At 32.2% G+C, this 72,089-nt stretch overlaps 2 protein-coding genes across 2 annotated transcripts in view; one reads left to right on the plus strand and one right to left on the minus strand.

Moving 5' to 3' along the window:
- The first annotated feature begins 614 nt into the window (after positions 1 to 614).
- On the plus strand, positions 615 to 27,315 carry LOC143066876 (integrin alpha-4-like). Its single transcript, XM_076239686.1, has 21 exons — positions 615 to 924; positions 2,995 to 3,128; positions 4,390 to 4,478; positions 6,582 to 6,782; positions 9,202 to 9,262; positions 10,667 to 10,783; positions 12,901 to 13,007; positions 13,963 to 14,031; positions 15,202 to 15,342; positions 15,946 to 16,057; positions 16,664 to 16,843; positions 17,511 to 17,717; positions 18,722 to 18,897; positions 19,573 to 19,707; positions 20,435 to 20,940; positions 21,747 to 21,918; positions 23,753 to 23,956; positions 24,458 to 24,586; positions 25,137 to 25,229; positions 26,366 to 26,512; positions 27,295 to 27,315. Exons 1-21 carry the CDS (start codon positions 764 to 766, stop codon positions 27,313 to 27,315), a joined length of 3,162 nt encoding a protein of 1,053 aa, XP_076095801.1. The 5' UTR covers positions 615 to 763.
- Positions 27,316 to 36,472: 9,157 nt separating this feature from the next.
- The window catches only part of LOC143066877 (integrin alpha-4-like), a 54,882-nt gene continuing 19,265 nt past the window's right edge, over positions 36,473 to 72,089 (minus strand). Inside the window, exons 3-22 of the mRNA XM_076239687.1 lie at positions 69,407 to 69,495; positions 68,009 to 68,209; positions 65,297 to 65,357; positions 63,642 to 63,758; positions 63,050 to 63,156; positions 62,071 to 62,139; positions 60,299 to 60,439; positions 59,654 to 59,765; positions 52,533 to 52,712; positions 51,398 to 51,604; positions 50,742 to 50,917; positions 49,770 to 49,904; positions 48,633 to 49,132; positions 46,894 to 47,065; positions 45,815 to 45,934; positions 45,056 to 45,184; positions 43,503 to 43,595; positions 38,243 to 38,389; positions 37,118 to 37,288; positions 36,473 to 36,490 (exon numbers count right to left, since the gene is read on the minus strand). Of these exons, the coding sequence (XP_076095802.1) occupies positions 36,473 to 36,490; positions 37,118 to 37,288; positions 38,243 to 38,389; positions 43,503 to 43,595; positions 45,056 to 45,184; positions 45,815 to 45,934; positions 46,894 to 47,065; positions 48,633 to 49,132; positions 49,770 to 49,904; positions 50,742 to 50,917; positions 51,398 to 51,604; positions 52,533 to 52,712; positions 59,654 to 59,765; positions 60,299 to 60,439; positions 62,071 to 62,139; positions 63,050 to 63,156; positions 63,642 to 63,758; positions 65,297 to 65,357; positions 68,009 to 68,209; positions 69,407 to 69,495 (2,945 nt within the window). The remainder of the gene's footprint in view (positions 36,491 to 37,117; positions 37,289 to 38,242; positions 38,390 to 43,502; positions 43,596 to 45,055; positions 45,185 to 45,814; positions 45,935 to 46,893; positions 47,066 to 48,632; positions 49,133 to 49,769; positions 49,905 to 50,741; positions 50,918 to 51,397; positions 51,605 to 52,532; positions 52,713 to 59,653; positions 59,766 to 60,298; positions 60,440 to 62,070; positions 62,140 to 63,049; positions 63,157 to 63,641; positions 63,759 to 65,296; positions 65,358 to 68,008; positions 68,210 to 69,406; positions 69,496 to 72,089) is intronic.

Consider the following 72,089-nt stretch of genomic DNA (forward strand, 5'->3'; position numbering starts at 1 on the left):
ATTTTTTAGACCCAAAGTACTATTTTGTGTCCTTTAAATGATATCTAAAATTGTTTGTTTCGACTTTTATTAAAATAATTGCTATGCGTATAAGTATAAATACTATATACATGCGCGACGCCTTTTAATTTTTTACTGAAAACTGCGTAGACTATGAAATGTTTTTACAATTGGAAAATATTCTATGATAAATATCATTTTGTCAGACACTTTTCTTTTTTTGATTTGGTTCTTATAATATGCCAAAAATCTGTATATTTGATAGAGTTTAACATTAAATTGTGCGTTTTACTCTTAACAGACGTATAACCAACCCGATTAACAGACCAATCTCCCATATAGCCGCATACTCAATATAGATTAACCGACCAATCTCTCGGTTAGCCGAGTGTCGGCCGTGATATTGCAAATTACTCGTAACGGCCCAGCGCCATCCTAAACAAGATCGTCGACTAATATCAAGACGTTTAATATATATTAAGTATTCCCTTTCAGTTACAAATTACATACATTGAATAAACAAAGGTATACCCTTTCAAAACCCTGAAATATATTTATACTGCTGACGAATTTACGTAACATCAACGCAAGTATAACATAACGTTTCAAATTCAAACCAGTTTAAGCTAGAGATATAAATATATCGAAAGACAGTTTTTAAAACGATTAAAGGTACAAAGTAAATCACAATGTTCTCTGCGTAAATACGTTCCTAGAACAAAATTAAATCTGTGTTAAGTATTTGCGCAGTAGGATTATAAAAATGTGCAGGATAACAATGTACGTTCTGACATTTATAATGCTGTTAGTTGTAACAGATTGCTTCAATATTGATACAAACAATGTAGTCAATATTCTGGGACCAGAAAGAACACATTTTGGATATTCTGCTGTAATGTTTAGCAATGAGAACGGTCAGAAATGGTCAGTATGTTTAAAACTATAATATGAAGTTATAGGTAGCACGGTAGTATTTGCGCTGCTGTTTTGTCTACCCTTCTTAAGTCAATGTATTTGAACAGCGTGATTGGACAAACATACATTGTACAGTATCAACTGAACATACTTTCCCAAACTGAGGGAAGAATCAGGTGTAGAAAAATATGAAATAATTTTACATACAGGTGAAAATGAAATTTTGGGTGTTTTTTTTTTTATTTTGTATTCACTGCATGATAAAAGACATAAAAGCACTAGTGGCTTTAGGTTTTCAAATACATAAAAAAAGAAACCGGTCATGATACATATTCAAATGCATTTCTGAATAGTATAATGAAAGTACTTCTGTTAACTGTTTATGTAAAGTTTTTGGTAGTGGTAGAAAGTGGTGAAAGAATGACTGTTCATGATGATGTTCGTTTATTCCACTAAATCTGGAAATAAAATTTGGAGCCATAAAAATTAGTTATATTGTGCAATTTTACAAATCGTAATTTTTGGAAAACAATATATTTCAAAAAATCTACATTTTTGTTTATTGTGAAAGAATATTGCAAACTTTAAAAGATCATTTTAAAACTCTCATACATACTATTTTAATAGCCAAACATAGTCGAAAAATTGTGTCCATATTGTTACAATAAAAGTGATAAAAACAGGAAAAAATGTGTACTTTTCATCGATGATTTATATAAACAGTAAGTGATGTAATTTTTATTGTCGAGCCTGCAACTTTTGTGATCCGGCGGCGGCAGCGGCGTTAGCTAACTTCTTAAAAGCTTTATATTTTAGAAGGTAGAAGACCTGGAGGCTTCATACTACATACTTCATAGATGCCTCATGTTATGAACTTTCCGTCAGTCACATGTCCAATGTCCTTGACCTCATTTTCATGGTTCAGTGACTACTTGAAGTTAAGATTTTTTTTAATGTTGAATTCTCTCTTATTATAAGTAATTGGATAACTATATTTGGTACGTGTGTACCTTGCAAGGTCCTCATGCCCATCAAACAGTTTTCTCTTGACCTCGACCTCATTTCATGGATCAGTGAACAAGGTTAAGTTTTGGTGGTCAAGTCCATATCTCAGATACTATAAGCAATAGGTCTAGTATATTCGGTGTATGGAAGGACTGTAAGTTGTACATGTCTAACTGACCTTGACCTCATTTTCATGGTTCAGTGGTTATAGTTAAGTTTTTGTGTGTTGGTCTGTTTTTCTTATACTATATGCAATAAGTCTACTATATTTGGTGTATGGAATGATTGTAAGGTGTACATGTCTAGCTGACAGGTGTCATCTGACCTTGACCTCATTTTCATGGTTCAGTGGTCAAAGTCAAGTTTTTGAGTTTTGGTCTATTTTTCTAATACTTTATGCATTAGGTCAATTATATTTGGTGTTTGGAAATATTTTATGATCTATATGTCTGTTACGTGTTACGCAGGTTTAATTTGACCTTGACCTCATTTTCACGGTCCATTGCTAAGTGTTAAGTGTTTGTGTTTTGGTCTGTTTTTCTTAATTTATAAGGAATAAGTCAGCTATATTTATTATATTGAAGAATTGTTAGCTGTACATGTCTGCCTGGCATGGTTCATCTGACCTTGACATCATTTTCATGGTTCATTGATCAGTGTTTCGTTTTCTTGGTTAATGTTGAGTTTATGTGACAGTTGTAGTAAAGCTTTATATTTAGGTCTATCAACATAATATCAATGATTAGTAAAAAAGGCGAGACATTTCAGCGTGTGCACTCTTGTTTAAATTGTTTTCAGAGATTTGAAAAATACAATTAGGAAAGGGACCAACATATCAAAATAATATCTCCCACTTTTCAATAAATACTATTTGGACACTGCCACAAAGTATACAGTGTTTTATATGATTTATGATAGGATAAAAGGACGAATTATTATATTTCTAATAAGAAATGTATTGATTTTATTAAAAGATTTTCGGAATTGCATACCTTTCACCATCGTACATGACCTTGTATGAAAATAAATATAGTTTGCTTGATATTTTTTTCTTTCCTGGTTTATTCATTACAGGGTTGTAATAGGAGCTATAAAGGCAAACTTTACAAACGACAAAAATATAACGACACCAGGAAATATATTTAAGTGTAAACTGAACTTAACTCAATCCATACAAGATTGTGAACCAATGAACATTAGAACTAATGGTAAGTAAGCAATGACACAGTACGTGAGTGTGAATAGACCAAAGAACATCAAAACTAATGGTAAGGTAGACATGACACTGAACGTGAGTGTGAGTGGAACAAAGAACATCAGAACTAAAGGTAAGGTAGAAATGACACAGAACGTGAGTGTGAGTGGAAAAAGAACATCAGAACTAATGGTAGGTAAGCAATGACACAGAACGTGAGTGTGAGTGGAAAAAGAACATCAGAACTAATGGTAGGTAAGCAATGACACAGAACCTGAGTGTGAGTGTAAAAAGAACATCAGAACTAATGGTAAGTAAACAATGGCATAGAATTTGAGTGTGAGTGGAAAAAGAACATCAGAACTAATGGTAAGTAAGCAATGGCATAGAATTTGAGTGTGAGTGGAAAAAGAACATCAGAACTAATGGTAAGTAAGCAATGGCATAGAATTTGAGTGTGAGTAGACCAAAGAACATCAGAACTAATTGTAAGTAAGACATGACACAAAACTTGAGTGTGGATGAACTTATGAACATCGGCACTTATGGCACGTAAGCAATGACATAGAATGTGAGAGTGAGTGAACCAAGAACATTGGCACTAATGGCACGTAAGCAATGATATAGAATGTGAGTGTGAGTGAACCAAGAACATCGGCACTAATGGCACGTAAGCAATGATATAGAACGTGAGTGTGAGTGAACCAAAGAACATCAGAAATATTATCTTGATTTAGAGTAATTTCTCGCAAATTGATTGGCTGATATTGTCCTAATCAATTTCAGAACAACTTTTTATTACGTCAAATGAAATTATCTCCCTTATTTATTACGTCAATTTGAATCATCACCCTTGTTTATTACGTCAATTAGAATTATCTCCCTTATCCCATAGACCTAATTAAAAAACCAAATTTGAGTTGCTTCCTAATAGTTTTAATTTTTCAGTTTTAAATTAAAAATCTTAGATACAATTGGTTGATATTGTCCTAATATTGAAGTTTGAATATAATAATATGTAATATAACAAAATCAGGATAAATTCGACTCAACAGATATGAATTTTATTGACCTGATAAATTCTCGTATTAGGACAAATTGCACACTGTGTAACTAATAAAGTTGAGTAAGCAATGACGCACAACGTGAGTGTGAGTGAACCACAGAACATCATTACTAATGAGGTAAATTTAAAAGGGCTAGTCCATAAAAACAGACGAATTCAAACTTTCTCAACTAATTGATTTCATTTCAACAACATATATACTTTACAGACAATATTAGATGGTCAGACCTTCCTGGGTACGAAGAAGATAACGAATTACTTGGAGCAGCAATGTCTATTTTTGATGACATTATAATTGTAAGTAAGTAATTGGAGTTTGTTGTTGTAAATATGCTACAGTTAGACAACATTTATTGTAAATAACATATAAACATTACATCTTAACACATGTTATACATTAGGCTATACCATTATATAAACTAAATCCACAATTTCAACATTGGTCAAAAGGCACAACACACTCCCTTTATTGATTTAGATTTGAATGTATTAGATTGAGACACATATATATCGTACCGGTCAATCAATTCGGGATGAAGTCAATGGTCCATTTAAGTTGTTCTTCCTCATAACTATGTTGAAGGGTTTGGTGTAAGGAACATATACCCGTATTGATGCCAAACAGTGTAATAATAAACGTTTCAATGGGAATATTAAAATGCAATATGATGTGGCATATAACTGCAAAAAACGGAAATATCACTTTCTAAATTTCGAAACACATCAACAACAAGCGGAAAACAAAGGAATAACTGGAACACGGAAGTGCAACAAAAACAAACACTAACATACATAGAAACGAACTATTTGATAACAACTAACATATTTCTGATTTGGTACAGGACTTTTAAGAAAACGTTGTGGGTTGAAACTTGTTTTATGGCTAGCTAACCCTTCCGCTTTATGACAATGTTGAAAAATATCACTAAAATGACAACAACCAGGGACAGAAACAGAGCACAAAAACACATGTAAGAAAATTCATTACAGAGAAACGCATATAAAATAATATAAATGTTAACACAACATGCAAACCGCTGAACATCAACGAACCTGTAATTTAATTGAGAGTTGTAAGATATTCATAAATTGATCCAAACATTATATTATTCCATGTTTGATTCTTTCAAATTATTATACATAAAATCATTTTTGTCACCCCTTGTAGTTGTGTATTCTTTCAATTATAATTCAGTTTCAATATTTATGCGAAATTCATTAAAGCTAAATCAGTCCTTGCGTCTATTTAAATGTATTATAATGTTTCGTCTAAGTAACTCCCAGGAATCATAACAATGAAGGGCCGTTCGGGTCATAATTCATTTTGTGCTGTAGTTACAACATGTAATATTTTGTTAACGAACCCTAGAGGTACACGTAACACTTTGTTCACGTACCTAAGAATTACAGGTAAACCTTTGTTCACGTACCCTAGAGGACTGCGTAAATCTTTGTTCATTTTTACCTTAGTGTAACGTGTATTTGTTTACGTACCATGGAGATACACGTAACTGTTTGTTCACGCAAGTGAAATAACCGTTATACCTTATGCACTATGAAATCGTCTGCTTGAGATTGCTTATTCACCAGGGAGCAGGGGAGATAACTCTGGCTAAAAGTCATTTCAAATTTCAACAATGTACTTCCTCTGCTTGTTAGATAAGACGGAAACTTTAAAAGATTTGACTCGGCCACATATTATTCTGTCTATGATACTAAATATTCAAAATTAGAATTCTTACGTTTTAAAAAAACTGTCTAAAAATCATTCGGTAATTTAATAGTTTAAATAAGTGTCAGTGTTTACTTTATTTTTATCGTTATCAAAAACGTTTACTTTATTCAAAGACACATAAAGTGGAAGTAATTCATGTATTTCGTGTATATCCAGGGTACGTTATCGAACAGTACCGCGTATCTCGATGGTACGTGAACAAACTGTTACGCGTATCTCCACGGTACGTGAACAAACTGTTAAGCGTATCTTCAGGCTATGTAAACAAACTGTGATGCGTATCTCCAGGGAGCGTGAACAAACAGTTACACGTATCTCCAGGGTACGCAAACAAACTGTTACGTGTACCTTTATAGTACGTGAATAAAGTGTTACGTGTCCCGTCAGTGTACGCGAAGAAAGGGTTACATGTACATCTAGGGTACGTGAACAAACTTTTACACGTAGCTCCTGGGTACATGAACGACTTGTTACCATTAGCGTACGTGTAACAAAATGAGTTATGACCAACACAACCCTTCATAAATAACATACCTTGCAGAAGAAAAAAGAGATAAACAACTAAATACACAATACATACACACCCTATAGTATTGTTTTTTTTTCTCAATGAAATATCATTGCACTTATTAAACAGGTGTACTTTATGTCTTTGCTTCTTGTAGACTTGTGCTCCTCTCTGGAAGAATATGATTCCTCTAAGAATGTCGGGATTGGTCAATCCTCTTGGAAGATGTTTTAACATAGACAGAAATTTGCAGTCGTATACAACGAAACAGATAAAGAACAGTGTCTTAAAAAACATATATACAAATTCATTTGATTACGAATTTGCTCAGATAGGACTCTCAATATCAAACAAAAAGGTAATAACATAGATGGCAATGAAGTTGTTTTAAACTATTAACTATTGTAACCTTGGAATTTTGCCTTGAAATAAGTGAACTATAATTATCAAGTTGTACGTGTTACCACTACAGTTAATATTATATATATATATATTAGTTTAGTATATCAGAATTGCTACGGTTTTTTAACTAGTCGTTTATCCGTGTGCCATTATTGTCGTTTGTCGGCTTTGGAAATCTATTGCAAACGCATTAAAAATAAAGGCAACAGTAGTATACCGCTGTTCAAAACTCATAAATCCATGGACAAAAAACAAAATCGGGGTAACAAACTAAAACTGAGGGAAACGCATTAAATATAAGAGGAGAACAACGACACAACATTAAAATGTAACACACACAGAAACGGACTAAGCATTAGACAAAATCCTATGAGAATAACAAATATAACATCAAAACCAAATACATGAATTTGGGATAGATAAGTACCGTGACACGTCTTTTGTAATGTGAATTCACACTTAAAATTAAGAGAAAACAAACAACACAACGGAAACACAACGTTAAAATGTAACACACTCAGAAACGAACTATAATTTAACAATGGCCATATTCCTGACTTGGTACAGGACATTTTTAAAGGACAAAAATGGTGGGTTGAACCTGGTTTTGTGGCATGCCAAACCTCTCTCTTTTATGGCCATGTGAAATATAACATTAAAATGACAACACAACATTACAGGACTACAATATAAATAAATAGGAGAACACAATTGACAAAGAAACACACGAATAATAGCTAACAAAAGGTTAAAATTTTAATACGCCAGAAGTGCATTTTGTCCACACAAGACTTACCAGTGACGCCCAGATACAAAAGTTTGAAAGCCGAAACAAGTACAAAGTTAAAGAGCATCGAGGACCAAAATTTCAAATTTTTGTTTGCCAAAAACGGCCAGTGTTTTCTGTTAGGTACCAGAACATCCCTATTATTTAGAATAATTTATACTTTTGCAAACAGTAAATTTTATAAAATGACTATACAAAAGATATATGATAAAACTGAAGTATTAATTAATTACAGGAAACAACCGAAATACACCACATAACCCGAAAAAATGAAACACCAAAATAATAGACACATCCGAATAAGTTAAAACCTCAACGCCAGGTGACGTAATATTTGAAATTGTGAAAAATGACAAAAAAATGACGTCACATTTGAATTTGTAAAAAAGATCATCAAAAAATGAAAAATGACATCACATTTGAATGAATAAGATAGAATTATGATTGATTTAAGATTATATTTGAACTAAATACTGATATTACATTTAATAACAATGCACATTTCAATACTTATTAATAGCAAACTTATTAAAACAAATCATGCAACATCAACAACAAAATCATTTTCTGTTGTTTCAACTTCTATTCACGATCTAGAGAGAAGTACAGATTCCACCAATTAAGTCAATAAGAGGAACTCTCCGTAGTGAAATATCGATTTTAAGAAATTATGAAATATTTTAAGGTTAAATTTTCCTCCGATTTTTGCTTTTATTTCTTTTGTTCCTGATAATTCTTTAGCAGAATAAATCCAGAAAAGCGCATCGCATGCAGGAAATTACTGAAGTACTATTTTTTTTATAATTTAGAACACTTCTATGAGTAAAAATCAAGTATAACAACTAAAAGGGATGCTTTTTTCAAGGTTATTTTCAAATTTGGTTTCTTCAAATTAGCATCAGTCAAGCAATATAACTATTTAAGCAATAACATAACGATGCAAGCGATTTAATGACGAACTAATGGTATGATATTTCGCATATACAACCATTAACAATACCATTTTGAAAATAGTTATATTCCTATTGTAGCGGAGAAGAAGGCTTAAGTAGTACCCTTGTCCGCCTGTACGTCTATCCGGCCGTACGTACGTCTTAAAGTTGGTTTCTGTTCTCTATCTTTAGTTTGCCTCAACCAACATGTAATGAAATGTATACATAACAACACAACACAAGCTCTTTTTTCGAAATCTACAAGGGTGTCTTTAACGTGCAAGAGATATGGCTCCCTCTTAACACGGGTCAGCCGTTTATCGTCCCCTTCCGACGGACTATCATCGTTTACTGAAGACCATACTCGCAAATGGTGTCAAGGGAGAGCCGAAAATTCAGTCGCTAAAATTTTCATGCCAGAACGGGAATCGAACCAGAAACCTTTGTGTTAGTAGTCCGATGCACTAACCACTACACCACGGCTCTCTTATTCCTGTATTACATTTATATATTTTATGTCCTGTTTTTATATTTGTAGAAAAGTTACCTTCCTTCTTCCACAGTGTTTATCTTCTCATTATGTACTTTATATTTGATTTCTTTTCCCCCTCTGGTTCGCTATACTCTAAGATTTATGTATATTTTATATTGAATAGTATGAAGATATTTCATTGTTAAACATTCTAATAGGAGCTACAGGATTATTTGACAATGAAGGTTTGTTTCTTAAGATTTTCAACTTTAAAACACACATACATTACTATTTCTACCACACGTCAGATTTTAACAATATTAAATGTTATTTATAAGTCTTTCATCTTTGAAAGTCACCATGGACCTAACGAATAGGTAATGCAAATGTCGTAATATCGGCTATTGGTGCTGGATAAGTCAATAAATTTAACACAGATTTTTATATAAAAAAATATATCATCTCTTCATGCAAGAAATGTATAACAGGCCGCAACCATAAGATAAGTTACAGTATCCCTGTCACAAGTAAGTAATGAATGTTTTATGAAGCTCCATGTTATGTTAGATAAACAGTTATTTCTGAATCAAATATAACATATTGCCAACAATTTACCACTGCTGGTATACAGTTAGTTCTTCGATGTATCATCAGTAATATGACTTTAATTGAGCATTTTTTTTTAATTCTCCGTTATAGATAGATAGATAGATAGATAGATACTTTATTCTCTAAAAACTAAATACAAGTTTACAGAGAAACATATAATTTAATTACAGATACGATAGATTGCATTAGATAATCAATTAGGTTTACATGTTTGTATGATAAGCATTATATATTTCAAAACCAACGTCTGTAATCTCCTTAAAAACTGAAGTAAAGTGCGATTCGACAGATACTTACATTATCATGTCATAATCAAGGTTGCTGATAATTGTACCATTACACCAGCGTTTTGAAATAACCTTTACATTTTGTGTTATTGTCTTTCATTTTTGCTAATGTGCTTTGTCTATATCCCTTTTTATGTTTCTTTGATACATATATGACATAGCTCTGTACTCATCCCATCAATGTGTTATTGTAATATGATAAATTTTTTTTTACTTTGATTTTTGCTTATATACTTGGTCTATATGCCATTTTGTGCTTCTTTGTCACTCATTTTTTTTTAGTGATTCAGATTATGACACAATGTTTACTGCTGTTCCCCTATTTTTGACATTTTTACCTATTATGTCTGTTTGTTTTGTTCACACATCGTTGTAAATATAATTTGAGGCGACGGTCATACAAGTGAGAGGTTCAGCTAGCTTAAAAATCATGATTAATCCAACATTTTCTACAATCGCAAATGCCTGTACCAAGTTGGGAAAAATTACAGTTGGTATCCACTCGTTTGATGTGTTTCAGCTTATAATCTTGCCATTTGCAATGATTTGGTCAGGGACTTTCCTTTTTGATTTTTTCTTGGCGTTCAGTATTTTTGTGATTTTTCTTTACAATAATAGAAACATCATTGTATAGTTCTTTTATTTAAGAATCATACAAGTTTTGCATAAATTCATTGCGAAATGATGTTATTTCACCAATAAAATGGTTTTATATATGGTTTAACTAATACAGAAAACGTTTGATACCAACAGGTGGCTTTTTACAGTATACCAGTAATTCAACGATTGAGAATTTTTTTTCTCCCTTTACCCAACATGAATTCGCTGAGATGGCTGCGAAGCACGGTCTACAACATGGAAGCTTAATGGGTAAGACAGCATTACATTCGTCCTTTATCATAAGTTCATATCAACAATCGCAAATCGTTTTACGCTTAACCTCACGGTTGCCTAATTCAGCTAATATTTGGCTAGTTACGCATCATGATTCATCTATGCAATGCTGTATACATCATTTATTATATTTTTTAAAGAAATCTAAAAGGTTCATTAATGATAATCAAACAATTGCATGGTATAATGAGAACCAATACAAACTTTACAATAACCACGATGAACATTAATGTGAATTTCAGAATCAGAACAAACGTATTATAAAGACAAATAATCCAGATAGAGACCTTATGAATATTAATAAGACTATATAAATTCCGTGCGGCTGATCCGTTTTTATAGATATACTTTCCATATATACAATACAACCATTTGCAAGGCAGAGATAATAAAAATTTAAATAAAACCCTTGTTCTGCTTGAAAATAAGATGAAATAACAAGCAGAATTATGTCAAGAAAAAATATGTCACAATGGTAAAAATATTAGAGCCTACAACTCAAACGCTGGAAATACAAAAACGGATTTAACACAGCACGATAGACTACATGTAACTGCGGCATCATACAATCTTTACTCGTACACATGAGCAATACTTCTTTTCAAATGTAATCATGCTTCAGACAAAGACACATCATTACTAGTTTGACAAAGACCGCTTAAAGACTGTCGTCTTTTAGACGCAGATTTACAGATCTAACAATGTTGGGCTGATGTTAAGACGAGTTGTATAAACAGAATGTTCACATCCATGTATCACCATCACTGCTGGTGATCCGATGGATACATCTGTTGTAGAGTTGTCACTGGTTCAGACGTACTTATAAATATATTATTGCTGTGACTGTATTTTGCATTAATTTGTAGGATCCTTTACAATAGATATTTCAGCTGATCCGTAACAATTTCATATTCAGGCCTTATATATCATGTACTGTATTACGACACTAGATTAAAACTAACGAGGAAAGGTAACACCCGGCCTCTAAAAGCTTTATTATTGTGACGCCAAGGTGGTCGAGTGGTCTAGCACAGTACATGGCGATTAATGTCACGATATCTCAGTAGCATGAGTTCGAATCCCAGCGAGGGAAGAACAAAAAATTTGTGAAAGCAAATTTACAGTTCTAACGAATAAACAATTTTAATCATCAGCCCAACCATGGCTGATGATTAAAATTGTTTTATTATTATTTTATACATAATGTAGTTTTATTTGTCCGCAATTTAACTCAACATTTTTGTTTATACCGTATGGGATGTCCAGCGCTCTAGACCACTCGCCACATCCGCTATCTTAAACACAGTGTATGCAAATGTCGATACATGGAACTAGGTAAATGGATATTTGCGAAAGTGAAATCAAGTTTTACGAAGTCCACGCTAAAAATACAATACAGTTATTTCCATTCTAATGCAGCATATCAAAATTAATACTACTTAAAAAATATTTTGGCGTAAAATGACATAAATGAAAAAGTCCCGAAAACTGTAGCATTGTCTTTAACAACTAAACAATGTGACATCATGAGTATACTCACGATGTCAAACATAAACACTAGACGTATTTATACCTTTTGTACACTTCAGAATGGTTGCAACGTCAACAAAAAGAATATTTTTAGGCTCAAAATGCGATTTTGATGAATATTTTGTGAGAAATAACATACTGAAAAAAATCGGAATTAAAAAATGTGGCTTTCTTAATTAAGGACTGGTAGAACGTGGAATTTACCCCTTCAAAATATTTGTCAACTTCTAATGAAAATTATCGTTACAAAAGAATCGCATTAGAATAAGCATTCCATCTTAAACACAGTGTATACAAATGTCAATACATGTTACTCAGAAAAAAAAGAGGAGGGATGGGATATTTAGAATATTTAACTAGTGTAGAAAAATACTTGTTTTTTTTTCTTAATCCATACACAAAAAGTTAGAATCAATAAGCTGTGGCAATTGTTTATAACATTGCTTAATTGACCAAATCTATCGTAAATAAACAAATTTATTTTGTTATACAATCTATTCAGTATCTTGAAATGTAAATAAGCTTCTGTTAAAACATTTAAAAAAATTATCTTTTTATACAAGGTTACTGTGTCAGCACTGGCAAGCTTTCAGATTCTGATGAAGAATGTCCAGGAGTTGTTGTATTAGGAGCCCCACACTCTTTGTTGAAAAACAGAACAGTAGGGGGAGTAAGTTGTTTTCATTTTTATCTTTACAACCTGATAATCAAGAAATGTCCCTACTTTTTCATTAAATGTTAGTTCAGAGTGATTATTCTTATTAGGAAATTTTGTTCATTTTCATTTAAAAAAAAAGTTGTACGGTTTACAACTAAACATTGTAACTAATAGCTGAGGCTTTCTCCAGTCAGGTCAGATTAGTTGTCAAACACATACTAAAGTCAACACACAAACATCAGCATAGCAAAAACATCCCAATGGCGACAAAAAAACATCCTAATGTCGATGCAAATATTCAATTGACGGAAAAAAGAAACTAAATTTTTCGTAAGGATGTGGTAAGGTGAAATCAGTAAAATTTGAATTTTATAGTTTACACTATAAATCAGAAAGGCATTTTTTTTCTCAATTTGTAAGTAAAACAAACTGCTTAATTTTTTGTTAATGGCCTTTTATTGGTTTTTGAAGTCTTATTTGAAAAGAAAAATGGATGATATGGGTCAAAATATTTTACCCTGTATGATATGAAAAAAACGAAGGAAAACTAAATTGACAAAAATTCCAAAACCTGAACTGACTTCATCTTAAAGTCTACACAATCGTTTTTATTAAAATAGACATAGCTTGATAGACCGAAATTTTAATGCACATTCCATTTAAATACTGCTTTAGATATCACGCTTGCATCGCAATACACTACATTTATGAAAATATATCCTAATTAGAATACAACAAAATTAAATAGTCCACAGGTACCCGTAAATCAATTGTTAATTGAACGTGATGAAATGTTGAAATTACACACAGTAAAAAAGAAATTAAGATCTTTTACGGGTTGTTTTAAAAAATGGATACTTATTACTTAAATAAATATGTTATACAGTTGAATTATTTAATACGTTGTATCATTAATTAATATTTGTTATCATTTAATCATGACAGCAGAGGAATGTTTCTTTTATAGGTTTTTGTTTTTTGTTTAAAACAAACTGACAAGAAGTTATATTTGAAGAAACAGTTTGTAGGTGAAAAGGTACTCTTTGGTTTATACAATACTTCAGAAGATTTACAAAATGAATCCAAAGGGCTTCAACAAATTTTCTTGAATAACCACCAGTCTTGGACAGTATTTCAACAATACATCATTAAAAAATACTGCACACACTAATCACAGTCCTAAAAAATACCCAGAAAATCTCATTAAGTCTAAAAGGACCGAAATAGAATTCGTCAAAAGGGTAATCATCTCCTGCAATCCATGTATCACCCTGAATTCAAATCTGCTCTCACATGTAAGGAATATGTCAGTTGTTTTTCTTTCGTTTGATGTGTTTTAATACGGGACTATTCGTTTTGAATTTTCCTGTTAGTTAGATATTTTGGTTATTATTTTATTCTTTTTTTTTTAAGTTTCCACCGGCAAAAGTACGAAAAACTCGGTAAAATTATAAATAAGACAACTATTTCTGGTTTCGAAAGATGTGATACGGATTGGTCTGTACATGAGACCATTTTCAACTACAAAAACAAAGATGTGCAATATCACAGTTTCGCCATAAGGCCGACGATGAATAACATACTTTACAATGGGTGTCAAATTTTGACCAGGAATCTGTTTACTTTTGATTACCTCCGACTTTGGAAGGGGTTAGTGATGTTCGGTGTTAAGTGTCTATGTTACGTTGTGTACTGTACTTTGACTTTTTTGCTTTTATTTTTTATCATGTCATTGTCAGATTATTTTACAATTTTTAGTTTGATAATGCCTGTTTTATCTTTAACTTTTTTTTTTTTAAAACTCTTTATCAACATTTAGTTCATATGCAACCGCCATAATGAAAGAAGTTGGCCTCAATATGATCTTTTTACTTACCACCTGTCTGAGAAAGTGGTTCATCAATACAGCATTAGAACAACTGTACAAGTAAAAAGAACAGATAAGTGAAAAACAAATACACTTCCAAACATAGGGCGTTTGTGTCACTGTAATTTCATTATTGGTCATGTTATACCAATTTTCTTTGATTTCCTTGATACTACAAATTCATGTGTTCATCGAAGTACATTATTTACTTGACAGACTTGTTTAAAACCATGAAATCATACGAAAGCACCTCTTCTCTTTAACCCACTTAAATAAAATTAAGAAATCACAGTAACTTGCCTACATATCCGAAGAAATGATGTATTTTTTTTGTTCCAGTCAGGAAGTGGATTTGGTAGTTCTATTATCTTTGAAGATATAAATGGTGATGGATTAGATGATTTACTTGTAGGAGCACCTCTTCAATATAATGACGTACTAGATTCAGGCGTTGTCTACATATACTATGGAGACACAGATGTAAGTAGATCGAAAGTTTAGAAACATCTTATTCTTATTTGACTGTCCCTCTGGTATCTTTCGTCCCTCTTTTATCGTTTTTTAAAACTGAATTGACAAACTCACTGCATCAATTATATTTCATATCGGTACAGTACATTTGTTGTAGTGATGTCTTTTGGGTTCTCAACACATGGTAATGAAATAGCCATCGGTGGTGACATCTTTCAAGTTGTTGTTAAGAATAATAATCAATAAAATAATTTGGATACCAGATAAGTTTCAATGTTTTGATAGATTATGAATATCAAATATTCGAAACGTGTTCAACACCAACTTATGCATTGGTATATATTTTTTTGTTTAATTGACTGAAGTTATATATTAACTGTCTTGAATTATATGAAAGCTATCCATCAAAGAACACATAAATAGTGGTATCTTGTGTGTTTTTAAATTCAAAATGAAATCCCCAATAGATGTATTCCAAGATCATACTACTTTTATTTTCTAATATTATGTAATTAATCGTTTTAGCAGGAAATTATAACCCCTACGTGACCTTGTTTTGAGAACCGTCGATTTCTGTATTAAACAAATAAATATTTCTTTACCTGTGAACAGCCGAATATACTACTAAGAGTGAGTGGAAAAAATTTACAAGGAATATTGGAATGGGGACGATTTGGTACAGCTATGCAGTGTATTGGAGATATAAACAAAGATGGATACAAGGGTATGTACCAGAATGGGGACGGGTTGGAAAACACTGCAATGTATCTCAAATACAAATATTGAGGGATGTAAGGGTACGTATATTAGATTGTGAACGTGTTGGTTTAGCACTGCAGTATAGTGCAGATACAGATATGAACGGATATAGAGGTCCGTATATCGAAATGTGAGCTGTTTAGTACTGCAGAGTATCAGAGATACAAAAAAGACAAATTTAGGGGAACGCTATTCAAAATTAATTGGGCGGTTTTGAACAGCACAGCAGTGTATCTGAGATATGAACAAGTAAAATCATAATGCTACGCAGGTCAAAATTGGGGCGGTTAAATAGTGCTCCGCTGTGCATCTGACATATAAGCAACGATACATATAAGGGTACTTAAAAGTCAGTGTTAAGACTGTTTAATAATCACTTTCGTATATCAGATAATAAGCAAAGACTACATTTGGTACTTAAATTCTCGTTTAATATACATATCAAGAAAACGAAATAAAACTTTCAAGAGCGTTATTGTATTGATAATAAGACTTATTAAATCAGATGCATTTTAAATATGGTATTAAAGATATTCATTTCTAAACAATGTAAAATAGTATCTTTACACAGATATAGCCATTGGTGCACCTTATGAAGAGAACAAACAAGGAGCTATATATATCTACCATGGTGGTTCTATTGAACTAACATTCACACAGAAAATTAAGGCTCAAGATATTAGTAGTAACCTACATTCGTTTGGTTGGTACATTTCAACTGCATATGACATCGACAATGACAATTATCAAGGTAATGTGGTTAGATGTATATTTCATTAATTTTATCAGTATTACCTATTCATTATAACTTATATGTATGTTTCTTAATTTTGCCGAGGATTTATTCTATAGATGTATATAGCTATGTACCAATTACTTCATACATGTAAGAAGGGATTTAGTTTACTAGACCCGGTTGGTTTTTGCTTAATCGATTGATGACTATTGAACAGTGGTTTACTAATTTAGCCTTTTTCACTAGAGAATTCTGAGGGAAAGTATTACTGTAATAATTTTGAAACAAATTTAATTTGATGAATAACCGGAAATTCATGTGGGTTAATATGTAGGTTAATATACAGCATTAACATATGCATTTTTATTTTGTCTAAGAGGAATATTATTTCAATTTTGAGGCGCATGAGGTCGACATGACCATTTAATTCTTTGAATGTTCATCTTTTTTTCTGGGTGGTTGATCTAAAACCCAGCGAAGATCAGGTGGAAGAACCCTTTACCATGTTTTATTTGGCTATATAGGAGATTTTCAAGAAAAAAACAAACAAATGAACATAAATCTACTTATTTGTCAGCAATCTAATTTTTGCGCATATCTGTTGTTACCATTTCGAAGGCCTAATGGTAGGTTATGCTTTTGAGGAAGATAGTAGATTAAAATTGTATCGTATTTTCTTTAGATTTTCTAGTTGGATCCTACATGTCTAATACTGTAACTGTATTACGAGGCAGACCTATTATTAAGCTCAATAACACTATTGAATTATTTCCATCTGATATCCCTTTGAACTCGTCTGAACTGAAATGTCGAGATGAATTATACAGACCATGTGTGACAGTTAGACTGTGCTTTTTCTACACTGGAGTTTCAGTACCAGATTCAATTTGTGAGTATAAAGATTTAATATGTGAGTATAAAGATTTAACTTGTGAGTGTAAAGACTCAATTTGTGAGTATAAAGATTTAATTTGCGAGTGTAAAGATTCAATTTGCGAGTATAAAGATTCAATTTGTGAGTGTAAAGATTCAATTTGTGAGTATAACCATTCAATTTGTGAGTATAAAGATTTAATTTGTGAGTATAAACATTCAATTTGTGAGTATAAAGATTCAATTTGTGAATACAAAGATTCAATTTGCGAGTATAAAGATTCAATTTGCGAGTATAAAGATTCAATTTGAGGATATAAAGATTCAATTTGTGAGTATTTAGATTCAATTTGTGAGTATAAAAATTCAATTTGTGAATATCAAGATTCAATTTGCGAGTATATAGATTCAATTTGTGAGTATAAAGATTCAATTTGTGAGTATAACATTCAATTTATGAATATAAAAATTCAATTTGCGAGTATAAAGATTAAATTTGTAAATATAAAGATTCAATTTGCGAGTATAAAGATTTAATTTGTTAATATAAAGATTCAATTTGTGAGTATATAGATTCAATTTGTGAGTATATAGATTCAATTTGTGAGTATAAAGATTCAATTTGTGAATATAAAGATTCATTTGCGAGTATAAAGATTCAATTTGTGAGTATAAGATTCAATTTGTGAATATAAAGATACTATTTAGAAAAAGTATGACACGAATTGCAAAAAGTAATCATAGTATGCGACTTTACCTCTGGCTCTGGTTATGACTCGTGATGTTCAATCTTTATTGTTTCGGTGAAGGATTTTATTGTTTTTCTTTTTTTTCTGATCCACTAGAACATGGCATTGTCAGCTTTGTAAATAAATATATCTACTTGCACAAGCTTTTCACTAACAAAATCTTATAAGAATGAATGCAATACTGCACATATGATAATAGTTTAACATGTTTGCTCATTGATGCAATATGAACCAATATTTTGAATATGTTATTTGGATTTCTAATTCCTAGTCCTAGATTATAATCTAAGCTCGGATATTCGGAGAACTTTGTCAACACCAAGTAAGCCAACTAGAGTTCATCTTTCAACAGAAACAGAAGAGTTTGAAAGTGGTAACTTAGAAAGGAAAAGATTTCAAGTTAGAAAATTGTCAGAATCATGTATGGAGTTCTTCGCTATTGTGAAGGTTTGTGAAACTCTTTATTTTTACAAAAAATTGTAAAATGAAAAAATACGGAACTCCAAGTAAAATTCAAAACGGAAAGTTTCTATGAATGTTGGCGTTGTTTTGGTTTAAGCTTAGTGTTTCCGCTGTTCCGATGTTTTCATCTTGTAGTTGATGAGTTTCCCTCAGTGCGATTTGCTTTCACTTAATATATTTTTGACGATTGATCAGCGATATACTACTGTCATCTGTTTTAAGACACTATACGATCTTTACAAAAAGAATGAAAAAAGTATTAGAACTTTTCAGAATTGTTAAAGCTATTTCACTTGAATTTATTAGAGTAAAGATAAGAATTAGAACACAGCGACCAGGTTGAATATGATTTTTTTAAGGAAATTATATCTTTATTATTAGATGTAATCATAAAAAAATTGCCTCCATATCATCATTCCTTGATGTGCTTCTGTAATTGGCGCAATGCAAGTATTGTTTTTTTTATTTCTGTTTTTGTATTGAAATATACACTTTACAAACCTTAAAAACCGTCACATTTCTAAGACTACTCTGTAACGGTATTCTGCTTCTTTTATTTGAGAATGCCAGGCCATCCTTCATTGTCAAGGTTTAGTTTCATATCATATACATTAACAATTATATAAAATTAATAAGAACACAGAATATTGTCTCTTTTAGGCGTTAGACAGACAGTTTTTTGCATCACTTGATGAAGAATTGGAAATGGAAACAACGTACAAACTTAGTGATACACCGATACTTGGAGAAGTTCAACCTGTACTCGATAATAATCTTACAACCAACAGAGACATGGTATGTAATAAGTGTTAATAGGTGTAGCTGTAGGGGGTTGACTTGATGAAAATACAAGTGGTACAGATGATTATATTTCAAACACAAGACTAACTGGTTTAGGCTGCCATAACTAAATATGCACATTACGTGTTTGTAATAATATGAGCAACACGACGGGTTTTCGTTAGAAATAAAATCACGCCAGAACAAATCGTTTAGACGTCAGTATCTCGAAGTGGCGACGTCAAAGTGATGAAGTTGTAAAGTTCTCGCGCTCCAAATTCTTTTCTTGATTTAAATTCATAAGAAACGCCAAAATTTTAGATTCTTCATATTCATAAATTTATAAATGTATAGTTTAAGATTGTGTTTTATCGTGTCAGTACTAAAGAACCGATTATTGATCTGATGACACACTCGATGACTGATAAATCATCAGAAGCGATGTAAACCCAGCGCTGTAAAATGGAAACAAAAAATTTATAAATTTCATATGTCCAAAGCTCATTTCTTAGTTGATTTTCGTTTGGAATATTTTTGTCAGTTATAACTGAATGCGTAATGAGTCAGCACATTGTGGAAGACCGTAAAGTGACATAAAGCTGTTAACTTCTATGTCATTTGTTGTCGTTTTGACAATCATACCATATCCCATATTTTTTTTATAAACCAATTAATAAAAGTTAATTAAAAAAACAGTTATAAAAGAAACAAGAAACTTTAATGAAAAAAACCTTCGTTTCAGGCTTCCTTTTCAACAGGTTGTAATGGAACATATCATCCTGACCTGCGGATAGAATCCACATTAAATCCACAAGAAATTATATTAGGGGTAACTTCTGAAGTAGAAGTAGAAGTTACCGTAAAAGTAACGAACAAAGGTGATCTGTCACATGGGACGCGGATAAATATTGACATATCTAACAATACCAGATATATTGGATTCAGCCAGCCGACAGATGAAGTTACCGAGCCTGTTGACTGCAGAAACATTGTTGACGAAAACAAAGAGATGCATCTTCAGTGTGATCACAGGAATACATTATTGCAGCGGCAAATAGTCATCCTGAATGCTCGCTTTATAGTGTCACGTGATCTATTGATTAGAGATGGAGAAAATCTTGATAACTTTGAACAGCAGCTAGTCTTCAATACATCAGTTGAAGCCACAAGTACCGATATGGATATTTCGGATAATTGGTGGAAACTCATTGCAAGTGTGAAATTACATGTCGCTGTACAACTTAATGGGTGAGTGATTATTTTACGATGTGAACATGAAACCAATAATGTAAAGTTTTATATCAATGTGTATCGAAATGGGTTCGTGATTATACAAGTCAGCAACTCAATCATAACCATGCGTGTCAGGGATCATATGGTCTGGAACATGTACTAACGTTACTTACATCAACTAATTATCTTTTTCAGATCTACATATTCTGTTATGAAAACTGATTTATATAGCAGATCAATTCATAAATTGCACATGCCATTTTTATATTTTAAGTTTATTTATACTGTCCTACATGTACATCTTAGCCTAAGAAATCACATCAAAATGATATTGGTTTAAAAATCATCTTATCAGTTACACCACAAGGAAACACATAGTTATTAGATAAATTTGTCACTTCAATAAATTGGTTTGTTGCTGAATACCACATGTTTTTTTAGTTTTCTTGATAATCGGTGACAACTGTTGCATGAAAGAATAGTAAAATCAGATAACAGAATTACTCTAGTTTACCATTTTATAATTGAGAGAAGATATTAAATGTTCACTCTGAATGGCTTAGATGCAAGACTTTATAAACAAATTATCATTTCTTTCGAAATCTTTATGAAAAAAGTTTCGAACGTATACAATTTATAACATAATCTTCATTTTCGTTCATGTGTGAACTGTGAGAAAAATAAAGATATTTAAAAGCAATAATATGAATATGACTACAACGTTGTATACAATCTGTGTCAATATGTCTGGGTGTTTTTATACCAATATAAAAGAAGTAAGTTATAATCATTTCAAATTATCACTATTTTATTTCGTACAGAATATCAAGACCAGATCAATTAACAATCACAGAGAAGCAAATAGTTAATTTTGTTCATACCTACAATGTAAAGAATGAGGGTCCTAGTCCCCTGTATAATGGATCAATATCGATATGTCTACCTGTCATAAATGATGACGGAAATATCATGATGACAAAAGAAATGATACAGGTAATTCAAAAGATAGAGTCTGCTGAGCACTAGAGTTAAAGAAATCTTTCTTTCTGTCATATTAGATATAGAAAAACGTATGATAATGTGAAGGTTGACACAGTTAATTACATAGGTTATATCCACTGTACAATGGATCTATAGACATTAATCTACCAGTCATACCAGAATTAGGAAACGTATGATGGCTTGAAGGGTAATACAGGTTATTCCCGAGGTCTGTATCCCATGTAAAGTATATATATAGACATCAACTACAAGTCAAACCAGAATTAAGAAAACGTATGATGACGTGAAGGGTAAAACAGGTAATTCATGTGTAATGAATCTATATTCCGAGCCCGGAAATAAAGATACTTTTCGGGTAAAATTATCAATTCTTATTTAACTTATTTAAAATGATAACCAATTCTTCACTTATTAGATCTTTGGATATTGTATTTTTTTGTATGAATAGTAAAAACTTTTATCAATAAATTAAAACCATACTTAATGGTTTTGTTATAAATAATGCACTTACAAAGTGTCGTACCTTTATCTTGCCAATTAATAAGCTCATGTTTTTGTCTTTTAGAAAATCCATTACTATGGATGTTGGATGTGCACTGATTTGTTTATTGGAGTCTTACATACATATGTTCTTTTATTATTATTGTTATTGGCTTGAAATAGCTGTCAGTAACTGTCAGTAACTGTCAGTAACTGTCAGTAACTGCGATTAGCCTCAGTTCTGCTCATGGGTCTTTTTTGTTGCAAGGGGATTTTGTCTGATGCTTGGTCCGTTTCTGTGTGTGTTAGTTACATTGTAGTGTTGTGTCGTTGTTCTCCTCTTATATTTATGCGTTTCCCTCAGTTTTAGTTTGTTACCCCGATTTTGTTTTTTGTCCATGGATTTATGAGTTTGAACAGCGGTATACTACTGTTGCCTTTATGTATATACATATTCTTCAACGTCCGGTCTGTGTATTTTTTGTTTTCTGGTTTATCTGATAGATTAAGCCCCTTTCAAATGATTTTATAGTTTGTTCTAATGTAGTGCTGTTTTTTATATTGATATACAGGTAATTCTAAAGGGACGAAAGATATCAGAGGGACAGTCAATAATAAACATGCACATATTTGTATAATAAGTCAACTTGATCACGACTTTCCTTTGTGTGTGAATATAAATATCCGATATCTATGGAGATTTTCAAACATTCAGTATTAATAGTAAATTGCTGAAAATGTGAAAAAAATTTAATTTAAATAAATAAGAAGATATGGTATGATTATGCCAATGATACAACTCTACACCTACGACCAAATGATGTATACTTATAGGAAACAATATATGTTATAATAAGTCATCCAACAACGAGTATAACCCATTCCACATGTAAAGCTATGCAAGGTCCCGAATGGTACGCGTAAAAACAATCTGAGCAAGAAAACTAATGGACTGAACAAAAACAAAATACAATATAAAGCACAACATAAGAACAAATCAAATAATTCAGAAGAAAAGAGCAAAACTCTGAACACTTCACGAAAACAATTAGCCGAAAAACACAAAACACAAAGTTTAGATATGAAAGTACTTGAAGTTATTGAGAACGAATTTCCAAAGGCAATAACAACTAATATCAAAAGTAATATATCTAAGACTTAAACTATGGCTTAAAACTACTGTTGATAATCTTATTCAAGAAATAACATAGAAAAAAATCCTACTATAAAATTTAACTAAAGTAGTTTTAAACAAATACTCAAACAAAATCAAAAACACAAACAAAACACAAATAAAAGTATCAAATCTTATGAATGTAGAAAGTAAGTTAAAGTTATATTACAGATATCAGGACATAGTTCGAGGATTACATGGCGTGTGGTTGAATTTTCAGGCGAAAACTTTAATGGATATTTTAAAACTAATTTCTCAACGACCGAACCCTTAACAAATCAAGGATCAACTGAACCGTCTACGTCTAGTAATACAACACAACAATCAACACAAGGTCGACGACGTAGAGAAACTAAACAGATACTCAAGGAAATTGTAAGTTATAAAAAGCTAATCATCGTTCACTCTTTTACGTTTTATTGTGCATGTTTGTTTGATTTGGGGTGTTCAGTATCATGACATATTTGCAGATCTTATAACATCTAGTTAGAGTTTGGTATCATTTCTTCTGTTCAAAAGATGTATAATTTTTAAATATTCACTGTAAAAATATAACTCTTGCAAGTGGAAACCGTATGTGCTGATCTACTCATTTATTTGAAAAAGTATAGAAAAAATGATAAAAATAAATCTATTAACAAAGAAAGGAAAAAAAAGGAAAAAAGAGAATATGACGTATTTCAGAAAATACAAATATATTTAAAGGATATCAGATGACAGTGATAGACAACAATTGCCATGCTTATCAAATGAAACCTTTGTTTAAGCGATACCATAATCCAATCATAAACATAATTTACCATGCTTATGAAATGAAACATATTTCTAAGCGATGGACAATATTTAATTGCTAATAACATTAAACCTATTTTGTAGTCCTGTAACACAGTTGATTCGAGTAATTATGCGATCATTGAAATAAATATTGATTTATTAGAGAAAGGAGAGACCGATACTTTTAATGTTCTTGTGAATATAAGGAAGGATTCACTTAATTTTACAAAGGTGAGTACAATGACAATTACTTCAAATCAATTTTTTTGAAATTCTTGTGATTTTTTGCTTCATCACATGTGAAAGAATGATTAAATATCACTTATCATATATTAGAATGAAAGATGGACGTAAAACGATATGCCAGGCTTATAAGAATTCGGGTCTTAATTGCGCTTGAAATATATTAAAAACAAATATATCCTGTTCATAATGAAGAATTTTTAAGTTCAATTTTTCTTGGAAGTTATTTAAAAAAAAGTGTTTTTTTTTTCTTCATTTTTTATGTATAATCATCCTTCGAAACTTCGGCCACTGTTATGATATCTTGACCATTGACTGGCATGATAACTGTCATGTAATAAACTGATATTATTATTATTTTCATAACCACAAAATGTTTACCATTAAAACTTTCCTGTCCCTTCGAATGAATACTGAGAATTTGTATCATATTCCTTTTAAATAATATATTCTATTGTATATTTATCAGCCCTTAACATGAACAAATAAATATTATAACAATGTCTCGTGCTATTTCCAATTAATGTTAATATTTCAGGTGGCTGGTGTAGTCTATAAAAGTTTAGCTACACTAAAGAGTGAGAACAATAACAGACAACTTATCCTTGCTACCAATTCTTCGATCATAGAAGTAAGTCCGGGTACTGTGTATTCATTTAATTTCGTAGGTAACAATTTTCGTAGATGTAGGAAAACTTGCGTGTTCGTGGACATTTAATTTCGTGGTTTTCACAAAGACTCTATACAAACCTGAAGAAAAAATATTATTCGTTAAACATTTAATATCGTGGTTCACCTATATTCACGAAATCCACGAAAATTGGTATCCAACGAATAAAAATGAATCCATAATATATATTTATGTAAGTCATCGTTGCTATCAATTCTTCGTTCATAGAAGAAAGATTAGGCAAAAGACTTGCTTGTTAAGACACACTATTGTGCCCAACTACTTTCTTATTGAAATACGATATTCTATGCAAACGACTTGCCTGTTTAATTTCAATATTTAGACAAACGAACCACTTGTTAAGTCATTTTATTTTAGGTAAACAGCTGTTGTTATTTTTAATACGCATCAATATATTTATTTCCATATACATCTCTTTATATAAATGAGTTAGTCTGATATTTAAGTCTTGCAAAGATTTAAAAGATATATTTGATTAATTTTGTCAATGATATCTATGATATATAATAGCATATGTTGCAACACGGCGGGTGCCACATGTAGAGCAGGATCTGCTTACCCTTCCGGAGCACCTGAGATCACCCCTAGTTTTTGGTGGGGTTCGTGTTGTTTATTCTTTAGTGTTCTATGCTGTGTCATGTGTACTATTGTTTTTCTGCTTGTCTTTTTTCATTTTTAGCCATGGCGTTGTCAGTTTGTTTTAGATTTATGAGTTTGACTGTCCCTTTGGTATCTTTCGTCCCTCTTTCCTTTGTATTACCAATCAGACTACTATCACTTAGAGACGTCACAAAAGGGCGAAGAAGTAAACAATATTAAATATTGGATACTGAAGGTCTATTGCAATCAACATAATCCGTAATGTATATTATACAATAAAGGGCGTTCCATAACAAACTATACATTAGTTCCAAAGTATAAATACCCATGACGTGATCTACGACAAAAAGACAAACAAACAAAAATCCAGATGAAGAAACAGAAAGCAACAAACGACACCCAGTGAATATTAGTAACAAGCTCCTTGCTTTGGGCAAACAATAGAATGTTTATCATGTTTACGTGATAACTTGCAGGTTTCAAGTGAAATATTTCCTACAGAAATTACAGTCGACACAGTAGAATCAAAACAAAGCAGTATATGGATAAGTATAGGTAGCGGTGTTGGTGGATTTGCTGGTGGGTTATTACTCCTTGTTATCCTGGCTCTAAGCCTAAGAAAGGTTAGTATAGCCTAAATGTATTTTGATCAACATTTAGTTATCAAGTTCTGCCAAAGATAAAATACATAGATGAGAGAAACTAAGCAACCACTTTTACTGACAGAATCATTCAAAAGCTAAACACGTTTCCAATATTCACTGTATACAGTCCGTTAAAAACAATTTAGTGACGCATGCATCATTGTATTTTTCCTACAACCGCACAAGTTGTGCGTTTGTATTACAGAATGGCAATGTCTGCGTCAGCATCCGAAGACAGTTTAATTCGCACACAATACATTGAGCATAAGTGTTGGGATCTCAACGATTTAAGCACTAGGTTCCATACCACTAAAGGATGGTTGGGATGTTTTTTTTGGGGGTATTGTTCAAGCAGTGCTGTAATAAGAAGCCATAAAGTTCTGTTTCACTCGTTCATCGAAAATATATTGGTTTTCAGACTATCAATTTGGTATAAGTGTATGATCTGTACGGAATTGAAGCACACGGTTCTATTCCATAATAGGAGTTTTTTTGGGGGAAAGGGGGCATCGTCGTATCGTTTTTGTAATACGGGGCCAGAAAAGGAAAACAAATACCTGTCTGGTACAAACACTCCTGAGTGAAGCTACAAACTTGCAGGATAACATGAAATACGATTAACCTATGGCATGTTGTCTACACATATTCAATCCTGAAAAAAATAGGTTGCATACATACAAACAACTGTTAGTTCTTCATTAAATCCAAAATTATTTTACAATAAGTAAATACCTTTCAAGAAATAAAAAATATTACTGGAGGTGACAAATATCACATGTTAGCAGATCTATGACTCCAACACCATCCATATAATTAAGCACCGTTTTTCATATCTTTAACTTCAAGGAAGTTACCAATAGGCATGTTCAGTCATTTATACATAATCTTGCTCTGGCAAACATATAGAGTAATCAAAGATTTCTTCAATATAGCAGCGAATATTTCTTACATCCTATTTTTTCGTGCAATCGTACGGCGAACACGATGTTTCTGCAAACTCTCCGCAAGGTTGTAGCAAAAAGCTGCAATGTTTGCAAGAGGTTTGCAACTCAAAACGTTATCTAAGAGGTCCCGGTAGACCTACAATGCATCTCAGTTTTGTAAGCGGTTCCTTATGTTCTTTCAGATTTGAATATGATATGAAGAATCTGTCTTGTTACATGATTTAACTTAGATACGCATGGCTGAAATTTGACAATGACTACAACTATTGTAATACAGTTATGAATGTTTCTGTGTTGATTGAATATATGTTGTGTACAAGATGTAAGTTTGTACAAATTATATGTACAGGGATTTTGTACAAGTTATAATTTTTTTTACAACTACCTTCTTGCAACAGGTGATACAGGTTTATCATATAAAATGTACCTGAGTAATGTTTTAAATTCAAAAACATATACTTCAACCTAATATTTAGTGATATTCTTCTTGTCTTCAAACAGGTAATGAGGATACCTAAATGGTTTAAATTCTAATTTTATTATTTTCCTTATACGATATTCATGTCCATACAAAATCTTTGTGTGGCCTTATAATGTTTTTGCATCAATGCCCAGTTTTAGACTGTATCATGAAGTTGTGAAAATATGACAGAAATATGCGAAGCAAAAGACTGTGTGCTTGCATCATCCATTTTTGTTCAGCAGGTTATAAAACATCTGTACAAATTATAATTTGTAAAACATTACAACTTGTACACAACATATACACAATATATTAAAAAACCCATTGAACTCTATATACTGTGGATTCATTTTCAATCGTTAGATACCAATTTTCGTGGGTACTTGATTAGAGAGATTGTATAGAGAGATTTGCAAAACCACGAAATCAAATATCCACGAAGATGCAATTTTTCGGTAATCCACGAAAATTGATACCCACGAAAATAAATGAATCCACTGTATAATAAAATAAAAATTGTCCTGTGTATCCTATCCTCATACGGTGTCCTAAATTTATATTTATATTTTTCTATATTAAATATATTCATACCCCGGAAATCTTCAGTTCTTTTCTCTAAGTATAACAAAATATCCTATAACTATTTCAGTAGCATTAGATTAAGGGTATAGTTTACATTTATATAACAATTTTATGTTATTTTCTTACAGTGTGGTTTTTTACACGACAAAAGAAAGAAGTAGTGGAAGAATGGAAACGTAAAAGCAATTTTAATGAAAGAAGTAAAATCTGAGTGAATCTCAAAAGCGTCTGAATCAACATCATTATATAATAAGAAAATGAAAAATGTGATTGAATGATATAACTGATCATTGTCTTATATAAACAATACTATGTTGTCTTCACACTTCACACTATACAATGATGTAAGTAAATAATGTATATTATGTTGTCACCCCTAAAATGTCACTGAATAAACGCTGATTTTAGTCTCTCATAACTCTTAATAGAATGACGCCTGTATATGTTTTAGTTTTTAAGCAAATGATATTTTACTGTTAGTTTTTATATACAATATGTTTTATATATGGTCCCCCGAGGGTATCACCAGCCCAGTAGTCAGCACTTCGGTGTTGACATGAATATCAATTATATGGTCATTTTTATAAATTTTCTGTTTACAAAACTTTTCATTTTTCGAAAAAAAATAAGGATTTTCTTACCCCAGGAGTAGATTACCTTAGCCATATTTGGCACAACTTTTAGGAGTTTTTGATCCTCAATGCTCGTCAACTTTGTATTTATTTGGCTTTTTAACTATTTTGGTCTGAGCGTCACTGATGAGTCTTATGTAGACGAAACGCGCGTCTGGCGTATAAAATTATAATCCTGGTACTTTTGATAACTATTTTATATATGGTTCCCAATATTTTATGTTATACGTAATCTTTTATATGTATATTGGAATATAAAATGTAAAATGGTATACAAGTGTTGAGACTTTAATAAAATATTCAATCTAATCTGTGAATTAATAGTTTATACAAAAGTTGTTATCCCAACAATGTCACTGACTAAATGCTGAAACACATTATACCATGCTGTCATCACAATAATGTCATTGACTATACGTTGATCCAACTTAATTATGTATACTATGTTAACCTCCTATCACTGTCAATGACTATACGCTTATGTAAACGATACAATGTAGTCATCGCTAAATCCTTTGACTATACGCAATGTAAACGATACTATGCTATCATCACAACAATGTCACACTGCACGGGGTGTGATACAAATAGTGATTCAAATTTGCATAAGTTTGATAAGCTTATCCGACATCATGAGCCGATATTACGGCATTTTCATTGAATTTTCGTTAGTCCATTGTTGTAAATATAACGGAATTTGATGCGACAATTATATAAGTTCAATCCACCATTTTCTACATTTGAAAATGCCTGTACCAAGTCAGGAATATGACAGTTGTTGTCTATTCGTTTGATGTGTTTTGTCATTTGATTTTGCCATTTGATTAGAGATTTTACGATTGAAATTCACCTAGAGTTCAGTATTTTTGTGATTTTACTTTTTGATAACTTTCAAAGGTAAAGACTTGTTCACCTCGTCCATTGCAACGACCATATTGGATTTCCTCAAACATATACAAAACACTCACACTTTTCAACTTTTAAATGTATACATCAATATATGTTTTTAATTTGTTTGGGTAATCATACTCGATGGTAAATCTGGTAATCTTTATCGATTAAGATTGGAGTGGAGTGCAACTGCCCTGTGCTTGATTCGAACTAAAATCTCAGTGTTGACTGCCTATTCATGCAGAAGTTCGACTACTAAGACTAATCGGCCACTGAGACCCTAATAATTGAAAAATAGCCTAAACAAAAAGAATAAAGAATAATGGTTAAAAAAAAGGAAAATAGAGAAAATCGGCATAACAAAAATTTTAGAATACAGAAGTAGAAGACCTCCTCCCATCCATCAATATCCTTTGGCACGGTTATCAGATTGCACAGAAATAGTTAAAATTTAATCTAACGCACTATTAAAAAAACTTACAAGGATTGATCGCACTTGGATCTTCTTTGGATTGTGGAAATTAAAATTTAGTAAATTAGTGTGTCAATAATTATTGTAAACATGAATGTCAGATAAATTGGAGCCAAAGGAAAAGCCTAGAAAATTAAGGTGATAATTAAAAGAAAATATAAGAAGGTATCAATTAAGAACACACATACAAATTATAAGCCAAGCAAGTACATAGAAGGAAAACTGAAATGGTAGGAAAACAAATAAAATCTACAAAACATCGTAGAAGAACTATGTTTTATACTTCATATGAACCGTGGGGTCGACTCTAAATGTTTAAGAAAGCTTTATGCAAAGAGGGTCATATTAGTTTCTTACAAAATGTTTGAAAAACTAGTAGTCACATGTCGAGCAGGATCTGCTTACACTTCCGGAGCACCTGAGCTCACACCCAGTTTTTGGCGGGATTTTGGTGGCATAACTTTTTGGAATTTTGGATCCTCAATGCTCTTCAACTTTTTACTTGTTTGGCTTTATAAATATTTTGATATGAGCGTCACTGATGAGTCTTATGTAGACGAAACGCGCGTCTGGCGTTCTAAACTATAATCCTGGTACCTTTGATAACTATTTACACCACTGGGTCGATGCCACTGCTGGTGGACGTTTCGTCCCCGAGGGTATCACCAGCCCAGTAGTCAACACTTCGGTGTTGACATGAATATCAATAATGTGGTCATTTTTTATAAATTTCCAGTTTACAAAACATTGAATCTTTCGAAAAACTAACAATTTTCTTATCCCAGGCATGGATTACCGTAGCCGTATTTGGCATAACTTTTTGGAATTTTGGATCCTCAATGCTCTTCAACTTTTTACTTGTTTGGCTTTGTAAATATTTTGATATGAGCGTCACTGATGAGTCTTATGTAGACGAAACGCGCGTCTGGCGTACTAAATTATAATCCTGGTACCTTTGATAACTATTTACACCACTGGGTCGATGCCACTGCTGGTGGACGTTTCGTCCCCGAGGGTATCACCAGCCCAGTAGTCAACACTTCGGTGTTGACATGAATATCGATAATGTGGTCATTTCTTTTATAAATTTCCAGTCTACAAAACATTGAATTTTTCGAAAAACTAAGGATTTTCTTATCCCAGGCATAGATTACCGCAGCCGTATTTGACATAACTTTTTGGAATTTGATCCTCAATGCTCTTCAACTTTTTACTTGTTTGGCTTTATAAATATTTTGATATGAGCGTCACTGATGAGTCTTATGTAGACGAAACGCGCGTCTGGCGTACTAAATTATAATCCTGGTACCTTTGATAACTATTTACACCACTGGGTCGATGCCACCGCTGGTGGACGTTTCGTCCCCGAGGGTATCACCAGCCCAGTAGTCAACACTTCGGTGTTGACATGAATATCAATAATGTGGTCATTTTTTTTTATAAATTTCCAGTTTACAAAACATTGAATTTTTCGAAAAACTAAGGATTTTCTTATCCCAGGCATAGATTACCGTAGCCGTATTTGGCATAACTTTTTGGAATTTGATCCTCAATGCTCTTCAACTTTTTACTTGTTTGGCTTTATAAATATTTTGATATGAGCGTCACTGATGAGTCTTATGTAGACGAAACGCGCGTCTGGCGTACTAAATTATAATCCTGGTACCTTTGATAACTATTTACACCACTGGGTCGATGCCACTGCTGGTGGACGTTTCGTCCCCGAGGGTATCACCAGCCCAGTAGTCAACACTTCGGTGTTGACATGAATATCAATAATGTGGTCATTTTTTTTTTATAAATTTCCAGTTTACAAAACATTGAATTTTTCGAAAAACTAAGGATTTTCTTATCCCAGGCATAGATTACCGTAGCCGTATTTGGCATAACTTTTTGGAATTTTGGATCCTCAATGCTCTTCAACTTTTTACTTGTCTGGCTTTATAAATATTTTGATATGAGCGTCACTGATGAGTCTTATGTAGACGAAACGCGCGTCTGGCGTACTAAATTATAATCCTGGTACCTTTGATAACTAATTAGTCTTTTTTTTCTATTTTCTGTATTGTGTACTTTAATGTGACTGTTTGTCTTTTTAGTCATGGCGTTGTCCGTTTCTTGTCGATTTATGAGTTTGAATATCCCTCTTGTATCTTTCGTTCCTCTTTTGATAACTATGGCGTTTTGGTGAGTTTGATGACTAAGGCTTTAAAAACTTCCTTTAAAGCTTTTTTGATAAAGGCCAAGTTGTATTAACTCATAGCAGAACTAAAATTCAGCAAGAGTATTTTCTATAGAACAATTGAGGCTTTATATAGTTGTTTGTCAAAGATTGTTTTAGATTGAGTTTTAACAGTTGGATGACTAGTGATGTAGGTTGCTGAAATCGATTAAAAACAAGTGCTATGTCATTCTTTTACTAAGGTCATTTGCGATCCATTTGTATGTCATATAGACTAGCAAGTTAGATTATTGTTGTTGTTTTTATACAAAACATTTTTCAGTCTTATATTGGTATCATGTCGTCGTAATCATCGTCGTCGTCGTCGTCCGCGTCGTCCGAAGGCAATTGATTTCCGGACAATAATTTTAGTATGAGTAAAAAGAAATCTATGAAATTAATATACAAGGTTAATAACCACAAAAGGAATGTTGGGATTGATTTTGGGAGTTATGCTCCTAACGGTTTATGAATTAGGAACCAAAACAGGACCCAAATAAGCATTTTTCTAGTTTCCAGACAATAACTTGTGGAACAGTGTATGAATCTTTCTGAAATTTTACCGCAAGTTTCCATACCACAAAGGGATGGTTAAGATTTACTTTGGGGTATCGGCTATAACCGTTCAGGAATAAGGTGCAAAAAAGTGGCGAAACAAGGGTTTCCTGGTAAATGAATTATTTAAATGCAGTGTAAGGGTGGAAATCCAAAAACATTTGAAGGTACAATATTGTGTATGTTTGGATTACCTCCCTTACACTGCTTTTAAATTATTTATAAAGAAATATTGTATTGTCTTGAAGTGATAAGTTGTTAATGTATTTTCAGAAGTTACTATTTTTTTCTTTTTTTAAAAAGGGGGGAAGGGAAGGTGAGAAAAAAATTGTCGGATGGCGCAATTTTTTTCTCATTTCAGATTTTAGAAATTACCTTTTGTTTAAGAGGGGGCAATACTCAACAGCATAGTGTATTGCGCAAAAAAAAGGGGATAATTTTTTTTATGGGGGAAGCAATTCTCAACAGCATAGTGTATTAAACAAAAGCAATAATCATATCATCATTTCAAATCATATAACCAGTTCTAAGTTCTTTGGCTACAGTTATTCTGTGTCAGAAAGCTATTATGTGTCAAATATTTAATTACAATCCAAATTCAGACTTGTATCAAGCGCGAATATTGTAAAATTGAGAATGGAAATGAGGAATGTGTCAAAGAGACAACAACCCGACCAAATAAAAAACAACAGCAGAGGGTCACCAACAGGTCTTCAATGTAGCGAGAAATTCCCGCACCCGGAGGCGTCCTTCAGCTGGCCCCTAAAATAATATATAGTAGTCCAGTGATAATGAACGCCATACTAATTTCCAAGTTGTACACAAGAAACTAAAATTAAAATAATACAAGACTAACAAAGGCCAGAGGCTCCTGACTTGGGACAGGCGCAAAAATGCGGCGGGGTTAAACATGTTTGTGAGATCTCAACCCTCCCCCTATACCTCTAACCAATGTAGAAAAGTAAACGCATAACAATACGCACATTAAAATTCAGTTCAAGAGAAGTCCGAGTCTGATGTCAGAAGATGTAACCAAAGAAAAAAAAACAAAATGACAATAATACATAAATAACAACAGACTATTAGCAGTTAACTGACATGCCAGCTCCAGACTTCAATTAAACTGACTGAAAGATTATGATTTCATCATATGAACATCAGGCACAATCCTTCCCGTTAGGGGTTTAGTATCATACCATCATAACATATATGAGAAGAACATAACCCGTGCCATGCCAACAACTGTTTTTAGAATAAATGTGTTTAGTTCCGATGCAAAGACCTTATCAGTGACTCAATATTAACTCCAAAATATGCAATCTTTAATGATTTGACAACAGTATCGTAATTATATCCCGTGTGTCCGTTTTTGCCCCGAATGTTTCTGGTTAGACCTATGCGATCGTATCCAGCTGCGACCAGCGAGGCATTTTATTTCAGTAATGTTGACACTAAAGGTATTGCAAATGATTCTGACAAGGTTTTATACATTCATTTTTGTCAACAGGATGACTAAGGCTTAAAAAGATATTTTCTGCCGTATGTAAACAGTGCCAAGGTCTGTGCACCTTAAATAAGCCTTACAACAACATAAGAGGCCATATGCGGCCTGTTGCAACGAAAAATGTCTGCTCCTTTTCAACAATGTCAATTCAAATTGTCCTTCGGCACTAAATAGCCCTTTTGTGCTAATGAAGTGTACTGCAACCACCAATCGATCAATCAATCCAAATTATACCCCTTTCATACCTGTCGTTCTACTTTGCGGAAACTACCTATTATATTAATTATAAACTGTTTACTGGGTGTTATGCAAATATCAATCAATCAACCATGCAGATAATTTATAGCTAAGATTAATGTATCTGTTGCTCTGTCAATTTATTTAAAGACATAATTTCGGTCATTTCATTGAGATGTGGATTCTTAATCGTCATTTTGCACTTGTTTTGTTTTATTATCCCTTTCCTGTGATAAAACTGCCACTCCAGTATAGTATGATAAACACGAAGGCCCTACTATTAACTATACAACTGAATTTCCTTGTTTTTTCGGTGTTAGCAGAACATACATTTGAAGGTAAATCAACCACGATCCTTGCAATATTAAAATTGAGAATGGAAATGGGGAATGTGTCAAAGAGACAACAACCCGACCATAGAAAAGACAACAGTAGAGGTCACCAACAGGTCTTCAATGCAGCGAGGCGTCCTTCAGCTAGCCCCTAAATAAATATATAAACTAGTTCAGTGATAATGAACGCCAAAATAAACTCCAAATTGTACCCAAAAAAACTAGAATTAAAAATTATACAAGAATAACAAAGGCCAGAGGCTCCTGACTTGGGAAAGGCGCAAAAATGCGGCGGGGTTAAACACCTCCCCCTCCCCCTATACCTCTAGCCAATGTAGAAAAATGAATATTGCATATAGTTAGATTGAAACCTTTTGGTAAACATTTTTTCTTTATTTTTGAAACGAGAGGGGGAATTTGACGTAGTCAGTGATTAATCATTTGATGATCGAACTTTTTAAAGATTTTTAATATTCTACTTGAAAATCACATGTTTTTGTCGCCCATTAAGTGACATCAAATACTAAGATGAAAATCATGTTTAAAAGTCATATTTTGTACGCTGGTATTTGATAATAATAAATGGCTTAAAACATTTTTTTTTCATGTTAAGTACTGATCAAAGACATTTAAAAAAATGTTCACACAATATATTATTAAATCTTTAACCTTTAATGATACTATTACACGTATTTAACATTTGAATGTGAAAAATGAGTAATTTCCTCCTATGGATGCATGTTAATGATGAAAATGACTTTCCGCATATAAGTTCCAGAAAATGGATATTTCGAAGACATTTTACAAATATGTGTTTAACCGTAAAGGATCAGAATATTAATAATGTGAGACATTTTAATCTGTTAATTATTATGAAAGTGCTTTGCAATTTATTGTTGTACATATATACTACTGTTTACAAATGAATCTATGGGTTTATTAAATTAACGATCAGCATTTTTGCTTTTACATTAACGCACACAGAATACAATTCAAAATGCAGAGATATTTTTCCACAGTGTTGTAAAGACCTTATGTTTTAATTAGGATGAACACTGATTTCAAAACCTTTGTGTGGGTAGTTTGATTATAAGTTATTATTTTTTTCAAACTTTATCATTACTCTTGAGTAACAAAACATTATATAGAATACAACATATCACACATCAATGAACATTTAAACATGATGGGCACCACTTGTTGATCAGCATCTATTTGCGCTTCGAGTGCACCTGAGGTCAGCCCTACTTTTTGTTGGGGTTCTTGTTGTTCAGTCTTTATTTAATGTTGTATTTTGTATACTGTTGTTTGTCTGTTTGGTCTTTTTTCTCTTTATGCCGTAGTGTAGTCAGTTTTTGTTTTACTTTTGAGTTTGAATTACCCTTTGGTTTCTTTTGCTTCTCTTTTTAAATATTATATTGTTTTTGTATCTCTTCTTATAGTTTATATACATATTCAACATTTTAAAGAACATTTTACTCCTAATAACAATCACAATAGCCCTATTTCTCGTATCAAATACTAGTATAAACTAAAATAAATCGCCAAGGAATTTGTTTTTGTCTCGCTGATAAGGCTTATAACAATATCATTATTGCTTGTCGTAAATTTACCATTGAGGTTCTAAAAAGGGAAATTACGAATTCACCAACAGTTCAACTGACTCGGAAAATGACATCTGTAACACACACAAACTTTTAGTTACCTCTCTACAAGCAGAACAAAATACAATAAAAGTTCAAACTATATACTTTGGCTTCCGAAGCAGCACAAAACTCCTTACAATAATTTAATAATGCTGTTGATTCAGACGTCATTAAGTAAGCTGTTGGAATTCTCTCGGTTTTGCTTTTTTCATAGTATTTACTTTTACGTTTCCATTCTTCTACTAATTCTTTCTTTTGTCGTTTGAAAAAGCCAAACTGTAAGAAAATAACATCAAATGGTTATGTAGACAATAGTTGTAGTTCCTGTCAAATTTCAGCCATCGTATTTTTAAAAGTAAACTCATGTAACAAGAAAAAGTCTTCATAACGTATTCAAAAATGAAGAAACTAAAGAACTACTTACAGAACCGAAATGTATGATGCAGATCTGCAACAGACCAGTTGCAGGTTTAAATGATGATTACAGGTAGGTTTTTGCTGCAAGCAATGTTCTACCTCAGGAATAGATTACCTTAGCTGTATAACTTTTAGGAATTTTTGGACCTCAATACTCTTCAACTCCGTACTTTATTTGGCCTTTTAAACATTTTTTTATTCGAGCGTCACTGATGAGAGTTTTGTAGACGAAACGCGCGTCTGGCGTATATATAGAATTTTTATCTTGGTATCTATGAATGGTGAGTTTATTTGAAGTAGAATTGCAGGAAAAACCGGAGTGTAAGAAATGTTGTGAATGTGTTTAATTATTTTCCTTTGTTTTTTGTATGAATTGTGTTTCTTTGACAAGTTGGTTCAGTGATTCACCCCATCATCCGCGTGGTATCAAAATCGGGCTGTTAACAAGTGACTATCAAACTATGAACATGACATTGACTGCATTTCAAGCTTACGGATTGGAAACCACAATATTGTTTTAAATAAACTGCAAAGTTGTGGATTGTTCTTTATTCATTACAAACTTGCAGCCACGTAATAGCACAAAAGTGTTGCTTTAAAGTTATGTTAAACACCAACAGTTTATTACTCATTTTTATTTGATTATGTTGATTCCAATTTGTATAGAACAATCATTAATACATTTGATTACATCCATGCAGATCGTTGTTTTATTGGCAATCATAAAACATCTCCTTTTTTTTTAAAACGAAGTCAGTTCAGTCTGGTATTCAATTTAGTCACAAAAAGACTTGTTGTTACTACTTTACTTACCTTCTTTAGGATGAGAACCCGTATAACAAGGAGTAATAATCCACCAACTAATCCACCAACAACGCTACCAATAGTTATCCCTTGATTGTTTTGTTTTGATTTTACTGTATCTACAGTCACTTCTGTAGGATATATTTCACTTGAAGCCTGTATATCACATAAAACATGTTAAACATTCTATTACTGAAAGTAGTCATCCTGATCCCTTCAGGTAAAAAGTTGCCTTTACTTTGTATGGGCAACTGTATTGAGGGAAATTTTACACAAATTTTTACTATAGTAATATGTACTGTAAATTCAGAATTTATTGCGTGCATTTATTATTGCGATCTTGTCATTTTAGACTTAAATGCGATTTTAAATTTTACGATTTTGAGAAAATCCTGTTAAATTCATATAAAATGTTTCAAAATGCGAGTTTAAATTATTGTGTTTACAACTCAGTCGCATTTTTCGCAATAATAAAAACCTCATACTAATTTCTGAATTTACAGTATATAGAATATGGTATGTAGTAGCCTAGGCAGCGTCTTTTTTGAAAGGATATCAAAATGCCCGGGCATTATTATCGCCATTAATAATGAAAAAAAAATCTGGGCAACTCTCTTTAATTACTAGCAGGATCTACTTTCAAGTAGAAACTACTTGGTTTACACATCATGTCTCTGGTGTTTGTGCATTGTGTACTTTGTGTGGTTTTTTGTATGTCTGCCCATATACAGTTATTTGTATTCCCGCGTTTCATGGGATATAACCATTCAGCACGACAGGGCCGACTCGATTAGACTGTCGTGTAAGTATTCAATTTGAACTTTAGTTTGTTTTTTATTAGTCTCATGTGTATAAATTTGGGTAGTCTACGGGCGATAGTAATTGTAGAAGAAACAGATTTTTTCTAAATATCGCAATAATTAAAATCGCATTTAGTCTAAAATTACAAAATCGCGATGATAAATACACGGAATAATTCAAGTTCTGAATTTATAGTATTTTTCTTAATCTGTTGTTTGCCTGAAAGCTAGGATCCTGTTATTCAATGTGTGTTGTAGGTATGTGTCGATTCTTCATCTGTTTTTTGTTTGTTGTTTTAGCGTAAATCAGGATTTATGTATATTTTTTTATTTGTTTAATAGTTTGTCACGGAACACCCTTTATTGAATACTATATCATACGGGTAAGTTTATTTTATAGTAGGGTGCCCAATCAACAAATTTGATGAATTTGCCTTAACGGAATAACACACGGCTATATTGTATATCCTTGGAAAGAGGAGAACAAGCCTCATCGAATTACCGTTGTCGTCATTGTCTCCCGTGGTCACATTTTTTTTTAATCAGGGTCAAAGGTCACAGCAAAAATTCCAGAAAAATGCACATTTATATAGCTTGTTTCTCCTACATATATGCGTTTGGAGCAAAATAAAAACAACTAATTTATAGAAACATATCTTTTGTATCTACATTTAGAACTTATTTTAAATTTTTATCGCCAAAAATTACTTTAGATTACCTTTTTTGCATATAGAGTGCAACTTTGAAATTTTCAAACAGCTGTTAAATAAAAGTGACCTTAACCTATTTCTATTTCTAAATTAGAAATTTTTGTATTCGATTCATTACAAGTAAGGTCTTAAGATGATTTTTAGATCTTAACTTTAATAATTTGTCGAAACCAAAATGTGTTTTTCACGTCTTTTGATAGTAAGATCTTCGTCAATTTCTAGGTAAATATCAAATTTCAGTTATTGGGTGTGAAAGAGAAGTAAAAATTACTGAAAACGGAGAAAAGGGGGTTAAAGTTAGACGTCTATTAGAAATAGGTAAAACAGCCCATCCCTACATATACAGATGTCTAAATGAACATCAATCGGCTATAATGTTTACAAGTATTCCAAAAATATAATAAGGGAGAAGGTTATGTACAGCACCGATGTATTTTACAAATAATTGCAAACAAAAAAGGCGTGAGAAACCAAAGGGACAATAAAAACTTATAAAATGAAGACAAGCTGACAACAGCATGGCAAAACACATAAAAGAACAAATGCAAATAGAAAATTATGACCAAAGCTAGTATTACCTACTACGTTCTACGGTCTCCTGTTAGTTGAAGCCCATCAAATACGTCAAGGTCAGAGACCATATGGCAGGTTTTTTGTTGTTTTATTTTTTCATATCTTTCCCCCCACTAGATAGATTATTACTATATTTCCATCGATTTCAAAATTGAGTAGATGTTTTATTTCTAATTGTTTAGACAATATTATTTTTTAATTCGATAACAAACACTGATTCATAAGGTACAAATAGAAAAAATAAATCTTCAACATCGTCATTTTCCTGACATTGGCACAAATATGTAATGATAGATATGGGAAGACATCAAATTTACGTCTGGAGTGAAGCTCTTATTACATATTGTTTTAAAGTACATTCAAAAGGAGGACGTTTGACAGGGGATAAATTTTAAATTGTAGCCAATGTTACGCTCCATTTGTTTAGGTCACCATGATCCATTTTGAGTTTTGACTTGAGATCATTCAACCTAATAACAAGATTTCGAGCTGCATCTATAGATTCATCGATGTCACAATTAAAAAGGTTTGACAAATCGGTGAAACCATCTGGGTTGTCCTTCAAGACTAAAAAACAGTGCACTTTCTGATCCTAAACAGGGATGATGTTGTATCGCATCATGTTACAGCATATGCGGCTGGTAGACTGTTACAGATGGAAAACCCGAGACTTGTACATATTTCAGGGACTGGTATATAGCGATGCAAATCTTGTTTTCAAGTTATAGTGCCTGTTTGAAACCATGCTGCATTGAGGGAAGTAATGAACGCATAAGATCAAAACAACTGCATGCATCTTGTAACTTTATCATTATCCTACCCTTGATTCCTTTCACATCGAACTCTTTGTCTACGTGAATAGCATGTAAATTCATGCGAGTATCTATTTCATCGGGCGTACAAAATAATTTTTAAAACCTGAATACTCCTTCTGAGCAAACGTAGGGTCCTTGGAAGTGCTAGCTAGATAAATGACTTCCTCTTTATCATAGCAACTGTTGATCTACCATGATGCTGAAAAATCGATTCGCCAAGAAATCTGATTAAGGCCTGCTGGTTCTCACTGACTCAAAGAAACTTTTTCCAGTCAAGAATTTGGCGACCTTCTATATATGACATGAAACACGCAGTTTTACAGACGAACAAGAACTTAATTTAGCTTTAAAATTTCTGCAGTTGTGTCTGCTAGTGTAAGATTTATAGCAACAATGGTGGTACAATATTTTGTAACCATCAGTACGAAGATAGTCTAGGTCTGAAGCTTCATGCAATATACTAAAATATGCATGATCTTTCCGTGCTCCCATAGCCTCGATAAAGCTTTTGTTGGTGCTAATTCTTCGCATATTAATGAGCAATTCAGTAAAAGAACCCTGACATATAACAAACTTATTCCCAATGTTTTTCATTCCTACTCGTTTAGGGCTTGATGGGCATAATTTAACAAGACTGTGAATGTGTGCCATATTCCGGGTCTGAAACGTGACCGAAGGATTGGATTTGTATATTTCAATTATGTCAAAACTATCAATTCAAAAAAAACCATTTAAAGTTATAAAAACAAAAACAAAAAAATATTTCCTAAATTGAAACAACGATCTTCAAACCAACTGGACTATTCAAAACATACAAATCGACCATACAACAAGCAAAAAAGAGAAATGAAGTTAGTGACAATTGTCCTAGTTATTGACCTGATAGTGTAAGCTACAAAACGATTAACGGCACGAGAAAAGGCGTGTTTGAATCAAGGCAGAATTATCGCTAAATTTGTATTTTAAATTGCTATTTTCTTCTCACCAATTAAGATTACACGATAAATATTTGGCACAAATATGAACCATGTCTTATTGATGTAATCAGAGTGAACATCTCGTGAAAGTTACACGCAATAAAGTTTCTTTCGTTCAAAATGTGGTAAATTTCAGCTAAAAAAAAGGTCTAACTATAATCTTAAAATACTTATATTTCAATTATATAAATCTTTTCAGCTTTCGTTATATAATAAATTTAATTTTTAATCTAAATGATAAGTATCATTTGAAAAAATAATACAGAAAGCAATAATTTTATTTTTCGTGTTGAAGATGGCATGTATGATGAGGTATCTTTGGGTACCCTAAGAAACCACAAAATTTTGAAAAACGTGACCACGGGAGCTTACGACGACATTCATGATTGGAAAGTACATGTATAATGATTTTCCAATAGTTTTCATATATATATATATAGCCGTGTGTTATCCGTTAACTTAAACTCGTTAACTAGACGTCTTTTTCGACACTGGGCACCCTACTATCAATAGACCTTCGCTACCTAAAAATTATTTACTTCATTGTCCTATGGTCTGTGATGGATATTTTTCTGATTGGTAATCTTACTACATTGTCTCATTTTCAGGTTCATAAACTCTCTTCAACTTTGTACTAGTTTGTCTTTTTTTTAAAACTATTTTGATCTGGGCGTAACTGATAAGTCTTATGCAGACAGAACACGCGTCTTGCGTTTAAAATGATGAGCCTGGTACATTAAATAACTATTAACAAGCGATTCGATTGTCTGTAATATTGTAATCAAACAAAACAAAGACTAAACAAGAAAGTAGTTGGCCACAACAGTGTAACTAAACAAGCAACTCGTTTCCCTAATCTTTCTTTTATACTCGAAGAATTGACAGCGACGAAAAATTACATGCAAATGTACCTATAGACGTATTTCTATGGTCGAAGAATTGGTAGCGACGATAAATTTCACGAATATGTACCCAAACTTACTACTATGATCGAGAATTTGATAGCGATGACGAATAACATGAAAATATACCCGGACTTACTTCTATGGTAGAAGAATTTTAACGACAATGTATTACACGCACATGTACCCGGACTTACTTCTAAAGTAGAAGAAGTGGTAACGGTGATGAATTACATGCACATGTACCCAGACTTACTTTTAAAGTAGAAGAATTGGTAGCGACAATGAATTACATGCGCATGTACCTGGACTTACTTCTAAAGTAGAAGAATTGACAGCGACAATGAATTACATGTACATGTACCCCGACTTATTTCTAAAGTAGAAGAATTGGTAGCGACAATGAATTACATGCACATGTACCCGGACTTACTTCTAAAGTAGAAGAATTGGTAGCGACAATGAATAACATGCATATATACGCGGACTTACTTCTATTATCGAAGAATCAGTAACGGTGATGAGTTGTCTACTATTGTTTTCACTCTTAAGTGTAGCTAAACTTTTATAAACTATACCAGCCACCTGAAACAATAACTTTAATTGCAAATAGCAAGAGACATTGTTATGATATTGATATTTATGTTTTCATAATTTGCTCAGATAAGGATACGATTGAAAAGATTGGTTTTGGAGGTGTAATTCGGACGCAAGGTATATTTTTACTGCTGTTTTGATTTCTTACCTTTATATATTTACCATCAACTTCAAAATCGTTGATATTGTTAGTCTTCATGGACTCCCCCCTTTTTTACTTTTTCGATTTACTTTTTTATATCATGTATTTCTACTTGTAAAATAAAAGGTCTCATTTAAAATCATTATTCACAATTACGTAGAATATAATCATTAAAGGGGCACTAGTTACGAGAAATATGAAAAATCTTATACATTAATTTTGTTGCTCAATCATTAATGAAATGCACAAAGTGAAATAATAATTCGTTTTTAGCAGCTAGTATGATTCAATTTTGTCAAAATAAGCTAAATAAAATTGATTATGAGTTATTCACTTGCAAGTGAATATTTCGACCTCATTGAATCGGTCGTATTCATGTGAACTTTAATTTAACCCCTTAATTTGAGATGGATATCACGAGAATTGTATGTGTAAAGTTATTTCAAGGAATTAAAGAATGTCAACATTGAAAGTGAAACAAAGATAAATCATTTGATTGACTGATTCGATCCATAAAATATCATTCTTCAACAGCTAAAAACGATGATAAATATTCATTTTTCATCTATAATATGAAATTAAATAGACCTAGAATAATCCAACAGAACGAGTCTGCTTTATCTATTTATATCTTTGTTTATGTTTACATCGCTTATATGGTCATCCGATGATTTTCGAGGTCAACTCGATAATAAATTACATGGCGTCTAGATTTAAATACACACGAAACGAAGCTACGTATTTCCATTCCCGTGTCCTGTTAATTGTGTATTTTAGACTTTTAATAGTTTGAATAAATATTTTACATTGTTATAAATCAAACATATGAATTTTATTAAAATCGGCGAACATGAATTTGACAGGTAGTGCCCCTTTAAAACCGTATTATACTTAAACGTATTCATACTTAATGTATTTACCTATTTCACATTAAAACTTTTAACAAATATGATTACCTGTAAGTTTCATTTATGATGCGATTATCTAATACCTTCACACCCTAGATACCGTTTTGTTTATCGCTGAACATGCGTCTTCTTGCTCTGAATAAATGCAACAGTAGTATACCGCTGTTCAAACTCATAAATCCATGGACAAAAAACTAAATCGGGGTAACAAACTAAAACTGAGGGAAACGCATTAAATATAAGAGGAGAACAACGACACAACACTACTATGTAACACACACAGAAACGGACAATGATAAACCATTTTCAAACTCTGCTTTAAATTTGCAAAAATGCGGAAATGCAATAATACGTCGAAATACTTTCATATTTTATTTGGTAAATTTTCTTGTACTTACCTTTGTAAAATTAAGTGACTCTTCCAATATATTCACTTGAACATCAAAGGTATCAGTCTTGTCTTTCTCTAATAAATCGATCTTTATTTCAATGATCGCATGATTGCTAGAAGAAACTGTGTTACAAGACTAAAACATAAATTTCATTTGATAATCATGGCAAATGTGGTCTGTCACTTAAATAATTATTTCATTTGAGTAGCATGGCAAATTTTGTCCATCGGTAAGTTAAAAAGTAAAATCACAAAAATACTGAACTCCGAGAAAAATTCAAAACGGAAAATCCCTAATCAAATGGCAAAATCAAAGGATAAAACACATCAAACAAATGGCCAACAACTGTCATATGACGGACTTGGTACAGACATTTTCTAATGTCGAAAATGGTGAATTGAATCTGGTTTTATAGCACTAACCTTTCACTTTTATGTCAGTCGCATCAAATTCCGTTATTTTTACAACGATGCGTGAACAAAACCGACATAATCTTTGAAAAGTCAAAATATGGCTACAATAATTTATCATTATGAATAAAAAATAATAAGTTCAAAACTGAGAAGAATAATGTTTTTACAATTAAGATATCAAAAGTAGACATCCTTTTCACAGTAGAAATATCAGCAAACTGTTACAGTTAAATTTTAATTATCTTAAAAGTTCGGCAATCATCCCGCTTCAATTATTAAAATTTAACTGTCTCGAGTAGAGAAATATCTTAATTCACTTGTTGCAGTGATGGAATCTATTTATATAACTTACAATTTCCTTAAGCATCTGTTCAGTTTCTCTACGTATTCGACTTTGTGTTGATTTTCCATTAAATATTTCGCCTGCAAATTCAACCACACGCCATGTAATCTTCGAACTATGTCCTGATATCTGTAATATAACTTAAGCTTTTTTTCTCTTTTAATAAGATTTATCATTTATTTGTTTTGTATTTTTTTTATATATATATGCTTAAATTTCGTTTAGTAAAGTTTCACCATTAGATTTTATTGTTTTATCATTTCGTGAATCAGATTATGAAGAATAGCTTTTAGCAATAGTTTAAGGCTTAGATATATGATTTTTTATATAGTTGTAATTTGTATTTCTCGCAGGAACTGCAGGCACTTTGATCATCTATTCTTTGTGCTTTGTGGTTTTTTTGCTAGTTGATTTTGTGATGTGTACCGATATGATGAATTGAGTTCTTTTCTACTGAATTATTTCATTTGATCATGTGTTGTGCTTTTTTGTATATATTTTGGTTTGTTCATGAATCAGGTTTCTTGTTTTGGTTGTTCACATTGACCATTTCTGCTTTTTATAGCTTTATATGTGATATGACTGGTGAATAGCTGTTTGAAGAGTCATTATAAAGGAGATTTAGAATAGAATAACATGTGTCAACCTTCTCGTCATCATGTGTTTAACTTATAATTCTGATAACACTGGTGAAAAACAGTCTTTATATCCATTATACGGAGAATTTAGATCACAAGAATAGCATTGGTCAACCTTCTTGTTATTATGTGCTTTTAGTTCTGTTATGATTAGTGAAAAGCTGTCTATAGATCCATTATATGGTCTCAATGCTTTCCAACTTTGTACTTTTTAACTATTTTGAATTCGATCGTCACTGATGAGTCTTTTGTAGAAGAAACACGCGTCTGGCGTAAATACAAAATTAAATCCTGGTATCTATGATGCGTTTATTTATACGGAGAATTTAGACCTCTAGAATAAAATATGTCAACCTTCATTTTATCATACGTTTTTTTCTATATCTAATATGACAGAAAGAAAGATTTCTATAGATCCATTGCTCAACAAACTTTAACATTTTCACCAACCTGTATCATTTCTTTTGTAATCATGCTAGTTCCGTCATCAGATGTGACAGGTAGACATATCGATATTGATCCATTATACAGCGGGCTTGGACCATCATTCTTTATATAGTAGGTATGAACAAAATTAACTTTATCATTCTTTGTGATTGTTAATTGATCTGGTCTTGATATTCTGAGAAAAAAAAATTGAGATCACCCTTAGTTTTTAATGCTTAGTATTTATGTTTCTATGTTGTATTTTTTGTACTATTGTTTGTTTGTTTGTCTTTGTCTTTTTTACCCATTGCGTTTTCAGTTTATTTTATGTCTTTGAGTTTAAATGTCCCTCTGGTATCTGTCGCCCCTCTTTTATTGCTTAGCTCTTTTATATTGGTATAAAACACGAGACAGATAGATACAGCTTGTGAACAACATTGGTGTCATATTCATATTATTGTCTATCATTTATTTTTCTCACAGTTGAAACATAAACGAAAATGAAGATTATGTTATAAATTGTATGCGTTCGAAAAAATATTCTTGAAGAATTTAAAATAAAAATGTAAATGTAAAAATGTGTAGATCTAATAAAGATAGTTAATTGATGTCAGTAACCGTGTAGACATGTTGGTGATTCCGCCTTTGTTTGAATTTTAGTCTTTTCTTCATTTCGAATTTTACTGGTTTGAAATATTGATAGTCCCGACCTGTTCTCATGTTATTTTTTATATTAATTTGATACATATATAAGATATGAAAATTGTCTGTAAACATTAGCATATACTAAATCAATATACCGATACATTGGCGTATGTATATACATACCAAATCTTATACTGTATACATTGGTGGATGTATACACAAATAAACAATATGCGGTATACATTGGCGTATATTTAAACAGACGAAACAAAATACTGTATACACTGGCAAATAGATACACAAACAAAATTTTCATCTTTGAATTGAATCACATTTGTCAATCTTAATCCATTTAGTTTGTATACAGTATTTGATTTGTTAATACGCTTGATTCCAATCCTTGTCTTTCCGTCAAAGTGTTTGGTTTTAGCTGAGGTTATTTCTGCCTGTTTGCTGTTTGAATCACTTTGGTACAAAATTACTTACAGTTAAGATTTCCCCTGGTACGCATGATTATGACTTTTATAATCACGAACCAATTACAATAGTAATCGATGGAAAAAAAACCTCTCAGATCGGGACTTAGTGTCTTTCAGTTGTTGGAATGTGAAAGTACCCTGTCACGTCCACGTGTTTTTACTATCTGTACTTCGATTTATACCCATCTGACTATTTAAGCTTTTTTCAGCTGACTTGTATGGTTCGTTCTTATGTTTTACTGTTACACATCTTTATCAGGTATGGGGAAGGGTTTGTGTCCCGCTAACATGTTAAACCTCGCCATATTCTGCATGGCTGTGTCTGTCCCAAGTCAGGAGACTGTAATGCAATTGCTGTCATTTGTTGCAGTGTTGCATATTTGTTTTTGTATTTTATTTTTGCACATGCAACCATTAGGCCGTTAGTATTCTCTGTTAATTAACATTTGTGATTTTAGGACCTTTTATAGATGATTGTAATCCGGATATGTTTACTCTCAATCGACGGTGAACTATAGCTGTTAACTTCTGTGTCATTTGGTCTCTTGTGGAGAGTTGTCAAATTGGCATTCATACCATTTCTTTTTTTTCACATTTGCGTTGCTTGTTTCATGTTAACATCGTAAAAAAATCACCTACCCATTTAGTTCTACACTGACATGTAATTTAACAATGGCAATGAGTTTCCAAGAGTTATCAGAAATATTCATATCAGTACTGGTGGCTTCAACTAATGTATTAAAGACTATCTGCTGCTCAAAGTTGCCAAGATTTTCTCCATCTTTAAGCAATATATCACGTGAGACTATAAAACGAGCATTCACGATAACTATTTGTCGCCGCGATAATGTATTTCTGAGATCACACTGAACATGCGACTCTTTGTTTTCGGCAATAATGTTTCTGCAGTCTACAGACTCTGTTACTTCATTTGTCGGCTGGCTGAATGCAATATATCTTATATTGTCAGATATGTGAATTTTTATCCTCGTCCCATGTGAGAGATCCCCTTTGTTAGTTACTTTTACGGTAACATCTATTTCAGAAGTTTCCCCTATTATAATTTCTTGTGGATAAATTGTGGATTCTATCTGCAGGTCAGGATGACACGTTTCATTACAACCTGTTGAAAAGTTAGCCTGAAACAAAAATGTTTTATAAAAGTTTCTTGCTTTTTTTTAGCTGTTCTACATTAATGGTTTAATATAAAAAATAAAAAAAGAAGATCGGATCTGTAAGTCAGCATGCACATCAGGACACTTGTTTTGTTGATAAACAACCTGTTTCTTCCAATTTTTTTAGCCTCAAGTGATTCCTTTGATATTTTTTTCTGGTTATTAGAGAAAGATAAAAGATATCAAAAGTACATTTAAACTCATTATAGGTAAATAACAAATGGCTAAAAACAAGACAAACAACAGTACACAAAACTCACTATAGAAAACTAAAGACTAATTAACATGAACCCCTCCAAAAATTGATAATGATCTCAGTTGCTCCGGAATGGTTAAGCTGATCATGTTATTACAAACCCAGTATCAAGTCTTACTAGTTAGGTCACATTTGGGAAGAGGTCTCGTCTGAATTGATTTCGCTATTTGAATATCGATCTCCATTATATGGAACAGCGACATCTCAAGTTTAAAGATGTCCATATTTTGTTTTTGCAGCTTCAACCAGTTAGTCTTTCGTTTATGATATAGACGATTATCTGCACCACTAGTATTCTATAAAGTTAATCCCCTTCACATACACTTATTATCATTAATTACATACCTTGTCTCTGTTGATTGTAAGATCATTATCAAGTACAGGTTGAACCTCTCCCAGTATTGATGTATCACTAAGTCTGTACGTTGTTTCCATAACCAATTCTTCCTCAAGCGATGCAAAAAACTGTCTGTCTAACGCCTAAAAGAAACAATATTCTGTGTATTCATTTATCTTATATACTGTTAATGTATATGATATGAAAATAAATATTATCTATGAAGGATAGCCTGGCTTTCTCGATTTAAAGATGCAGCATATCGTTTTTATTAAACATCCGTTACAGAGTCGACTTAAAATATGACAGTTGTTTTTCGTTCGTTTGATATAATTGTAAAGGTTATATTTCAGCACAAAACAATACTTGCATTGCGACAATCAACAAATGATGACATGGCAGGAATTTTTTATGAATACATCTAATAGTAAAGATTTTCAAGCAGGTCGTTGTGTTGATACTTATCTTTACTTTAATAATTTTAAGTGCAAAAGCTTTCATAATTATAAACAATTTTTATTTTCTTTTCATCCTTTATTTAAAGTTTGTATTGTGTCTTGAATAAGGACAACATTAGTATACCGCTGTTCAATCATGTGTTTATGGTTTGGTTCCTGTTGCTTCTCATCTATAAAATCTCTTTGTTCTTGCTGATATATTTGTTAGTTGTTGTTGTTTCTTTGCCATGGTGAGATCTTGTTTTATTTAATTCGGATATTTTTATCGCCATCTTGTATTCCCCCTCTGGGATAATACAAGTGAGAGGTTCAGTTAGCTATACAACCAGGCTTCATCCACAATTTTCTACATAAGGAAATGCCTGTCCTAAGTCAGTAATATGACAGTTGTTCTCCATTCGTTTGATGTGTTTGAGCTTTTGATTTGTCATTTGAAATCGGACTTTTTAATTTGAATTTTCCTCGCAATTCAGTATTTTTGTGATTTTACTTTTCTCTGTAAAAAGAAAGAGTTTCACAAACCGTCACAATAGCAAAGTACTCTATACATGATTCTGACAATTTTCTAACTTGAAATCTTTTTTCTTCTAAGTTACCACTTCCAAACACTTCTGTTTCTGATGAAAGATGAACTCGAGTAGGCTTACTTGGTGTTGACAAAGTTCTCCGAATATCTGAGCTAAGATTATAATCAACCACTAGGAATTAAAAAATGCAAAGAACTTATTAAAGATATTGGCCCATTGCATTAATGGGTAAATATGTTAACATGTGATCATCTATGCTGTCTTGCATTCGTTTTTATAGGATTTTGTTAATTAAGAGCTTGTGTAAGTAGATATATTTTATTTATAAAACTGACAATACCCTGGTGAAGTGAAACGAATAAACCCCTTCACAGAAAAATCCTAAATTGGAACAACACCAATGAAAGCAAAACAGTAGTATACAGCTGTTCGAAATTCATAAATTGACTGAGAAAATAATAAATATTAGTTACAAACTAAAACTGAGGAAAACACATCAAATATAAGCGGAGAATTATCACCTTAATAACCAGAGGCAAAGTCGCTTACGATAATACTTTTCAATTCATTTGTTACTATTTTAATCTTTAGAATTAATAGTTTGTCAAAAGTTTACCTTCTTATAATCGCAAATGGAATCTTTATACTCACAAATTGAATCTGGAACTGAAACTCCAGTGTAGGAAAAGCACAGCCTAACTGTCACACATGGTCTGTATAATTCATTTCGACATTTCAGTGCAGACGAGTTCAAAGGTATATCAGATGGAAACAATTCAATTGTGTTATTGAGCTTTATAATAGGTCTGCCTCGTAATACCGTAACAGTATTGGACATGTAGGATCCAACTAGAAAATCTTAAAAAAAATAAGATACGATTTCAATCTACTGTCTTCCACATAAACACAAGTGACTATTAGGCGTACGAATTGGTTACAACATACATTTGCAAAATTAGACCTCTGACAAAAAAAGTATATTCATTTTATTTGAACTTTTCTTGAAAAGTTCATTGTGTAGCCAACCTAAAATTGGTTAGGGGTTCTTCCACCCTGTCTTCGCAAGTCTTCGGAAAAAATAGATTGTGCAGAATAAAATAGACGAACAATTTTATAAGATAACCGGTCATCTCAACTTTATGAGCCTCACAATTGCAATAATATCATTCTTAGACAAAATAAAAAAAATATCTAAGAATAATATATATTAAACTCACATACATTAAAGGCTATTCATCAAATCATATTGCTAAAAGGGTACTTTCTCTCAGTATTCTCTGGTAAATAAAGGCTACAGTAGTATACCGCTGATCAATAGTCATGACTCAATTACTAGTAAGATAGAAATTAACCCAGGTATGATAAACAAAGTCCTTCGCTTAAGTATCATTTATTGTCTATAAATGGTATATTTTTATACAATTAGAACTCTAAGCTGGAATACTGTTGAACTTGGTACGTGTGTTATTTGAAAATCGTTTTCCGGTTATTTATTTTACTTAATAAGCGTGTGGTATGTTTGAGCTCATTTCGTTATTGGTGAAAACAATTTGTGACATCACGAAAAAAGACGACCATGCCTGGTGATGCTACACAGAAAGGAATGGGTTATAACACATTGTATGGTGTATAGACGGATGTATGCTTAAACTACAGTAATTAGTACATATATGTACATCTATAGAATTAATCCTTGGCAAACTTAAGAAACATGTATATAAGTTATAACGAATTAATATTACAAGTAATGATTAAATTAATGATAAAAAATATCTTGCCACATTACCTTGGTATTTGTTATTGTCGATGTCATAAGCAGTTGAAATGTACCAACCAAACGACTGTATGTTACTACTTATATCTTGAGCCTTAATTTTTTGTGTGTATGTAAGTTTGTCATAACCACCATGGTAAATATAAATAGCTCCTTGATTGCTCTCCTCATAAGGTGCACCAATGACTACATCTGTGTAAAGATCATATTCAAATAAATTCAACATAGATACCAGGACTAAATTTTGTATATACGCCAGACGCGCGTTTCGTCTACAAAGGACTCATCAGTGACACTCGAATCCATAAAAGTTAAAGAAGCCAAATAAAGTACGAAGTTGAAGAGCATTAAGGATCAAAATTCCTTACAGTTTTGCCAAATACAGCTCAGGTTATCTGTACCTGAGGTAGAAAAGTCCTAGTATTTCAAAAATTCAAAATTTAACATTGCTTTGAAATGAATACATTTTATACTATTTTTTTTCTAGATTAAATACATGCATTGAATGTCCCTTTTATATCCCACGTATCTCATGTATACTACAATTTCGTATCAATACACTTTGTCTGCAACATAAACTTTAATGTTTGTATTGATAAAAGTATAATAACTGTCAATAAACTCATCATAGATACCAGGATTAAATTTTTGTATATACGCCAGACGCGCGTTTTTCTACAAAAGACTCATCAGTGACGCTCGAATCCAAAAAAGTTTAAAAAAGCCAAATAAAGTACAAAGTTGAAGAGCAGTGAGATCCAAAATTCCTATTAGTGTTGCCAAATACAGCTAAGGTAATCTATGCCTGAGTTAGAAAAGCCTTATTATTTCAAAAAATTCAAAATTTTGTAAACAGTTAATTTATAAATATAACAATATCAATGATAATTTATGTCAGCACACAAAAAGTGCTGACTACTGGGCTTGTGATACCCTCGGGGAAAAAATCTCCACCAGCAGTGGCATCGACCCAGTGGTTGTAAATAAACTCATCATAGATACCAGGAATAAATTTTGTATATACGTCAGACGCGCGTTTCGTCTACAAAAGACTCATCAGTGACGCTCGAATTCAAAAAAGTTTAAAAAAGCCAAATAAAGTACAAAGTTGAAGAGCATTGAGATACAAAATTATGTTCCTGATATAAAATCTGCGCAGGAAAGGTTTTGCGAGAAAATGGATTAAAATAAACCTGTATATGTCTAAAGCTACCAGTAGGTATGATGTTTATGTATCTCATTCAAGAAGACATAATGTTTCAGTTCTTAGATACTAGAATCGTCATCTGATATTTCAGTGTTGTAGCATGTCGTGTGATGTATTTATATCAAGAAACAATTACGTTAACAAATTATTAAGACGCTTTAAGAAAAGAATCTTAGGTCCTAACTCCTTGAGGCAAAGTTGACCAGAGATCAATTTACTTAAAGGTACTCGATGGTCATAGAGCGCCCACCCTATTCGAGAAGTTACACATCTTATGCTATCGGAGATATTGGTTTTCTTTAGATCTCGGTTGGAATGGAATTTGATGATATAAGTGTTTAGCTAGCTATATAGCCAGGTATAAGAAAGTTGTTGTCCATTCTTTTGATACGTTTGAGCTTTTGATTTTGTCGTTTGTTTTGGTACGTTCCTTTTCAAATTTTTCACGGGGTTCATTATTTTTGTGATTTTACTTTTGATAGATGAAGTTAATATCTACGTAGTTCTAAAAACAACGAACTGTTTCATTCAGGTTTTATCTTTAAATATTTATAGTCGACGCCTGGCGATTAATCTCCAACAATTGAAGGGTCGCTAGAAACTGAACGAAGGAGAAAAAAAAGATATTTTCAATTATTCTAGTTATACTACTGTTAATCCTTCGACTGTTCATGTTTTTGAATATTCTCACAATCAAGGCTTTCAAAGTTAATGTTGACATTTCGTATACAGGTAGATGCAATATACCTTTCAAACACACAGTCTTATTATCAATACACTGACGATGTCCCCAAAAGTTAATTTCGATTTCTTGATACGTTCATTATACGAGGATTTAAGTACGCTAAATAAGTCCTTTTTGATATCTCTGATATACAGCAGTGTTGTATAAAACTTTATACTGCACTCGTTCTATTTGGGCAGTCAAAATGCGTTGACTGTATATTTCTATGTCATATACAGTCACTGACCTGATATCACTTTTTCTCATGAATATTTAAATAGAAATTGACGAAATTATTAATTAATTATTCATACGACCTATTCAACCTGTTCTTAGTTCCAATGTATACAACGACATAAACTTATTTCTTTTGCAATTTTTAGAGAGAAAAAAACATATTTCTCTTGTTAATATTTTTGGTTTGCAAACTATATATCATTATGTTTTATGCTTATTGTTGATATTTTAGTTCATTCTCAAACAAACTTGTTCATCATCGACTGGAGGTAGATGTACATTTCATTGTGCTGTACATTTCCCCGCCTGCATGATATGAGGCCTTTTTATAAAAGGGGGAAGTTTCCCAATATTTAAATCAAATAATTACATACACACTAAACAACAATTGAAAATGTACTATCTTAGATTGCAGTATAAAGACAATACTAGTGCATTGACTTGAAATATCAACGATATAAGGATCCGGCCCGAAACGGGGAAAAAGCTCGGCAGAGCCTCGCATTTCCCCGTTTCTAAGCCTCATCCTTATATCGTTGATGTGTCAAGTCAATGCACTATTATTGTCTATGTCCTAAGTCTGACTTTAACACTCTTATTGGTATCCTTACTTATATGTCAGATGCACTGCAATTTTGTCCTACGTAGCCATATATTAATACTTGTTCATATCTCTGATACACAGCTGTTCTGTTTTAAACCGTCCCAATTAATTCTGACTAACACACCCCTAAATTTGTCATGGGTGGTATCTCTGATATTTCGATATACGGACCCATGAATTCGTCCTTATCTGTATCTGTACTATACTACAGAGCTAAACCAACACGTTTATATTCTGATATTAAATACTAAACTTGTTCAAAGGGTATCTACACGTCTCAATCTTCAAAATCGGTTATCTAAAAATACTACCATCGCTAACATTTTTAACAATAAAAATCGTGGTTACCCTTCTATCGATAAGTGTCATGCCAAAAAATGACTTACATGTCCACCAACAATACGGTTAGGTCCACGTTTAATGGTCGCACATTTTCTTTGAATTTTGAAACTGATATAACTTGAAAAACAAACAGTATTATTTATTTACTCACATGAAACAAACCGGGATGTGGTATTCAGTACGTAGGAGAAACTGGACGATATTTATCTAAACGCACTCAAGAACATCTGTATCGTTTTAAAAGACCCAATAAATTCAAAAGTATCATTTACCAACACCTTAAGAAGCACAACCATCCTTTTAAATATTTAGCAGTTCAACCTTTAGAAGTAGTAAATAAGCAGCCTGGTGAATCTCATTCAAAGTTTGTACGATCACGGAAAATAATTGAATTAAATTGGATTAAAAAATTACAGACAGTCTACCCTCTCGGTCTTAATGATAATATCATGGGAATTGGTAATATATCTAGAACCGATTCCGTTAACATTTTGGATATAGTTTCTAAAACTGTTCGTAAAAACCGTTCTCACGGTCGTAGGACAAATCGCAATCAAAGAAAATTTCGGACCAATCATACCAATATTTCGGACCAAATTTCTATTTCAAAAAAACAACGGCAGACATTATCTGTTAACAAAACTCTGTTCATTACCGGTAAATAAGTTAAATAAAATTTTGGAGGATTGCAACACAATTTCATATAGCAGTTCTAAATATGAAATTGTTCAAATTATTATGGCATATTGTTATTCTAAACTATTTCCCAAAATTGATCGCCCTGAAGATCATAAAAAACATTTTATTAAAATAAAGAATCCAATAAAGGTTTTGATTTTGTAAATATTGCCGGTATATTTAACGACCATTCTGTTAAAGAACACATTCCTGGATATTTTGACAATACTGAGCTACCTCTTATTTGTTATATTTACAAGAAATCTACCCTGAAATTTGTGTTTAATTATAGTCAACTGTGTAAAGATGTTAATATCAGTGAAAATACACCTACTTCTTGTAATTGTAGTACCTCCGAATATATTTATGGACCCATTTCCCATGTTATAACAGGAGATCTTAACATCGTTCAAGACCGAGAGTTAAAATCATTCCTCAGTAAAGGACCTAAATATCGTCCCCCGTCAATTAATAATTGGAATGAGTGTCGTAATATCATCCACGACTCACTCCATACTTACTGTATGAAATGGATAAAACGGGAAAAAGCTGACAAAAAAAACTCTTTTTTTTAATTCAGTAATGAAGATAGTTGATATACGTATTAAACATTTTAAAGAACATTTTACTATTAACAATAACCACAAAAAACCTATTTCTCGTATCAAACATAAACTAAAAGAACTAGTCAAGAAATTTGTTTTTATCCCGGCCGATAAAGCTGCTAATAATATAATAATTGTTTGACGTAAATTTTACATTGAGGTTCTGAAAAAAGAAATCACCAATTCACCAACATTCCAACTGACTCCATTTTCAGAAAACGACATCTGTAACAAGCATAAACTTTTAGCTACCGCTTTACAAGCATAGCCAAATACAATGAAAGTCCCAACTATGTACTGGCTTCCGAAGCTACACAAACACCTTACAAATATAGATTTATTTCGTCTTCAAGCCATTGTTCCACTACTGAATTGTTTTTAATTATAGTCAACTGTGTAAAGATGTTAATATCAGTGAAAATACACCTACTTCATGTAATTGTAGTACCTCCGAATATATTTAAGGACCCATTTCCCATGTTATAACAGGAGATCTTAACATCGTTCAAAACCGAGAGTTAAAATCATTCCTCAGTAAAGGACCTAAATATCGTCCCCCGTCAATTATTAATTGGAATGAGTGTCGTAATATCATTTTTTAACGGAAAGAAATCACCAATTCACCAACATTCCAACTGACTCCATTTTCAGAAAACGACATCTGTAACAAGCATAAACTTTTAGCTACCGCTTTACAAGCAGAGCCAAATACAATGAAAGTCCCAACTATGTACTGGCTTCCGAAGCTACACAAACACCTTACAAATATAGATTTATTTCGTCTTCAAGCCATTGTTCCACTACTGAATTGTATATTCTTCTTACCAGCACACTTGGTACAATTAAAAACCTGATAATAAATTGTTCAAATAAGGCCTTCAAAAATAGTGGAATTAATTACTTTTGGAGTGTCAAGAACTCGTTGGAAGTACTTGATAAATTGCATGTTTATATTGGTGATTTTAAATCTGTTCAAAGTTTTGATTTTTCTACCCTGTATACCACATTGCCTCACATTCTCATTAAGAAAAAATTCACACACCTAATTAAATGGGCATTTAAAAAGTCAGAATGTGAATATATATGTTCAAACTCTTTTAGGTCATTTTTTAGTAGCAATAAACAAAAAAACTATGTCAATTGGATATGCTTTGATACTATATATGCCCTTGAATTTTTACTAGATAACAATTTTTTTCGCTTTGGGGATTCCGTATATCGTCAGATTATCGGAATTCCAATGGGGACTAACTGTGCACCACTTATTGCGGACCTGTTTTTGTATTGGTATGAGTTACAATTTATGACAAAAATAAGCAAAGACCCATCGAAACAACATCTGATAAACAAATTTAATAATACTTTTAGATATTTGGATGATATTTTGGCTCTCAATAATGACGACTTCAGTATGTATATTAAAGAAATTTATCCTGTTGCACTTACTTTAAATAAAGCTAATACTAACAATGACCACTGCCCTTTTCTCGATCTTGATATCTATATCACTAACGGAAAGCTGAATACTAAAATTTTAGATAAAAGAGATGTTTTTCATTTCCTATCGTTAATTATCCATTTATAGATGGTGACGTTCCCTTGTCACCATCTTACGGTGTTTATATATCTCAACTTGTACGATTCGCTCGTGTATGTAACAATGTTTTAGATTTTAACGAGAGAAATTTATGTATTACTGAAAAATTATTACACCAGGGTTTTCGATATCACAAATTAGTCAAAACATTCACTAAATTTTATCATCGGTATAAGGACATCATTCGTAAATATAGCTCAACATGCAGACTTCTTATACGTTCAGGTATTTCACATCCAATTTTTTATGGAAATATTCTTTATAAAGCACAAAGGTGTCAGTATTCATCTCACAAACTAACAAAACCTTTGAATAGACTTATTAAGAAGGGATATAGTTACGATACTGTTGTCAGGTCATTAAAGATTGCATATTTTGGCGTTAATATTGATTCACTTATAGGGTCTTTGCATCGGAACTAAACACATTTATTCAAAAACCAGTTGTTGGCATGACACGGGTTATGTTCTTCTCATATATGTTATGATGGTATGATACTAAACCCCTAACGGGAAGGATTGTGCCTGATGTTCATATGATGAAATCATAATCTTTCAGTCAGTTTAATTGAAGTCTGGAGCTGGCATGTCAGTTAACTGCTAGTAGTCTGTTGTTATTTATGTATTATTGTCATTTTGTTTATTTTCTTTGGTTACATCTTCTGACATCAGACTCGGACTTCTCTTGAACTGAATTTTAATGTGCGTATGTTATGCGTTTACTTTTCTACATTGGCTAGAAGTATAGGGGGAGGGTTGAGATCTCACAAACATGTTTAACCCCGCCGCATTTTTGTGCCTGTCCCAAGTCAGGAGCCTTCGGCCTTTGTTAGTCTTGTATTATTTTAATTTTAGTTTCTTGTGTACAATTTGGAAATTAGTATGGCGTTCATTATCAATGAACTAGTATATATTTGTTAAGGGGCCAGTTGAAGGACGCCTCCGGGTGCGAGAATTTCTCGCTACATTGAAGACCTGTCGGTGACCTTCTGCCGTTGTGTTTTTTTCTATGGTCGGGTTGTTGTCTCTTTGGCACATTCCCCGTTTCCATTCTCAATTTTATGATAAATGTAATCTTCCTTGTTCGTATCTGAGATACACTGTAGTGCTTAACCAACCAGTCCTCATTCTTGTACATACCCTTGTAGCCATCTTTATTTATATCTCCTATACACTGCAGTGCTGTACCAAATCTTCCCCATTCCGACATTCCTTGTAACTTTTGTTCACTCGCTCTGAGTAGTATATGTGGCTGTTCATATATAAAGAAATACAATTTGTTTGATAAAAAAATCGACGGTTCCCAAAACATGGTCACTTAGTGGTAACTTCCTGCCAAATACAATTCATTAAATAATATGAGATATAAAAGTAGTATGATATTGAAATACAGCATGCTCAATGTTTATTGCAGATTTCATTGAGGATTCAAACACACAAAATATATCACTATTCATATGTTCTTGGATGGAAATCTTTCATATTAATCAATACGGTAAATATAACTTCAGTTGAAAAACTTCTAACAAAAATATCTATAAAAATGTATGTTTTGGTATATATTATTTCAAAGCTTTCAAAAAACGAAACTGTTCTAGTATCCACTTGTTTCGATGATTTTTTTTTATTTATTCACCACTGACGAACGTTTAATCCCCATGTGTTGAGAACCCCAAAAAGTTCATGCTTCTATACTGATATAAAGTATAATTAATGCGGTGTGTGTGTGTGTGAATTCAATGATAAAGCATCGATAAGATCTTTCTAAACTTTAGATCTACTAACATCTGTGTCCCCATAGTATATATGGACAACACCTGAATCTAGTACATCATTATAATGAAGAGGTGCTCCGACTAGTAAATCATCTAATCCATCACCATTTATATCTTCAAAGACAATAGAAGTACCAAATCCACTTCCAGACTGGAACAAAATTACATTATATATTAGGGTATGTAAGCAAGTTATTTTGGATTCATTTATTTCATATGGGTTAAGAGAAACTGTATTTTACGTTCGATTTATTGTATTTTTTTGTTCTTCTACGCATGTCTGCGTTCAAGTCTGTAAAACAATAAACTCTGCTGAACAAATGAACTCGTAGTTCGTAAATATTAATGGAACCTGGGAAATTGGTATAATATGGCTCATAATGAAGTAACATAAACGCAAAACGTTTTGGAAGAGTATTGAAATTTTCAATGATCAGATGACACAAGCCCTTTACTTTCGATTTTTACAGTAAGTTCTTAAGATTTGCTGTTGAACCACTGTCATAGACTGGTGGCAAGTTAAGAAAATATGTTGAAGAACAGCATTAATTAAAAGCATTTTGGTAATACCGGTAGCGTATGAACCAGTAAATTTTCTGCTGTTAGAAGAAAAGATAGGTAAACTATATAGATGAGATAGGTAAACTCAAATGTCGAAAACAAACTGACAGTGCCATTACAAAAACGAGAAGGAAAAGTCGAACAACAGTTCACAAAACACAATATAGAAAATAGAACACTGAACAACACAAGCCCTACTAAAAACCGGGGTTTAATGCTCAGGAAGGGTAACATATGCTGCTCCACATGTGACACCTTTCGTTTAAATAAAAACCTTGTAATTTGTTATTGTTGTATTAGTAAGAGCGTGGATTTTCATTATGTTTTGTTTACTTATTTATAATTCCGGGGACCTTTATAGTATATTATAAGTTGTTGGTTTTAACTATCAACGGCTTGACGGGGACATTGTAATTTTGCACATCTTTGTCTTGCTGGAAAATGTGCTCATATACATTCCTATGTGTATTACATCTTTAGAAACCAGAAGATGTTGTCTAATCTTTAATACAACCGGAGGTGTTCTTTTCTCAATGTTGACTTCTACAAAAAGGTAAAATGACAAAAATACCAATGAAAATTATAAACGGAAAGACCCATCTCAAATGGCACAACCAAAAGCTCAAACACATTACAGCTCTTCTATAAAAGCATGCAAAACAAAACATTGATCAACTTGCTTGCTATGTTTGCTTGGTTGTTTGCGAACAATAGGAAGCCAGAGTTTCAGTCTGTTTTTATATATACAGGGATTTTATTGGACAATAAGAATTGACATGAAATGAATTTAATGTTTATTGGCCAATTATATTCCAGTAAATAGTAAACAGACTGAAATAGACTTCCTATCTGTTGTTACAAACATCCAAATAAATATAGCAAGCAAGTTAATCAAAGGTTTGTTTTGCATGTTTTATAGAAGAGCTGTAAACGACCGAACATATCTGACATATTCCTGACATATGAGAGCAGATTTGCATTTGGGGTGATACATGCATAGCAGGTACATGATTACCCTGTCGACGAACTCTTTGTCTGTACTTTAAGAGTTTATGAAAATTTCAAAACTTTTTTGTGTTTGTGATTTAATGTCCATCAGTCTGTGCAGTATGTTCCAAATATAAACTGTTAAACCACTGTCCTAGACAGGTGGTAGGTTAAGAAATGTGTTGACGCTAACTGCATTCATGTTAAAATCTATTGTAAAAATTGTATACGTACCTTTTCACCTACAAACATTTTCTTCAAATATAACTTCTTGTCAGTTTGTTTTAAACAAAAAACAAAAACCTATAAAAGAAACGTACCTAAAATGCTTCTGTGCACAATTTTATCATTTTTTACGCATCTATTTCGTATAATTGTCATACAAACATTTCATTTGGTCAGTGTTGTGTAAAAATTTTAGTAACTAAATAATAGCCGTTTTTTGAAGCCGAGGTTTACCGATGGTCACCTTTGTAAACAAACTACAAAGAATCATGGATATTCAGGCAAGCGCGTGTGTAACATGTTCAATTAGATTAGATTATTTCGATGACAGAGCGAATTTTACATTTGTTGACTCTCTCTGACAATTTGCTTTCTCCTTTGCACTTGCGTAATTTCGACCACCGGATTTTTACGAGAAAAGTCACGCTGAGGTCAATGCATACGGCAAACATGTAGGCGAAATGTTGCTTCTAAATTTGGACAAAAGACGTTGAGATAAAAGTATATTTGTATAAGTTTTATCATGAAAATTAGCCATTTAGTTATAGATAAACATTTACACCATTTTTTAAATTTGAATTTGAATTATTGCTACTCTGATTGTAAAATGATAAAATCCAGATTTGTTTTAAATTCCCCTCACCACAATCTTTAGAACAAAATCTTATCTTCAATTCATTTTCCTTTTCTTTTTACTTTTTTGCTTTAATTCTTTATGTGCATCGATCGAAATTTTGAAGTTTGTGTGCGCCGTCACTGGGCTATTTTCGCTATGCCAATATGTGTGTGTAGGCTGTAGACGTGATTGTAGCAAAGCCTCAGCTATTAGCTTGGTTTCTTTATGAATTATACAACATTTTTTAAATTAAACTGAACGGAATTTCCATTTAATAATTCGAATAATCACTCCGAACTTAAATAATTTGAAACACGTAGAGATATTTCTTCATAATGAGGTTATAAAGATAAAAATATGAAAACAGCTTACTCCCCCTACTATTCTATTTTCCGATGTAGATTTCGGGGCTCCTAATACAATAACTCCTGGGCATTCTTCGTCAGAATTGTAAAGCTTTCCGGTGCTGATAGAGTAACCTTGTATAAAAGTATAGAATAGATAGTAAGACATAGAAATTGCAGCATTAGATATATTTCAAACAATACTGGGGATTCAAAATGTGTCATTATCATTCATTCAGTCTATTAGGATAATTTGCCTTTTTCATATGTATGCTCCTGTCATCCTGTAAAATTGTAAACATTGTAAAATGTACCTTAATTTTCACCGCGGTTGTCATGAAGTTTGTATTGTTTCTCATTATTCCATACAATTGTTGATTATCTTAAGCATCTATTTTAGACTTCTTTGATAACCATTTTGCATAATGTAGGCATATACGTCGTTGCATAGATGAAGCATGATGAGTAACTAGCCAAACAAATTTGAATGTTTTTCTTTAGAGCAAGATTATATAGATTTCACTGAAATGGATGGGATTTACGCTCAATATCTCATTTATATGTGATTGTTGATATGAATTTATAATGAAGTGACTGATGTAACGATGCAATAATATTACCCATTAAGCTTCCATGATGTAGACTTTGCTTCACGGCATCTTCAGCGAAGTCCAATCGGGTGAAGAACGAGGAAAAATCATCAATTGTTAAATTGCCGGTATACTGTAAAAAGCCACCTGTTAATATCAAATGATTTCTGATTATTATCACATTTGCATCATTTCAACAATATATAAAATCATTTTGTTGAAGAAAAACCCATTTCGCTTAATTTTTACAATACTTGCATGATTCTTACATAAATGAATTAAACAGATAGAACTTTATTTTCGAGATTAAGCATTTTGTGTTCAACTGTTATTATAACGGATGTGTTTTGCCTGATATTCCCTAAATTGGGCACTAGCTACGAGATGTATAAAAAATCTTAAATATTGAATTTGCTTTGTTCAATCATTAATGAAAGTGAAATAGTGAAATGATAATTCGCTTTTAGCGACAATTATGGTTCAACTTTGTCAAAATAAACTACGAAACATTGATGATGAATTATGCATTGCAATTGAGAAATTCGACCTCCGTCAATCCGTTTTCATGCTAACCTCAATTTAACCCCTTTGCTAGAGATGGATGACGCATTAGTCGTGCGTGTTGAATTATCTAAAGGAAAAGAATATCAACATGGAAAGTGAAACAAAGGTAAATCATTTGATTGACTGATTCGATCCACAAATAATCTTTCTTATACAAGTAAAAACACGATGATTAACATATTACTATATTTTTAATCTATTACATGAAATTGGACCGACCTCGGAAAACAATCAAATTGCACGATTTCCATATCTATTTAAATCTATATCTATATTTATGTTTATATCGATTGTATGGCCATCGGAGATGCTCGAAGGTCAATTCGATAGTTATTTAGTCGGCGTCTTGACTAAAATAAACACAAACCGATACTACATATTTTCGAGTCCATGCCCTACAAATTATTCATTTTAGACTTTTAATGATTTGGATAAAATTAATGTTATCAATCAAATATGAAAATTTGAGTCAAATCGATGAATATGTATTTGACAGAGGGTGCCTCTTGAAAGGTAATATCAAAACGCTGATAATGATACAATTATGAATAACATTGGTTATGACATGATAATGTAAGTATCTGTCGAATCGCACTTTACTTCAGTTTTTAGGTAGATTTTATCCGTTTCTTTTGAAATATATAATGCATGAAATACAAGTATATGAACCTTAGAGGTTTTCAAATCTATGAATGGAAAATTAAAGAAAAACTTGCTATACATCAAGTAATATTACAAATGATACCTCGAGGACTAACATTATACAAGCAGCGGTAAGGTGTGGAAAATGTGACAGATTTGATTCAGAAATAACTGGTGAATTAATAGAGCCCTATTAAAAACTCACTACATACTTGTAATTAGAAATATGACTTATTTTATGGTTTTGGCCTGTCGTCTTATTTCTTGCATGAAGAGATAATATACATAGTAGTAAAACATCTGCTTTAATTGGCTTATCCAGTCGATGTTACGACATTTGCATTGGCAATGTGTTAGGTGAATGATTATTTTCAAAGGTTAAAGATTCATAAACAGCATTTAGTATTGTACAAACCTAACGAACGTGTTGCAGAAATAGTAATTTTTATGTCATAAATTGGAAATTTTAAGAAACAAACCTTCATTTTCTAAGAATCCTGTAGCTCCTATTAGAATGTTTAACCATGAATTATCTTCAAACTATTCAATATCAAATATACATTATAAATTGGAAAGTAGAGCAAATCAAAGGGAAAATGAAATCAAATCTAATGTACATTATAAGAAGATAAATACTTTGTGAGAAGGGATGTAACTTTTCTACAAATAGAAAAACATCACACAAAACATCCAAGTAAACACAGTGTTCATATGAAATATGCAAATTGTGTGTATGTCCTGCACTTGTGTCTTTATCAATTTCAAAAGGTTTCTTTTGTTTGTTATATTGCTTACTTTAGAATGATAATTGCCTTTCAAACGAAAGGCTTTTTTCAGTGAAAATGAATGGGGAATGAGTCTATAGCACACAGATGATGCCCCTTAGCATATAAAGTTATTAAGGGACATTACTGTAAAACGGTAAACGCGATGCTATCCAAATTAATAAATTTGTACTTGATCTGTACTTTATGCGGTAAGCATTGTGTATAAGTTTCATAATATTAGCTCAGGAAAATCTAAGTTGAAAACAGAACGAAACGGGAAATGCAGCATGTTATTTAATGTGTAAAGGGACACAACTCTACAAAGGTTAAAGTTTAAATTCAAACTTGATCTGTGTTTTGTGGTAATAAACATTGGGTATACGTTTCAATACATTTGGTTTAGGAAAACTAAAGTTATAGAACAGAAACCAACTTTGGGACGTACGTACGGGCGGACAGACAATTAAAGGTAATACTTTACATCCCCTCCGCTACAGTGGGGGGATAAAAATGTATAAAAATGTTATGATATGAAGATCTTTAGTTCTTCATTAAATCGATTGCATCACCATGGTATGGTTTAAGTAGTTATATTGCTTGACTCATTCGATTTTGAAGAGAAAAAAAATTGAAAATTACCTTGAAAACGCACCTTTTTTAGTTTTAATACATGGACATATGTATATGACATTTACTCATAGTAGTGTTCTAAATGATCAAAATAGTACTTCAGTAATTTCATGCGTTCGAAGCGCTTTTCTTAATTTATTCTGATAGGAAGGCTTAAACCCAAACAATTAAAATTAGATGTAAACATATTTTTGTGTCATTTGGTCTCTTGTGGAGAGTTGTCCAATTGTCAATCTTATATTATTAACATACTTCGAACGACAATATTTCATAATTCTACCTGTGTGACGGTTACATTCTGACATCAAAGTCATCAAACGCACGAGTCAACGTAGAGCCATGTTGTCCGCCTTCTTAAAACTTTTTAATTGTGTATGAGTGGGTTTAACATACATAAATAAAATTCAAAAATAAGAAGGAAATGGATGATGTTACATTTGATATATGCTTTGTGCATCTTTGTTAAACATTTGTTTGTTTTTATTGGTATTAAGGATGTACTTAGGTGAGCTTTTGAATTTTGGGTCAAATGTTCGGTCTCCTTGGTGTTTTTCCATACAATACAATGTAAAATATTTTGCCCCATAACACCAATTTATTTTTTCATATAAGACCAAATAACTCATGAAAGGTCATTCACCAAAATTTTAGAAGATTCTCGATTTTCTTTTTTTTTTTGTTTTAGACCCAAATACTAGTAATACCAATGCAAATATAAGGTAAAAGTCCGAGTCAGTCTTTTCCCGCCATATTTTAAATCTCAAATATCTCGAGAAGGAGGTCAATGACCTATCAATATTTTTAGCTTATTTTTATCCTTAATTGATGCTCTACCAGCTTATAGTATCAATTTCAAATTCTTTATTTATTAATTTTCACATTACCTCACCTAAGTACATCCTTAAGATACTTGTGGTACTTGTACATTCTTTCATTATTGTTTATGATATTCTCGTATTTTTTTCTTTCATTTTGGTAATATCTTTGTCTATATGCCTTTTGGTAATACTTCGAAAACTTGTTTGTTGCTTGTCTTTCATTTTTGCTATGTGCTTTGTCTATGTGATTTTTTATGTTTCTTTACTACATATTTGAAGTGGTTCTGTACTGATACAACTCATCATTGTGTTACTGTACTATGGTAAATTTGTGTATTCTTGGCTTTAATATTTACTAATATGCCTGCCATTTTGTGCTTCTTTTGATTTTGCCATTTGATTAGGGACTTTTCGTTTTGAATTTCCCCAGGAGTTCAGTATTTTTGTGATTTTACATTTTACCCCATCTTCTTTTTTTATATGTATAGAAAGTTATTATCTACATGAAATTTGGAAGAAAAATTGAACCTTAAAAAATCACAATTTCTTAATTTTTTTTTACCCCTATTGAACGTATTGGTAGATCCTGTACTTCTCTCTAGATCGTGAATAGAAGTTGTACGAAAAAGAAATGACTTTGTTGTTGATGTTGTATGATTTGATGAAATCCGTTTGCAATAGATTTTCATAGCCGGACAAACGATACGTATCAAACTCGGATAAATCACTCGTCAAAAGACTGACAAAGCCAGCTCATTTAAACAAAGTAGAAACAGCCTAAAGTAACACAATACCTACTGAATACTTAAGGATATTCTATGTGCTTCAAAGGGCATAGCAATTCTGATATACTAAACTAAATATTAACTTTAGTGGTAACAATATAAATCTGGTGATAATTATAGTTCACTTATCTCAAGGCAAAATTCAAAGGTTACAATAGTTTGAAAACCTTAAATGTCGTCTGTGTTATTACCTTTTTGTTTGAAATTGAGAGTCCTATCTGAGCAAAATAGTAATCTGATAAATTTTCAAATTTGTTTCTGAAGAGCCTGCCGGTAAAGTATTTAGTTGTATACGACTGTAAATTGCGATCCATGTTAAAACACCTTCCAATAGGATGAACAAAATCGCTGTGTTTCAGAGGAATCATATCCTTCCAGAGAGGTGCACAAGTCTACAAGAAACAACCACATATAGTACATCAGTTTAAGAAGTACAATAATACATAATCAAACAAAATAAAAACTACAACGGTATAGGGTGTTTATGAATTGTGCTTCTAAGTAGGTGAGCGTTTGTTTTTGTTGAACTTAGGTATTCCTGTTATTCCTTTGTTTTCCTCTTACAGTTGACGTGTATCCTTCGGATTTGGTTTGTAACGAACTATCTTATAACTACCATTTTCCGTACTTGGTACAAGACATTTTAAGGAAAACTTATGGGTTGAACCTTGGCATAATGACATGCCAAACCTCCGGCTTTATGACAATATTAAAAATATCACTACCTGACAGAAACACAACTCAAACACAAGCAAGAACATCCATAACAAAGAAACGCACAAACAAATTATCGAAGGGATAGCTTCAACAACTAATTGGAACTATTAGTTTAATGATTACTTTGTGAGCAGTTATACTCTATAAAAGAAATCATGATAGGAAACGCATGCCCTGGAATACCTTATCAACTGAGAAAGATATTATCGATACGCATGCGCTACAGGAATGTTCCTACAAAGAAATGAAAAGCAAAGTGTGTTTTTCCGTTACCAGCAGTAAAAACCCATTTGCTACATCGTATTGCCTTTTAATATCCCCATTTACAAGTTTATGTTTACACTGTTTGGCATCAATATACAGGTATATGCCCTTTCCCTTCTCCAACATAAAGATGAGGAATAACAACTGAAATAGAATATTCACGTCATCCTGAATTTGTTGACCGGTTCGATATAACTGATTTTTAACGGGAGATTATATCCTCCTTTTTATGTTTAATAGTGGTCATGATTATTCCAGATAAGTTGTCATAGGTAAAAAGTATGTTTTAATCAATGTTCATAACTCTTGCAATTCAGTCTAAACTCATGATCAGCAGAATTTAAATCAACAAATGAGGTGTACTAAGTAGTGATTGCTTTTATATAATATCATTATGGTTTTTTTTATGGAGTGGAATATTGGAGTAAAGTATTAGAGTGGCGCGTTGGATTGAAAATGAGTAAGTTTAGGGAGCATAGGGTTAAGCAGAAATCCATATTTAATCTTTATGCTTTTTTTTAGTAATGCCAGATTCAAATACAAAGCCAATAGAGGTTAAGAAAAATACAACTTTCTTAAAACAATGTTTTGTGCTGTGGTTTACTCACAATTATGGTTTCATCAAAAATAGACATTGCTGCTCCAAGTAATTCATTATCTTCCTCGTACCCCGGGAGATTTTGCCATCTTCGACTGTCTGTAAAGTATATATTTTGTTGGAATGAACTCAATTAGTTATTGTTGTCTGTTATTATGAACTTCCTTTATTTTAATTTACCTTGAGGTTCTTAATGTTCATGCTTTGTTACGGCAGTACTACTCTATTATTTCTCAAAAAAAAAATATGGGGATGGTGAATATGACTTGAAAATATTAGTTTTTTTATGTGTTATGATCGGATCATGTTTGTTGTAGCTTTGTGTGTACTTCTAAAATTGTAAATTGTTAACAGTAGCTGCTAGTTATGTTATACTGTGGATTCATTATTATTCGTTGGATACCAATTTTCGTGGATTTCGTAAGTACAGATAAACCATGAAATTAAATATTCAATGAATAACAAATTTTCTATAGGCTTGTATACATACCAAGTCAAAACCACAAAATTAAATATCCACGAACATGTAAGTTTCCCATAATCCACGAAAATCGCTACCCACGAAAATTAATAAATCCACATCAGTTTTAATTTGGTTTTAATTTGGTGCCTGTCCCAAGCCAGGAACAACCTGTACAGGTAAATTTTAATGAAACATACAAGCTGAAAACTTCAACCTTGATTGATTTCAAGAGGTCACATAATTAGATAAATTTAACATCAACCTTTGTTTTATGACCCCAATAAATGGCCAACATCTCAAGATTGAATACCCCAATAAATGGCCACCATTTGATGTTGACCATGCAAGAGGGTGGACATAATTAAGAGGATGTCACAGGCTGTACTGTAGCAATGCGAATTCACACTCGGCAAAACAGGAATAGGTCATGTCCGGCTGACCAGACGACGTAGATTGAAAATCCCTCTATTAATTAAAACCGACCAAAGAGTAAAAAACAACCGATGGCCACCAATTAGTCATCAACACAGCAAGATGCAATGATGCGGACTTCATCTGGCACCAAAATATATAAATGAATTAAAATTCAGAAAACATGCAAGACTACCAAATACCAGATGTTCCTGGCTTGGGACAGGCACCAAATTAAAACCAAATAAAAACTGAAGTTCCGCATTCCACTAGCCTGTCTTTCATAATGCTTCACTTGAATTCTGGAGCCTCGTATTTCTAGTTTGTCTTGACCAATCGTGCGGACTATGTTTCTCAAATTAGCATTCATTACTCTTTGTGCTTTAGGAATATCAAAGTCAATAAATACATTTTTGTAGTTTCTAGAGTCCTTTAACATTCTTTTAGCCTCCATGACTTTCCTTCTGTCGTCTGAGCTTTCAAAGCTTACAATAATCACACCGGGTCTGCTGTCATTGTTACTCTTTTTTCTGTCAGCCGATTTGACACTTATATCCTTTAATTTTAGTCCGTCTTTCAATAGCCCACCCACTTTATTTAGCAGGTTTTCATTCTTACTTTCCGACAAATTTCTGATGATAACATTATTTTGATGATCTTCCCTCGATACAAATATTGGTGCTTGACTCGCGGTCTCTGCGTATGTCTTCTTAAAGTCTGACAATTCTTTCTTTACACTATGTACGTCCTGTTTTAAATCCGTTCTACATTTCGAAATATTACTTTCCATTTTCTTTTCCATCTTATCCAAGTCCTTTTGTGTGTTGCCTCTTTCTTTGCGCATTGCTGTCTCAATCCTTTTGTCTATCTGTTTGCTTTTTTAAACAACTATGAACTAATTAAATATATTATCTTTGGTTTGGCTAATTTCTGTCAGTTATTAAGGCTAAAATTTGACAAAAGTACACTTATATAGATGGTGACACTTTTATGGTCTATTAATAAAATCATTTTTTGTGTGTACATTGTACTGTTGAAATTGCTGGACTGGCATGATACATGTACATATTCTTGGTATACATTTGGAAAGAATATTCCCCTCACCCCAGGCCTTTGAAATAAAGTTAATAATTGCAGGGACTTGAATGAATTAAACCTTTTTAAAGACCTTGATGAAAAATTAATTTAAAGAAAAATATAAAAATATTTTTAAAAATAGATTTAAGAATAAAAACTTTGATAAAAACTGTATACACTCAAATGTGTCACTAAAGTAGAGAGTTAGTGGTCATAATTTAGAAATAGAAAATAGTGGACAATATATAATTCCTAGAAAGGATAGAATATGTAAACTGTGCCACTTGCTGGACAATGGAGAACACTCCTTCCTTAATGGTAAAATTACCAAAATAACTTGAGATAATCTTTTTGAAATTGTTTACCTTTTCATAATAAAGTCTCTTAAGACATGTAAGAACAAAAAATGAAAGAAATGCTAAACCTCAATATATGAACATGCTTAAAATATTGGCTCCTTTATAAAATAGTCGTAAATTAGAACTGAGGGCAGAAACCTAAAAAAACATTCCATGTGTTAATTTCTATTTCTTTGCATTATAATTGGGTTTGTTTTGTCACAAATTAAATACAATATGTTTATATGACAATAAAAATATTATGAAATATTGTTGTAATGAATATTTCGGATATATTTATTCAATAGAGAAATAATGAATTGCCTTAATTTTATTTAGAATAAGTCCTAAAAACATTTTTTAACATTTGTTAAACAGTGTTGAATGCAGATCAGTCTATCTAC

The sequence above is a fragment of the Mytilus galloprovincialis genome, chromosome 3 (assembly GCF_965363235.1).
Source record: "Mytilus galloprovincialis chromosome 3, xbMytGall1.hap1.1, whole genome shotgun sequence".
Classification (NCBI taxonomy): domain Eukaryota; kingdom Metazoa; phylum Mollusca; class Bivalvia; order Mytilida; family Mytilidae; genus Mytilus; species Mytilus galloprovincialis.

What these genes read in the sequence shown, in the direction of transcription:
- LOC143066876 (XM_076239686.1), top strand. Translation starts at nt 764, where the DNA reads ATGTGCAGGATAACAATGTACGTTCTGACATTTATAATGCTGTTAGTT. An exon ending in AAACAAAGATGGATACAAGG is followed by an intron (nt 16,058 to 16,663) that starts GTATGTACCAGA and finishes ATCTTTACACAG; the next exon opens with ATATAGCCATTGGTGCACCT. An exon ending in AGTTCTTCGCTATTGTGAAG is followed by an intron (nt 18,898 to 19,572) that starts GTTTGTGAAACT and finishes TGTCTCTTTTAG; the next exon opens with GCGTTAGACAGACAGTTTTT.